Source organism: Asparagus officinalis, chromosome 7, assembly GCF_001876935.1.
Source record: "Asparagus officinalis chromosome 7, Aspof.V1, whole genome shotgun sequence".
Lineage (NCBI taxonomy): Eukaryota > Viridiplantae > Streptophyta > Magnoliopsida > Asparagales > Asparagaceae > Asparagus > Asparagus officinalis.
This window is the reverse complement of record NC_033800.1, coordinates 65,473,217-65,531,724: the sequence shown is the minus strand read 5'-3', so window position 1 is coordinate 65,531,724 and position 58,508 is coordinate 65,473,217. Positions and strand designations below refer to the sequence as shown.

Here is a 58,508-nt window from a genome sequence, read left to right as displayed (position 1 = left end):
CTGAAATTTGTTTTCAACGGTTTCCATTTCTTGTGTTTGTTTCAATATTGAGTTTTAAGAAAAGATTTCTTAAAACATAGGAAAGTTACACTTCCCCCTTGGAAACCAATTCGGCCCATTTTGAGCAGAATTGAACCGAAATTGGGAGAAATCTGACCAAAAAAAAAAAATATTTTGACGCAGCTAGGTCGAGAGGTTTCTCGCGGGAACAAATATTTGGTCACCGCCGTTTTATTATGATCTGCCTCTGTTGATGTTAAATAATCAAGTAGTCAAATATATTAGGGGTGATGTTAATGAGGGATCGCTCACTTCTCCGAATATTTGGCTCTGAGTTGAGTAGCTGAAGCTTGTATAAATAACAAATCGTGATAGGACGGGGACTGGTTCCCCCGTGATTCCTCCGACGATCAAATCAGTTGATGAACTTGAGTGGGGAAATGAAGAACCGAGTAAGTTCTTTTGTGCCGAGATATTGCTTAAGATTAATGCTGAAAATAGCATGAAAACTAATTATAAGTCCTCTTTCTGTTAAGAATAATACCTCTATTTATATTAGTATAAAAAGGGTAGATCAGTCGCTTTGGCCGTGCACAGGATGACGGCAAATAAGTATGGGCTGGCGGCTATAGTCAGCACCTACTGTGTAGGTGCCGCTCGGCGAGTAGAGGAGAGATCATCTCAGTATTAAATAAGAAGTGATCGGGGGCATGACGGCGCCGACGTGGTCCGATGAGTCACGAAGACTATCGAGACTAGGGCATGATGACGTCAGCCAAGAATTAAATGCGATGTTGACGCGTGGTCAGTGGAGAGGCTAAAGGTTGAAGTCATCCTTTGGCTTGACCGAGAAGTAACGCCTCTCGAGTCGACCCCGCAATGTGTCGAATAACTGGTCGAGTGGACTCGTAGCGAGTTGTCTTCGACAAGAGGACCGACAAGTATCGTCATTCGCGTCGATATAAGGGGATGTCGACCCGGAGGGTCGTCTAAGTCGAGATCCTTGGTAGTTTTGATCGTCAATCTAGTTTGAGCGGTGCATGCAGGGGGACACATGTTCATTGCTGGCAAAGGACCGTACTTTGGCGATTGAGAACACCATAATAGTTGGTCCCTTTTGCTAGGAGTCGGCTTGAGCGGGGTCCGAGTGAAATGAGAGTAGCTTTGTTCTGATTAAGAGAATAAGTATTGACTGTTGTGAGTCGGTCATGTTGCGATGACCCGAGTGTCGAGTGGTCAGGATGACTGGCTCGTTTTATGCCTTCTGTTGGCAAGATGTCCTGGTCTTTTATTAAGAAAGACCGGCAAGTTGAAGGGTCGGACTCTATGCCTTGGGTTTACTCATGATGACACCAAGGTTTTAGGGCACGTGCCTTGGACTTAATGAAGGTGCCAAGGTCTTTTTGGCAAATGACAACCCAATGGTTGGGTGCCTAGGACTTAGTGTGGATGCCTAGATCTTTTGGTAAAATGACAACCCGGAGGTTGGGTACCCAGATCTTAATGTGGATGCATGGGTTGATACGAGTCGCCGTGCGAGCACTCTTGATCGCGGAATTATCAATAGTGGGTAAAAAAGAAAACGACTGAAGAACACAAGAGTTATAATTAGGGCGAAGGAAAATACCTTCTCTAGATTATGAGAATCAATTGGATTTACAAAATCTCTCTCTCACAATCTCTCTAGATCAAAGAACAACCTCCCTGATCTCTTTTCTGATTACAATCTGAGTTTTTTTTTTACCCTAGAAAAGTCGTGTTTCTATTTATACTAAACAGAAATCCCAACTGGAGCAGGAAACAGACCCAGGCCCGTAACCGCTACGCGGTCGACCGCAATGCCCAAGGCGGTCGACCGGTCAGAACGTCGAAATCTGGGAAATCGATTACAGGATTTTCCGGTCGACCGCAGCGCCACCTTCGGTCGACCGCTCTCAGTCCCGAGACATAGTCTGGGTCTGTGGAAATCGATTACAGGAGCGGTCGACCCCCGCGACCAAGCCGGTCGACCGGCCAGAGCCCAACTGTAATTCCTGCAGTTTTGACGAATCCTTCGACTTCGTTGCTTCCAATGACCTCTTCCACGACTCCTCTACTCTATTCTCAAGATACCATGAGAATCATCTATCCTCAAGCTCCCATGAGGATCGCTAAGCTCCCGAAGAGAAGATACACCCGTATCATGGGTCCCCCCTTTAGGAACTTGAAGTCCCATTCAAGTTAGAACTTCAGCTGAGGGAACTCGCGAGTCCCTCCTTCTCTGTTGAACCACTTGGCCTTGCTAGGGACCTGACCTTGACGTCCAATGAGAAACGACTCCTTCGTCCCCCGCCTCGTCTTGGTCGTCTTCCGTTCCAAAATGCAATCTTCTTTCAGTGGCTCCTCTCTATCAAACCACAAGTCTTCAACATGCGGTAAGATCATCTTGTCATCACCTTCATCATCCAATAATGGAGGCTCAAACAACTTCAAGTACTCGGCATTGATCACCGAATACATGCCTAAGTAAGGTGGCAAATCTAAACGAAAAGCGTTGTCGCCAATCTGATCGATAATCTGAAATGGACCATAACGAATAGGCTTCAACTTCTTCCCTTCTCCTTTGAGTCTCTCCTTACCCAATTTTAGCCATACCATATCGCCTTTACCAAAGTTACAAGGAACCCGATGTTGATCATGCTTCGCCTTGTACTTAGCTTGCGATTTCTTCAATTGAGCTTCAACCGTGGCATGAATATTTGCAATCTTCTCGAGAAATCACTGAGCACGTTGTCTTTCACTCCCCTCCTTGCCGTCCACCGTGGCTTCACTTGAAAACACAAGATCGAACGGGCTCGGCGGTAAAAATCCATAACAAGTCTCAAACGGTGACTTTCCGGAAGATCCATGAATTGCCCGATTAAAAGCAAACTGCAAATATGGTAAACTCTCATCCCAAGTCTTAGGATGCCTAGAATTATACCCCCGCAACATGTGCACCATAGTCCGGTTGACTACCTCCGTTTGTCCGTCTGTTTCTGGATGAAAGGCCATGCTCTTCTTCAATTTAGTGTCCATCAAACTCCACAAAGAATCCCAAAAATGCCCGAGAAAACGGCTATCCCGATCCGAAATAATCGAACTCGGCAACCCAAAGTGCTTCCACAAATGCTCAAAGAACAATTGTGCTGCACTCGCTCCCGTCACGGTCTTCTTACAAGGAATTAATATCACCATCTTGCTGAATCGGTCCACCACAACGTACAAATAGTCATGCCCGCGCTTCGTAGTTGGCAACCCTCCTAGAAAATCCATAGAAATGCTCTCCCACGGCCTAGAAGGAACCGGTAATGGTAGGTACAACCCCCTCTTTCTGTTAGAAGGCTTCGAAATACAACATAACTTACACCCTCCAACATACTTGGTCACATCATCAAGCATCCGTGGCCAAAACACATGTCGCCGTAGATTGAGAAGCGTTTTCTGAATGCCAAAATGCCCTTGCACACGCGAGGTATGTGCTTCCCGAATCCACTGCAACCTATCACCATCCTCCGGAATGCATAGTGATGCCCCACGATACAATAAGCCATCATCTCCAAGTGCATACTCCCCCCTTCGACCAGCCTTCGCCTGCTCAAACACACTACCGAAGTCTCTACTGGATGCATACAACTGAACATACTCAAAAGGAACCAAGGGCTGAATACGCGTCGCCACCAACAACGACCTTATCGGTGGGCGAGATAACATATCGGCCAACTTGTTCGTCGCCCCCTTCTTGTACCTAATAATGATGTTGAAAGCCATCAAATAAGACATCCACTTCATGTGCCGCGCCTGCTGTAGCTTCGTCTGGGCATGTAAGAACTCCAACGGCTTATGATCCGAATGCACGACCACCTCCTTCCCTAACAAGTACACCCTCCAATGCTTAATTGCTTGATATAGCGCATAGAACTCCTTGTCGTAGGTTGGGTAGTTCGCAACAGCACCCGAAAACTTTTCAGAATGGTATTCCACCGGTTTCCCATCCTGAGTCAACACCGCGCCCATCGCATAATTAGACGCGTCGGTCTCTACCTCGAAAGTCCGCTGCAAATTCGGCAACGCCAACACTGGTGCCTCCGAGATCTTCCTTTTTAGCAACTGAAAAGCCTCCTCATGCGTCTTTCCCCACTCAAACTGAACTTTAGCCTTTGTGAGGCCATGTAACGGTGCCGCATAAGTCGAAAAATGTCGAATGAACTTGCGCAAATACTGGCAAGCTCCCATGAAGCTCCTCACCTCAGTCACTGTCTTCGGCGTCGGCCACTTTGTGATCACCTCCACCTTGCCTGGATCTATCCTCCGCTGGCCCTTCCCTACGATGAAGCCGAGATACACCAACTCGTCCTTCCCGAACTCGCACTTTTTCCCGTTGAGCTTCAGCTGTCCGTCCTGCAACACTTCAAATACCTTCTCAACATGAACAAGATGCTCCTCCCAGGTCCTGCTGTACACCAAGATATCATCAAGGTAAACTATCACAAAATCCTCTATAAATGGTCGCAACAAATCATTCATAAGCCTCATAAAGGTAGCCGGAGCATTGCACAATCCAAACGGCATCACCAACCACTCGAACAGGCCTTGCTTGGTCTTGAACGCAGTCTTCCAAGTGTCTTCCTCCCGAATCCTCACCTGATGGTAACCAGACTTCAAATCCAGCTTCGTGAAAAACCTCGCTCCCTCCAACTGGTCCATAAGATCATCGATCCGCGGTAATGGGTAGCGATTCTTGATTGTGATCTTGTTGAGTGCCCGATAATCTACGCACATGCGCCAACCTCCATCCTTTTTGGGCACCAACAACACTGGTGACCCGCAAGGCGAACAACTTGGCACAATCACTCCTGTCTCCAAGAGCTCCTGAACTTGCTTCTTGATCTCCTCGGACTCTAGTACTGATGTGCGGTATAGGCCTATGTTAGGTAAGGAACTCTCCCCTGTCAACATAATCTCATGCTCTACACCTCGACGTGGTGGTAGTCCCGTGATCTCCGAAAACAAGTCCGCATACTTTGCTTTTAACCTTTCAAGATCTCCCTCCTGAAGCTTGCTCAAGACGGACAAGCACATCCTACTCAGTTGCTCTTCATACAGCCGAATGAACAATAAAACGAACTTCCTGCCCGCGTTCACCAACCTCTTAGCCTGAGTCACTGTCACCAAGCTCGTCTCCTGTGGAAGAGACGCCGAACGAAAAACGAATTGCTCGCCATCCTTGGTGAACGTATACTTTTGGGCTCGCCGATCATATACTGCGTATCTATCCCAAAAATAAGGATTGCCCAAAATAACTTGGCAAACATCTAACGGAACCACGTCGCATGTGACCTCGTCAATATACGACTCGTGGAGTGCAAATCTGAATGAACACTGGTTCACTACACTCAATCCCGCCTCCTTCTGAATCCACCCTAATGGATAGGGCTTTGGATGCTTCACCGTCTTCAATCCCAGCTTCTGTACTAATGCCTCAGATATCAGATTTTTCTGACTCCCTGGATCTACAATAGCATCCACTAAGCTGGTCTTGACCTGCAATTTCAGAACAAAGAGCTGCTCCCTCGGGTCGTCATCTTCCTTGGTAGCCTGCTTCCCCGCCATAAGGTTGAGACTGCTATTGGGTTCGGTCATCCCGGGAACCTCCTTCGGACCCTGTGCTATCACGTACGCCTTCTTCTCCTCCTTCTTCTTCAATCCTTTTGGCTTCAGATGAGGATACTTATCCCAGCAACGATCGGCCACATGCCCTGTCTGCTTGCAGTGATTGCATGTCAATCCTGCTTTCCCCGAGTCAACCTTCTTCTTCTCATCCTTAGACTGAGAGCCACCCGTCTTGCTCCCCGATGGTTTGGAATCCCCCTTTGTCTCATTGCCCTTCTTCTGCCTGCCCTCAATGGCAATGGCCTTCACGCTCGCCTCTGCGATTGTCTCCACTGAAAACAGCTTCATCTCCTTCCGGATGTAATCATTCAGACCCGCCATGTACTTCATGAAGATGGGATACTCGTCTGTTGCGATGTTTAGAACCATCGCCTGCTGCTGGAACTCCGTCGTATACTCCTGAACGGTCTGATTAAACTTTTGGCGCAAGCCATACCACTTGTACCAACGCTCCTCAAGGAACCCTACTGGATAGAACTGTTTACGAAGTAGTTCCTTGAACTTGTTCCACGACGCCGCTTTCCTCTCCTGTTTGCAATAGGATTTCCACCACGTCAAAGCGTGCCCGGAAAGCTTCAATGTCGCGAACACTATCTTCTCCTTGGACGAATATCCGTAGAGAGTGAAGTACATCTCCATACGTTCGATCCAATCATCAAGCTTCTCCACGTTGATACTCCCATCATAAACAGGAATCTCAACCTTGAAGTCAATCTTCAGATTCTGGTAATGATTCTTACCCCCTTGATGTCCAGCAGTCTTGAAAATCTTAGTCTCCCCCTCTGAATCAGCTTTCTCGCTCTCCTCATCGGATTCGAAGAGTCCCTTCTTACCCTTCGAAGAAGATTCCTCCTTTTTGTCACCTCCGTTGATTAGACCCACGAGTTGGGTAAGAGTCGTCCCGATCGTCTCAATCTGTCTCTCCATGGCATCAAGTCTCGCTGAATTATCTGCTTCAGTCATCTTCTCCTTCCTTAATTTCTGGACTCCCTCCAAAGAAATAAGGATCTCGCCAAGCTTCTTGTATTGTGAGCGAGTAAGGACCATACACAGGTTCCCCCTTCACAGGATCTAGGTGCTCTGATACCAACTTGATACGAGTTGCCGTGCGAGCACTCTTGATCGCGGAATTATCAAGAGTGGGTAAAGAAGAAGAACGACAGAAGAACACAAGAGTTGAATTAGGGCGAAGGAAAATACCTTCTCTAGATTATGAGAATCAATTGGATTTTACAAATCTCTCTCTCACAATCTCTCTAGATCAAAGAACAACCTCCCTGATCTCTTTTCTGATTACAAACTGAGTTCTAAACCCTAGAAAAGTCGTGTTTCTATTTATACTAAACAGAAATCCCAACTGGAGCAGGAAACAGACCCAGGCCCGGATCCGCGACGCGGTCGACCGCAGTGCCCAAGTCGGTCGACCGGTCAGAACGACGAAATCTGGAAAATCGATTACAGGGTTCTCCGGTCGACCGCAGTGCCACCATCGGTCGACCGATCTCAGTCCCGAGACACAGTTGGGGTCCGTGCACGATGCGGTCGACCGCCGTGACCACGCCGGTCGACCGGACAGAGCCCAACTGTAATTTCTGCAGTTTTGATGAATCCTTTCGACTTCGTTGCTTCCAATGGCCTCGTCCACGACTCCTCTACTCTATTCTCAAGATACCATGAGAATCATCTATCCTCAAGCTCCCATGAGGATCGCTAAGCTCCCAAAGAGAAGATACACCCGTATCAGCTATGCCAATTCAAGCCTTAGTTGCAAGGACGTTTTATAGATTGAACGCATATTTTAATAAGAGGCGCATTGATAGTGCAAATTGGACGAGTAAGTACACTCCAAAAAATGAGATTATTTTGCAGAAAAGGATTGTGGCTGTGAGAACATGTAGAATTGAACAATTCAACAACAATGAGTGGGAGGTTAAAGATTGTGATGGTACATACACCGTTCATCTCGACGATCAGGAGTGCAGTTGTACTTGTAGTATACCACAATTACAGAAAATCCCATGTCAACACGTTTTAGCGGCTAGTTCCAATCAAGATGGTGGTGCTAGATTGCCTTATGACCGGTATTGCTCAGCTTGGTATTCAACAAATCATTATCGGAAGGCTTATAAGGAGAGTTTTCATCCTCCCGATGATACTCGCTATTGGCCGGAATTATATATACCGTACTTATTACCACCTAAGCACAAAAGACAAGCTGGACGACCAAAATCCGTACGCATTAGATCTACCATGGATCAAGGTCGTGAAGGAGTAGCGTCACGAATCCGATGTGGACAATGTAATCAATTAGGACATAATAGGTCTCGTTGTCCATCAAGAGCAAGTAGATAGCAATTAATTTGTAAGTAAAATATTTTCTAATGATATGTCATCATTATATGTTATTGATTTAGCAAGTAGATACATTGTTCATATGTATTTGATTTGGCAGAAACTCATAAGTTACCGTTATATGTGCAGGTATATACACGATGCTTCCCGGACCGGATAATGATGAAGTCCTTTATGATCAGTCACGCCACCGTTCGGAGAGCATATCATTGACATCGGTAATGATAACATATTTACAGTCACATATTACTTATTCATTTTTATAATCTTTGTATTCATTTATGTGCAGAGAGGACAAGAGCTGGTTATGATTGATCATAGCCTTGGACATACGTGCTGGCCACTTGATGATCCTCGCATCATTGCCCTAGTATCCCAAGCCGGTTTTCTTACTTGCTCAAAATTGAAATGGATGAAGCTCGATTGGGCACTGCTTAACGCGTTGATGGATAGATGGAGGCCGGAGACTAATACTTTCCATCTACGTGTCGGCGAGACAACTATTACTCTCCAGGATGTAGCAGTGATCCTAGGTCTCCGCATTGATGGCCCTTGTATCACGGGGACTGATAGGCATGTTTGGCGAGATGTATGTGATAATTTGTTAGGAATATCTCCGGAGTCCTTGCCTGGAGGGTATATTAGATTGAAGTGGCTTAAGGAGAGTTTTGGAAACCCGTTGCCACAAGATGCACCTGAAGTGATGATCCAACAGCATGCGAGAGCATATATTATGCACATGATCGGGACACTTCTTTTTCCCGATTCAAGTAAACATAAAGTCCATTTGAGGTAAGTAAACATTAAGTATTGATTTTTGCTCACTATTCTTAGTATACATGACTAACGTATTTGAACTCGCGCTAGGTGGTTACCACTTATCGAAGACTTCGACATGTGCGGGACATTATCCTGGGGTAGTGCTGTTTTAGCATACCTATATCGAGAAATGTCAAAGGTTGCTTTAATGCAGAATAAGGAGCTCAAGGGTTGTTTAACTTTGCTACAAGTTTGGGCATGGGAAAGATTGGTTTTGAAACCACGATTATGCGAGATCCGAGAGTTAGATGGACATATTCCACTAGGCTGCAGGTAAAAAGCGTCAAATTGAATCTCATTTGTATTTAATTTTAAATTTAACATTTTGAACAAGGAAACATTTCTTGCAGATGGAATGTCACAAAAGCTTATGATGAGACCCCGGCTAGGCAATTAGACTTTTACAGAGGGGAGCTCGACCGGATGAAAATTTTTCAGGTATCGAATTTGAATTGAAGTACTCTATGATATCAATATATTTCAAAGAGATATTAACATTTGGACTTTTTTGCAGTTCGAGTGGCAGCCATACACCCCTCACCTACCTCGTCTACCGCTGATTTGTATGGAGGGCCACGGCATATGGAGGGCCAGAGTTCCTCTCGTTTGTTTCGAGATTGTGGAGATGCACGTACCCGATCGCGTGTTTAGACAGTTTGGACTCGCGCAACATGCTCCACAATATGTCGAAAAAATAGAGAGAAAGGCGACTAAAGGTGGACATCAGATTGACTGGAGGCGCACGCATCAATCATACATAGCTCGGTGGAATGATCGGCATCAACTTATTGTCGATCCGCTTTATCCTCCGATGGAAGAAGTTGATTACATTAAATGGTATTGGGGGATTACCAGACGTTGGATAATCACTCAAACTACGCCTCCAGTCGACGAAATCGAGATTCGCTCCCAACAATCCCGATATGTACCAAGAGGGGTAGATGAGCGACGATGGGTAAGTTAAATTGTCAAAATTATCATAGAATGTCAATCTCTTCTTAGCTTATGGTTTCTAATATCAATATTTTTATGTAATTGTAGATAGATGCTATGGATGACGTCGAGGGGCTTGCAAATGAGGGCATAGTTACCGCCACAGGAGATTCAGTACATGTATCGATATTGCATCGGATAGTGGCGAGAGTTCGTAAAGCTTTTCAACAAACTTATGAGGATCGACATGATGGTCGTGAGCAGGTGGATCTTGACGATACTCTATATGTACGCCGACGTAGGCGCGGTAGACCTTGCACGCACGACGATGAAGCCGGTCCGTCACAGCAAGCCGGTCCGTCACAGCAAGCCGGTCCATCACAGCCCCACACACAACCGGAGAGCGAGCATATTCAAGCTCAAGTCGAAGGAGGACGCCGACGATCTCAACGAGTGCGAAGAGAGAGACAACGGGGGAGGGTGGATTTTTTATTTGTTAGTTTTTCCACTAAGATATATATTGTCGTATGGATTTATTGACCTTGGATTTGTTTATCTTAAACTACATATTATCGTATGGGTCGACTTGAGACATTTGGATTTGTTTAGCTTAGACTGATATATATTATCGTATGGATTTGTGATGTGTATTTTTGTCGGATTTTGGATGTGATGTGTATTCCGTTGGATTTGTGTTGTGATGTTGTTGATTACGTCAGATTTGTGTGGTGACGTACTCTATGATGAGATTTGTGTTGTGATATTGTAAATGATATCTTTTTGGCGAAAATTTTGCTTGTAATCGATAAATGAGGCCCGTGCATGTTTGGTGTATCCTGCCCAGCAAATCCACGGGACTAGTAGTCCCGTGGATTTGCTGGGCAGGGGCTTTAGCTGCTCTGCAAAATCCACGGGACTAGTAGTCCCGTGGATTTGCTGGGCAGAGGGCCAACATGCACCAAACATGCATGGGCCTCATTTATCGATTACAATCAAATTTTTTGCCAAAAAGATATCATTTACAATATCACAATACAAATCTCACCGTGGATTTGCTGGGCAGAGGGGCAACATGCACCAAACATGCACGGGCCTCATTTATCGATTACAAGCAAAATTTTCGCCAAAAAGATATCATTTACAATATCACAACACAAATCTCATCATAGAGTACATCACCACACAAATCCGACGTAATCAACAACATCACAACACAAATCCGACGGAATACACATCACATCCAAAATCCGACAAAAATACACATCACAAATCCATACGATAATATATATCAGTCTAAGCTAAACAAATCCAAATGTCTCAAGTCGACCCATACGATAATATGTAGTTTAAGATAAACAAATCCAAGGTCAATAAATCCATACGACAATATATATCTTAGTGGAAAAACTAACAAATAAAAAATCCACCCCTTCCCCGTCGTCTCTCTCTTCGCACTCGTTGAGATCGTCGGCGTCCTCCTTCGACTTGAGCTTGAATATGCTCGCTCTCCGGTTGTGTGTGGGGCTGTGATGGACCGGCTTGCTGTGACGGACCGGCTTCATCGTCGTGCGTGCAAGGTCTACCGCGCCTACGTCGGCGTACATATAGAGTATCGTCAAGATCCACCTGCTCACGACCTTCATGCCGATCCTCATGAGTTTGTTGAAAAGCTCTACGAACTCTCGTCACAATCCGATGCAATATCGATACATGTACTGAATCTCCTGTGGCGGTAGCTAAGCCCTTATTTGCAATCCCCTCGACCTCGTCCATAGCATCTATCTATAATTACATAAAAATATTGATATTAGAAACCATAAGCTAAGAAGAGATTGACATTCTATGATAATTTTGACAATTTAACTTACCCATCGTCGCTCATCTACCCCTCTTGGTACATATCGGGATTATTGGGAGTGAATCTCGATTTCGTTGACTGGAGGCGTAGTTTGAGTGATTATCCAACGTCTGGTAATCCCCCAATACCATTTAATGTAATCAACTTCTTCCATCGGAGGATAAAGCGGATCGACAATAAGTTGATGCCGATCATTCCACCGAGCTATGTATGATTGATGCGTGCGCCTCCAGTCAATCTGATGTCCACCTTTAGTCGCCTTTCTCTCTATTTTTTCGACATATTGTGGAGCATGTTGCGCGAGTCCAAACTGTCTAAATACGCGATCAGGTACGTGTATCTCCACAATCTCGAAACAAATGAGAGGAACTCTAGCCCTCCATATGCCGTGTCCCTCCATACAAATCAGCGGTAGACGAGGTAGGTGAGGGGTGTATGGCTGCCACTCGAACTGAAAAAAAATCCAAATGTTAATATCTCTTTGAAATATATTGATATCATAGAGTACTTCAATTCAAATTCGATACCTGAAAAATTTTCATCCGGTCGAGCTCCCCTCTGTAAAAATCTAATTGCCTAGCCGGGGTCTCATCATAGGCTTTTGTGACATTCCATCTGCAAGAAACGTTTTTGTTCAAAATGTTAAATTTAAAATTAAATACAAATGAGATTCAATTTGACGCTTTTTACCTGCAGCCTAGTGGAATATGTCCATCTAACTCTCGGATCTCGCATAATCGTGGTTTCAAAACCAATCTTTCCCATGCCCAAACTTGTAGCAATGTTAAACAACCCTTGAGCTCCTTATTTTGCATTAAAGCAACCTTTGACATTTCTCGATATAGGTATGCTAAAACAGCACTACCCCAGGATAATGTCCCGCACATGTCGAAGTCTTCGATAAGTGGTAACCACCTAGCGCGAGTTCAAATACGTTAGTCATGTATACTAAGAATAGTGAGCAAAAATCAATACTTAATGTTTACTTACCTCAAATGGACTTTATGTTTACTTGAATCGGGAAAAAGAAGTGTCCCGATCATGTGCATAATATATGCTCTCGCATGCTGTTGGATCATCACTTCAGGTGCATCTTGTGGCAACGGGTTTCCAAAACTCTCCTTAAGCCACTTCAATCTAATATACCCTCCAGGCAAGGACTCCGGAGATATTCCTAACAAATTATCACATACTCTTCGCCAAACATGCCTATCAGTCCCCGTGATACAAGGGCCATCAATGCGGAGACCTAGGATCACTGCTACATCCTGGAGAGTAATAGTTGTCTCGCCGACACGTAGATGGAAAGTATTAGTCTCCGGCCTCCATCTATCCATCAACGCGTTAAGCAGTGCCCAATCGAGCTTCATCCATTTCAATTTTGAGCAAGTAAGAAAACCGGCTTGGGATACTAGGGCAATGATGCGAGGATCATCAAGTGGCCAGCGCGTATGTCCAAGGCTATGATCAATCATAACCAGCTCTTGTCCTCTCTGCACATAAATGAATACAAAGATTATAAAAATGAATAAGTAATATGTGACTGTAAATATGTTATCATTACCGATGTCAATGATATGCTCTCCGAACGGTGGCGTGACTGATCATAAAGGACTTCATCATTATCCGGTCCGGGAAGCATCGTGTATATACCTGCACATATAACGGTAACTTATGAGTTTCTGCCAAATCAAATACATATGAACAATGTATCTACTTGCTAAATCAATAACATATAATGATGACATATCATTAGAAAATATTTTACTTACAAATTAATTGCTATCTACTTGCTCTTGATGGACAACGAGACCTATTATGTCCTAATTGATTACATTGTCCACATCGGGTTCGTGACGCTACTCCTTCACGACCTTGATCCATGGTAGATCTAATGCGTACGGATTTTGGTCGTCCAGCTTGTCTTTTGTGCTTAGGTGGTAATAAGTACGGTATATATAATTCCGGCCAATAGCGAGTATCATCGGGAGGATGAAAACTCTCCTTATAAGCCCGCCGATAATGATTTGTTGAATACCAAGCTGAGCAATATCGGTCATAAAGCAATCTAGCTCCACCATCTTGATTGGAACTAGCTGCTAAAACGTGTTGACATGGGATTTTCTGTAATTGTGGTATACTACAAGTACAACTGCACTCCTGATCGTCGAGATGAACGGTGTATGTACCATCACAATCTTTAACCTCCCACTCATTGTTGTTGAATTGTTCAATTCTACATGTTCTCACAGCCACAATCCTTTTCTGCAAAATAATCTCATTTTTTGGAGTGTACTTACTCGTCCAATTTGCACTATCAATGCGCCTCTTATTAAAATATGCGTTCAATCTATAAAACGTCCTTGCAACTAAGGCTTGAATTGGCATAGCACGGGCACCCTTAAGTACGCCGTTGAAACTTTCGGAACAATTAGTTGTCATCATACAATATCGCACTCCACCATCTTTACATAATGCCCATCGATCTTCGTATTGCGGCTTCAAGTTTTGTTCAATCCAATCGTGGGCTTCAAGTGATATGGATTTAATTTTCTCTCTACAATGCTCATATACCAGTGAGTCAGTTGCACAACCGGCTTGCCATAATAGATTTTGTAAATTGACCTCTCCATGTTTTTTCTTAAAATTAGCTCTTATATGCCGCAAGCAATATCGGTGATGATGTGGTGCACTCCACCCCTCGTGCAAGGCTCGTGGAATTCCTTTCATCCGGTCAGAAATAAAGGTAATAACTCGTGGACTTTGAACAGTCGGAATATATTTGTAAATACATTGAAAAAACCACTTCCAACTCGATGTATCCTCCACCTCCACAACTGCAAAAGCTACAGGAAATAGCCCACCGTTTGCATCTACACCGGTCGCAACCAAGATTACTCCTTTATACTTGCCATATAAATGTGTTCCATCGATACTTAAGAGCGGACGACAAAAAGAGAACCCTCTGATAGCGGGCCCAAATGCCCAAAAAACACATATGAACCTCTCCGTTTCTGGTGCGACCTCCTTAGACACTATGTCATATTCGGTACCCGGATTGTTCCGCACAATTGCTGAAAGGTAATGCGGAAGTAATTGGTAAGATTCCTCCCAATCTCCAAAGATTTTAGTCAACGCCTTCCTCCGTGCATCATATGCTTTAAACTTGGAAATTGTTATTCTTTTCATGTCATATACCCTTGTAATTATCTGTCCTGGAGTAAGATCAAGTTCCCGCCTAACTTCGGGCATAATTAGCTTTGCGATATAAGAGGAAGTCAAAGTCTTATGATCATAAGTTGCAGTCGAATTAGAACATGTATGGAGTCCGCAATAACTAGAGATTATAAACTGGCCAAGTGATTTTTTCCTAATAGCTGCATTAAGCTTCCATGGACACTTTGAATTTCTATCATCTGCAGCACTTGTATTCTCTCCTTGACCTCTCTCATTAAAGTAACACTTTACATGATAGCTAGTTGTGTTGCTTTTCACCGTCTTGAATTTGACCCGGTTTTTTATTGTCCATTCACGTATAGCGAAAATTAATGTTTCCTTGTTCTCGAAAAGATCTCCTTTCTTGAAAGTAAAGTCCTCGGATGGATCGAAATTAGGGCCAGGATCGACGAACTCAGCTTGTGAGGCATTTATCCACTCATCATTTTGAAACTCTTCTGGCAACGGCTCTTCAGACTCTACGTAGTCGTTATTTACGCAATATTCATCCATCCAACTTACGTCATCATTGGTCTCTCCAATTGCATACTGCATACTATCAAGACGTTCATCCTCTTCAGCATCTTCAGTATCATCATCGGCATCTACATCCTCATCATTATCCTCTGCTATTGTAGAACCCCCCGGTAAATCAACTGAAACATAACCCGGCGAGTTGTGGAACACGTCATTTGACATTGCACCCGACTCATTTTTAAAGCGCATGGCACTTTGAGATAACGAGATTTGATTATCAAGCATGCGGGAGAACTCTCCACGAGCATATGAAACTTCAGCGACCGAATACACTGGAATATTTTCAATAAACAACTCGATTGATACTTGTTTTTCCGCAAGCTGTATCATGTTATTCAATTCTTCATCATTGGTGATCTCTACAGCAATTGTTCTTTGATCATTTATTGGACAATTACAGAAGATCTTAATGGAATTTTCGACGTGATTAATTCCAGTGACTCTGTATATTTGCGCCACCAATCTATCAAAGTTGTAATTTCTGGACCACATGAACATTTTCCTAGAGCCTCCATCGTATATAGGCATATTATTCATTCCAACGCTCAGTTTTCCATTGAATAAGCAAATAATCGGTACTCCGTTCGCCATTTTAACTGAAGCATTAAAATTCATCATATAATAATTATATTTTTTTCCAGAGATTTTTCTAGACCATAATCATATATTTCTTCTAGATATACAACATTAACTAAACAATACATATAAATTTATGGAAAAATTAAAATTTGTACCTTGATTAAATCTCAGATCTCCTCGGCCTCGCAGAGAATCGACGGCGTCGGCGTCAGATTTGAGGGAGGAAGAGGTGAGTTGGGTTTGGGGGAGAGAGATAGGGATTGTTGGGTTTTGGGATAGATGGAGATCGGGTTTGGGAGAGAATGAGAGCTTTGATCGGCTTGGGAGAGAATGAGAGCTCGGGAAAGAGAGAGGGGGAGATCTAGAGTTGAGCTCAGGAGAGAGAGAGAGAGAGGGGATCGGAAGTGGGTGCTCGGGGGAGAGAGAGGGAGATGGCGAGAGAAAAAAACGAAGGGGAAAATGTGCCCTAGGTTCGGTGTATATATAGTCTGTAATTATACGGGACTAGTAGTCCCGTATAAATTGCAACCAGCCCGAAATCCACGGGACTAGTAGTCCCGTGGATTTGTTTGGTATAGGCTTCGCTGGCTCTGAAAAACGTACGGGACTACTAGTCCCGTACGTTTTGTTAACAAACAAAATTAGTGAACTTTAAACATACGGGACTAGTAGTCCCGTATGTTTTCTGATCCATTTTTCAAAATCGACCTCTTTTCCCAAAAAAACGGTCTATTTTGCTAATTTTTCCAAAAACGGTCTATTTCGCTAATTTTTTTCCAAAAAAGGTCTATTTTGCAAATTTACCCTAGATTATATTCTCTCATTCAACAAAACACCTCAATTCCCTCAAAAAGTTTGTTAACTCTCTTGAAAATTTTTAATTCCCCCTAAATTCACCCATTTGTCCCCTCCGAATGTTAATTGCGATGGTTATTTATGTCCTTTTACACTTTGATTTAACAAGTGTGTATGGAAATTATGACTTGGTGACACTTTGTTAATGGTGCATAATATCATCATGGTCTTCCCAAAATTGTAAATTTCACGGTGATTCTCTGAAAAACCACTATATATATTGTGGTGATTTCATATAAAACACCCATTGATTATTATCTCCATTGATTCTACGATTCAAATATATTGTAGTAGTTAAGTTTTCTACATCATTTCTTCTCTCAAGCAAAGGATACTGGTTCAACATCACTAGAAATGTTATTTCAGAGGAGAAAAACATCCTCAAAAATATACGTCTTTTTGTCATCTCAATGATTTTGTTACTTATTTTAGTATTAAACATCAGAAATATGTTGGTATTACTATCAATCCAATTAATGTAGCATTTCAGTTGTAAATCCAACCTCTCTCTTCTTTCTTATAGTTAGTGTTTAAATAAGTGAATTATCAAATAAAACAATTATTAAGATAAGGGAGAGAGGATTGAAACTGGCGTATGATGCATTTATTGGATACATGCGTTAGATAATAAATAACGCAGGCAAAATTTTATAGTTAGTTTTTAAATAAGTGAATTATCAAATAAAACAATTATTGAGACAAGTGATACGATATATTTTGGATATTTTCCCCATCAAGTAGAATTTCTAGCATAAAATGCGTCTAATTTTGAACATAACGTCTTTCAAAAGATCGTCTTGTGCACAACTTTTCTTGCCTGTATTTACGGAAGAGAAGGTTTGAGAAATACGCACGGGAACAAATCATATATTACATAACTACATTAAAATCTAGGATTCATTTGAACAGCCAAATTCAATCATTTAATCAAATTAATATCTAAATCTAATATTTCTATAAATATCATAATCAACTAAATAAGAAATATTTTAAAATTTTCAATAATAAATATGCCCACTTCCACTTATTAATAACACAATACAACTAGGAATATGTATATGAATATAACTCTGTCTAAAAAGCCCACCGACCCAGGGTCGGCCCGGAAACCTGGTCCAGACCCGGGTCCGGCTCCCTCCCTGGCGTCCGCCGCCGGCACCCGACCCGGCCGCGAAACAGTTCCGGCCGGACAACAAAACCTGGCCCGGCGGCCCGGACCCGGAGCCTGGCAAGGTGACCGTTGCGGGCAAAAATCCGGGCCGGGCCGGGTTGGCCCAGCCCAGCCTGGCGAAAACGGTCACCAAGGAAAACGGTCACTAAGAGGTGACCGTTTTCGCCAAACGGTCAGATATGTGACCGTTTTGGCCAGGTCGGGCGGGCCCTCCCCTCCCCCCCCACCCCGTGCACGAGAAGAAAAATGAAGAAACCGGGAAAGCCGACCGGGCCGCGGCCGATAAACGGTCATTTTTGCGTTTTGATCGTTTTGCCCCTTAAAACGGTCAAAAAATAGCTATTTGGTGAGGGTTTTTTTGTCATTTGCCTAGGAGACTACCTCTATAAATAGAGAGGGTTTTTTTACTTTTTCTCCTCACACCAAAACTCATTTACTTCTCTCTAATACTCTCTTATACAATCTTATACTCTCTTATAATCTCTTATATTTTCTAATCCTTTAATCAAATGACTTCTGAATCTAATTATGAAGAGCAAAATCTATCTCCTACCGATATTGAAATGAGTCATCCTACAACAACAGCTACTTCTCCTACCGATCCTACCAGTGGTAATCCCGAATCTGGTGGCGACGAATCTGCACCAAGAGCTCCTAAAAGGTCGAGATCCGATGTGTGGAATTTTTTTGAGAAGATAGATGTCACCAATGATGAACACTGTAGGATCCTCACCCAGAAGGCTAAATGTGCGTTGTGCGGCCGGACTTTCCAAGCTCATCATAAGAGCGGCACCAACCACCTCAAACGCCATATAGAAAAACACAACAAATGCCTGACTCCTCAAGGTGATATCCGACAATATATGATTTCTCTATCCTCCTCTTTTGGTAATCTCGGTACTTGGAATTATGACGCTGCCCGAGCCAGAAAATTGTTGGCCTTCTTGTTTTGATGATGATTTACAAACAATTTACTACTAATGTTGTTTGTCTAGTGTTTGTGCATTCCTATGTATTGTAGACAAACAACGTTGTTGGAGGTTGGATGGATTAAGCCTACACGATCATATCAAGAGGAGGTTGGCGGAATTATGGAGTGAAGCATCGTACAATTCAAGTTCAAGATTCAAGTTTAGCTTCATCTGTAACGTGTACCAAGTTGAGCTCAATGAAGATCAAAATCAAGCTTGGGTAATTTAGTTTAGGATTTATATTATGTGTGTTAAGTACGTTAAGCTCAATTATCTATACACACACATCTATTGGTTTCATAGTATATATATAGTTATATATATATACATAAGTTTTGTTTTCTATGTATATATATAGTTATATATATACATGCATGGTTTTGGGTTTACATGTTTATAATATGAAATCATATATTTCATATTTACTATTGTGTTTTTGAAAACATTGCATAGAATATGCAATTTTGTGAAAATATTGTCTTATTAGTTTATACACTTCAATATCAGTTTATACATATTTTACTAAGTCTATAGAAACATTTCACAAAGTTTCAAAAGTTGGTTTATGTCAAAACATCAAAATTCAAGTATCTCATATTTTTATGTTTTGGATAGAGAGTTGGTCGGTCGACCGGTCCGGTCGACCGAGAGCTCCATCGGTCGACCGCACCGGTCGACCGACGATGGTCCAGAACAGTCCTTCGTGTTTTTGTTCTCTGTCGGTCGACCAACAGAATTTCCGGTCGACCGACAATAGATCTGTTGCCTTTTTCAACGGCTATTTTCTGAGCTGTTTGCTGGGGCTGTTTTGTCTTTTGTTAAGGGTTTTGACTGAGAGTTAGAGTGGGTATAAATACCCTATTGCTGCTCTCTTTCAATAAAGCCAAGAAGTTTTTAAACAAGGGTTTTAAAAGGAGTTTAAGCTTGTTTAAGCTTGTTTAAGGGTTTGGTTTGGTTTAAAGCAGTTTTAGCTTTCACAAGTGGAGGAGATTATCTTATTGTTTGGGCTTCAAATCTAAGTGGAGGAGATTATCTTATTGTTTGGGCTTCAAATCTCCATCTCTCCATCTTGATCTAGAGAAGTTTTTCTAAACTCAACTCTAGCTTTTACTTATAACCATCTTGATCTAGAGAAGTTTTTCTAAACTCAACTCTAGCTTTTACTTATAATTATTTGTTAATTATCAATTCTATTAAAGCTAATTTTATATTGAGTTTAGATTTGATTTTATTTTACTCATTGTTACACACACCCACATTGAGCTTTTAGTATTTACATACATAGTATAGTTGGGTGGTGAGAGATTGTAACATTGAGTTGTGCTTAATTGTGTTCTCATCTATTGTAGAGAACAAATTCATATTTGGTTTTCGGTTAGTTAGAAAACCGAGTGTGAGTGGAGATCTCCTCGAGGTGAGGAGCGGAGACGTAGGTCGTGGGGACTGAACTGAAAACCGACATAGTATGGTTGTAAACGTTATTCGGGTGAGCGTAGAAAATCCGGTTGTGATAGTGGATTTCTCCCCGGGAGTGGGGAGCGGAGACGTAGGACGGAAGGTCCGAACTCCGTGATCATTTGATTGTGTTTGAGTGTGCTTTGACGTTCATTTATATTTATGTTCATATCTTATATCACCATTGTGCATTGCTCATTACTATATCATCCACTATTTTGTTTAGATTATTTACCCTTGTGTTGTTTATATATCCTTGCACATACATTGCCTATATCTCATTATTAGGATATATCTCATTATTTACATTGCTTATCCTATCTCATATATCTTGTGGTATTTCATACTTACTAGGATAACTTGTTAATTAATTTTAATTGGCATTTAATCGGATTAGATTAGCATAAGACCCTAATCACCCCCCTCTAGGGTCTAACATACGTCATCAGGTTTATCATTCTTAAAAACCTTCTTTTTAAATTAGTAGAAGATGATGAATTTTAATATTTGTTTAGAGATGGTTTTTATCCCGATTTTGAAAAAAATTCTCGTCGAACCTGTCAACGTGACATTTTAAAACATTATCAAACGGAACAAGGAAAAAATAATTTCTTATTTTAAAAATTTAAACTGTAAATTTTCTTTAACTTATGATATTTGGACATCTAGAGCACAAACATGTTATTTATGTATCACAACACACTGGATTGATAAAAATTAGCAAATGTTTAAAAGAGTTGTTTCTTTTATTACAATTGAAGAGTCACATACTGGTATTAATGTATCCAATTTAATAGTTGAAGAACTTATGAAACTAGAAATTGATCAAAGAATATTTTCTCTTTCACTAGATAATGCAAGTAATAACAATGTAGCTGTAGATTTTCTCAAAATAACTCTGTCATTGCCTTGTCTTGGTAAACTTTTTCATATTAGATGTATATGTTATATTTTAAATTTAATTCTTCAAAGTGTATTTACTGAAATTAAACTCATGACAGAAAAGGTTAGAACAATTGCTTATATGCATACTTCTTCTGAACAAAGACTTAAAAGATGGAAACAAATGTATAAAAATAATATTAAGGCTAGACTAATTCCAAAAGATGTTGACCATAGGTGGAATTCCACCTATGCAATGTTAAGTGTAGCTATAGAATATAAATAAATTATAAATTATTTTATAAATTATTTTGCTTCTAGTTCTAACTCTGGTAGCTCTTATGGAATAACTGAAGATGAATGAACAATTATATATAATTTAAATGAGATGTTACAAGTTTTTTATGATGTTACTATGTTATTATCTAGTTGTTATTATCCAACTATTACTTTAGCTGCTTTATAAATTTTAAATATTCAAAAAAAAATTAACAAATATCGTATGAATGATACTTTTGGAAGTATAAATTTTCAAATGGAAAGCAAATTTAATAAGTAGTTTAGGCCTATTACTCATATTTTTTGTTTGAGGGTTCTTATTGATCCATGTTTGAAGGATATTGGCCTTCGAAGTTTGTTACAATTATTGTATGGTGTACATATTATAGACTTAGATGATGGATCCATCATTACTACTACTTCTCATTATTTAGCTATTAGAAATTATTTTCAAACCTTATATGATGAGTACGCAGCTAGACATGATGTAGCTGCACAACAGTCTGCAGCTTCGGCGCCTTCGAGCTCAAACCGAGGTAAAAGTGTAAGTTTTAATAGGCATGCAATGATAGCTGAGCTAACTGGTGGGTCTAGACTTGGATCATCGTTGGAGGTTTCTGAAATAGATGAATATTTATCTGCTTTTTTAGTTAAATGTTAATGAAATGCTTTAGATATTTTGCAATGGTGGAGAGTATATGGATCAATTTCATATCCTATACTTTCCACCATGGTTCGGGACTTACTAACAGTGCAGGTTTCGACGGCAGCTTCGGAATCCGCCTTCAGCACAGTAGGACGTTTGATTGACAATCACATGACATACTTAGATCCGTATACTATACAAGCGGTGATGTGCTTACAAGATTGATGGAGGTACGAGAAGCGAACGCAAGACATCGATCAGATGGCTGGAATTGAAGATAAATTTAAAGAGTCGGGACTAGCAGATAGATATAAAGATTAAACAATATTCATCAAATTATAATTTTTATTTCTTAGCTTTAATTTTGTAATAAATTATTTTGAAAATAGTTGCAAATGATAGTGATATAGGTGAGTAGGTGTCAACCTAGTTGGGATGTACTCATCTATTGTGATGCGACGGATAGTGATATAGGTGAGTAGGTGTCAACCTAGTTGGGATGTACTCATCTATTGTGATGCGACGAATTCCGAAATAAATTTATACTTTGTCAACCTAGTTGGGATGTACTCATCTATTGTGATGCGACGAATTCCGAAATAAATTTATACTTATAAAAGATTTACTGATTATTAAAAAAGAAATTATTTTTATCATCTTTTATTTTTATAATTTTTTGTATTTGTAGTTTATGTTATTTCAAGTTATTAGTAATATGATTGTTTTTATTTTTATTTTTATTTTCTATAATTTTCTTTAAATTTTATGTATATTTTAAATTTTAAAGAGATTTTTAAAATTTTTAAATTTTTTTTTAAAATAAAAAAACCAAAAAACCCGGTCGGGCCCGGGGCCGCCGGGCCCAGGTCCGGGCTTCGGTTTTGCCCGGTCCAGATGTACAGGCCTATGAATAAGTAAAGACAACCAACAATTTGTATCCGCCAAAGTCAAATACGGATACCTTAAAAATATTTTACAACGAGAAAACAAATAAGATTGAATAGTGCATATCTCACGTGACATACTAGAACGAAACTCCTCAAATCAATGTCTGTCCGCCAACATGTTTAACATATCTCAAATGTCAACGTTAAACCTCTGTACCACCAAAATTAGTAGTGAATGTATTAATCTAGGGCTAATACATAGATTCGGATCTCCAGATACATTACCTATCATTCGATTCATTATGTGCATATATGAAAATTTGAAACACACATTCATATTCATAATTATATCCTATCAGATATCTATCTACCCTTTAAAAGAGCCAGTTCCTGAAAAACTTTCCCCTTCCCAAATTAACCTTTACCTCTTTTAAATATACCCAATTTTTCCCGTCTAAGCGAAATCAGCCTTCCTCTCTGCCGAAGCCGAAGAGATCTTCGGTTACCTAAGCGCCTTTCTCTCTGCTGAAGCCGAAGAGTTCATCGCTTACTGTTATCGCCGTCCCACGAACTTCCACTCCTCAATTTGCAAAGATGACTATTAATGCCCTAATCATCAACGCGACGCCTCAGCGTTCATCTACACAGCTTTCAGAATTTTTGCATTCAGAAAGGTATGTCTTCTTCGTCTTCACTCCTCTATACTAAACCCTAGATCTAAGCTTTAGTTATGCTTAATTCACCCTATTGCCTTTCAGTTCTTCAGTCCTCTCATTTTGTTCCTAATAATTTTGACCTAATTCTCAATTTTCTACAGATTCAAGCGACAAACGTTCAGCAGCTGTATCGCGACTATAAAGTAAGTTTAGTTTAATTTAGTTCTTTTATTTTTCAGATTTTGATTTCGCCTGTGATTTCTTTTAATTTTTTTTATGCAACGGCTTCGATAACACCAGCTATAGATGTGGCATCAGCCATTAAACCTTCTTTCTGTTGCATAAGACAGAAAAGCCTCAGCGATGCTGTAGGAAATCCAAATTGAACACAGCCGTGTATCATTGTGCTCCATGTCACTAGATTCCTGAGTGTCATCTTTGAAAATATGCAGCAGGCAACATTCATTAGCCCACATTTGATGAATAATTCTAACAATGACGAGATAACAAAAACATCAGAATTGAATTTGCTCCTGATTACATGAGTCTGTGACTTTACTTTAGCACTCGAGATAACAAAAACATCAGAATTGAATTTGCTCCTGATTACATGAGTCTGTGACTTTACTTTAGCACTATATTTCACAGAATTGTTACTTTAACTTGTTCACTTTTGCTAAAATTGAAATTATACACATTGTTCATGAAGGGAAAATTTTGAATACTTGTTTTAAGTTCTGATGCTTCTTTTAATTCTATGATTAATTACTTATTTGACACCTCATGCTACTCTTTTTTAATTTGTAGTAAGTATGTATTTTTCTATGACTACCTTGAAATGACCAAACTGAACCAAACTTCCTTATATGATGAATTAACAGAACGCAAATGAACATGTAAATAATATATTTAGTATCATAGTGTTTGAATAGTACATGTTAAAGACTATTACACAATATTATATAAGAGTATTGTGGTGTCAACTAAATGTTGTCACAGACATCATCAAGGTAACAAATTCTACATATAGAGTGGTTTATCATCGTACAGTCAATATAAAACACATAAAAGTTGTATGTTGAAAAATATAAACAGATCAACTCATTTACCAATAGAATTTTTAAAATTAGTATCATCGACACAGTGTTCTACATTTGTAAAGACAAACAATTGACATATAGAGTACATATATATATATAGTCAGTAAATCATCATGTCACAGTTAGTCATAAATATGTTTTAATATACAAAACACGCACAAACATAAGTGTATATATGTATCATCATACATGATATAAATGTAATATGTATTGCATGTATCTTATGTTCCAGCGTACATACTATACGTCCAAATAGTATAGTACACTGTATGTGATATTTGAATCATGTATCTAATATAGTATATGCAGTGCATATGTAATGTGTCAAATATATGTTATAAATGTAATACTGTCAAATATATGATTAAGCTCCAAAGGATTATCTGATATAAGAATTGTGTTTATTCTTTTCACCAAATTGTGTTATTGGCTTTGAAGCACAGATATCATTGTGCTCCATGTCACTAGATTCCTGAGTGTCATCTTCGAAAATATGCAGCAGACAACATTCAGTAGCCCACATTTGATGAATAATTCTAACAATGACGAGATAACAAAAACATCAGAATTGAATTTGCTCTTGATTACATGAGTCTGTGACTTTACTTTAGCACTCTATTTCACAGAATTGTTACTTTAACTTTGTTCACTTTTGCTAAAATTGAAATTATACACATTGTTCATGAAGGGAAAATTTTGAATACTTGTTTTAAGTTCTGATGCTTCTTTTAATTCTATGATTAATTACTTATTTGACACCTCATGCTACTCTTTTTTAATTTGTAGTAAGTATGTATTTTTCTATGACTACCTTGAAATGACCAAACTGAACCAAACTTTCTTATATGATGAATTAACAGAACGCAAATGAACATGTAAATAATATATTTAGTATCATAGTGTTTGAATAGTACATGTTAAAGACTATTACACAATATTATATAAGAGTATTGTGATGTCAACTAAATGTTGTCACAGACATCATCAAGATAACTAATTCTACATATAGAGTGGTATATCATCATACATTCAATATAAAACACATAAAAGTTGTATGTTGAAAAATATAAACAGGTCAACTCATTTACCAATAGAATTGTTAAAATTAGTATCATCGACACAGTGTTCTACATTTGTAAAGACAAACAATTAACATATAGAGTACATATATATATATATAGTCAGTAAATCATCATGTCACAGTTAGTCATAAATATGTTTTAATATACAAAACACACACAAACATAAGTGTATATATGTATCATCATACATGATATAAATGTAATATGTATTGCATGTATCTTATGTTCCAGCGTACATACTATACGTCCAAATAGTATAGTACACTGTATGTGATATTTGAATCATGTATCTAATATAGTATATGCAGTGCATATGTAATGTGTCAAATATATGCAGTGCATATGTAATGTGTCAAATATATGAGACTCAAAAAGGACGAGGTTGGGAGGTTTGGAAGATGAGAAGAGGAGCCCCGGGAAAGAGGAGAAGAAGGAGAAGCCGGCGGAGGAGCAGGCGAGGAAGTACCAGTTCGATGTTCTTGAACAAGCGAAGCAGAAGAACACTATAGCTTTTTTAGAGACTGGGGCAGGGAAGACTCTGATAGCGGTGCTGCTTATTAAGAGCTTGTACAATGACATGCTGAAGCAGGATAGAAAGATGCTGGCCATTTTTCTGGTGCCAAAATTTCCCCTTGTGTATCAGGTAAAGGGCTAATCTTGCAAGGTTTTACTTTATTTGGCAGTTTTGTGTGCAAATGTTGTTAACTTTAGGTTATGTGTGTTTGCAGCAAGCGGAGGTGATTCGCGAGAAAACTCGTTATAGAGTTGGGCACTATTGCGGAGAGATGTGTCAAGATTTTTGGGATTCCCGGAGGTGGCAGCGGGAATTTGAGTCCAAACAGGTAAAGTTTCTTTCTTTGAAATTGTTGGATTGTGGATGGGCCTATCTCTATTTTGTTGTTTTTATTTTTGAATAATCATTATTCTTCAACCTGAGGCAGTATAAGATGACAGTATGCGGTTTCTTATTAAGGGTCGTAATCACCTTACAGTGGATAATCATTCATGGTAAAAATGGAATGTGACCCTTGTTAGGAGAAATATGGATCAGTTCCGTGCATAATTGGTTTTCACATCAAAGGTGTTGTTGCTTGATAATATAGACACTTTTAGGTCTGATCGTATTCATTATTTTATAATTTTCTGCATTTGTCTCCTTGTGAAGCCTGGAGTTTTTGCCATGATCGATGCTATTCATTATTTTATAATTTTCTGCATTTGTCTCCTTGTGAAGCCTGGAGTTTTTGCCATGATCGATGCGGATATTCATTTTTGTTTTGTTCTGTTGTGCACTGCACTGCATATATTTTCTTTTTGACGCGGCTAACTTCTATTACTACCTTGGCTATCATATTGTGAAGCAGATCAGTGGTATGAAATAATTAATAGCGGGGGTGAGTCTAAAAAATCTGCGATAGGAAGAGAAATGAAAAGAGATGGAAGATTGTAGGTGTTGAAACAAGGTAATATGTGAATAACCCTTTACTTTTTAACCCTTCACTTTTCACACGCACTGCCAAATCAGTGAAGGCCATGTCTTCGCTATCCTTTTTATTTCTTAATGTTCTAACTTCACATAATTTAAAAAGTCAAGGTATGGTGAAGGTGAAAGTTCCACCAAGTACAAATGAAGGTATAGACCTGGAAAAAGTGAAGTATGAGCTTTGAACATTGCGATGGGAAGATAAATGAGAAAGAGATAGAAGATGACAAAGTAATAACATGAGTTGTAATTTTCATTGCATTCATGTTTTTTAAGCAGTGTAGGTAGCTCCAATTGTGAGTTTCAGACAATGGCAATGGAGGCTTTGGTGACATTCAACAAAGAATGATATGCCTTGGATTCGTATGGAGGCTTTAGTGACATTCAACAAAGTCTGCCGCAGGTATAGTCCAGCATCCCTTTTACATGCTCTAACCGCATAACAATCGAAGAGGAAAATTATACAGAAACGAGGATATGTTTTTTCCGCAGTCTACTTATTGAAGTACTGATGCTTATTGATGCAGGATTCTTCAAGCACCATTTTCTGTATTATCTCTATCTCAAAACAATGTAGATGTTTCCTTTGAAAAGGACCCGAACATCCAGTCTTTAGAACTACATTATAATGCCTGTAATACGTCCTTATTGCCATGTTATTCTGATGGAGTTGATGACACACATCAGAGCACTTCTACCTTAGTGCCAAAAAAATACCTGCAGGATGGAAGCCATCATCAGAAAACAAAAAAACATGGAAAGTTAAAGGCTTTACTAGGTAAAAAATTGGGATAAAATATCTTTAAACAAGATTTTATTGACTGATTGTTAAAGTGTTGCATTTTTTTCCCTTTTAATCTTGCAGCTTGATAGTTGCTGCACCAGAAATGGATGTGGAGAGTATAATTGAAGATTTACTACCAATTTTATCATATTATGCACCTTTGGCAATTTATCATAAATACCTTCAGGTGTGTTATGTCAACCTCAAGTTGGGAACTACAATCTCCTTTTGCTATAGATCTACTTTTGCTATAGGTTCAGAAAATTGCACGATTTGAATAAAATGAATGTCTGCGGTGACAAGACACCATTGTTTTTCAAATGTGAATACTCGTAGCAAATTGCATTTTAACATTTTGATGGGTTCAAGTACCACTCAAATAGTATTGCCTTCTTCACCCTTTCTACAATTAGCAATTACTTTTTAGTTTTTCCACTTAACTTCAAAGAGCCATGATGTAGAAGACTCACATTTACTACTAAATAAACTAAAAAAGGCAAACAATTAGTAATCATTTTTTGAGCTTCCGCCCTTAACTTCGAAGAACCTTAATGTAGAATTCTCTCATTTACAACTAATAATGGGTGATAGAGTATGATTCTGGACATTTTAGCCAATTATGGACACATGATTAAGCAAATTATGGGGTTTATAAAATACATTCTACTACTATAGAAACAATGAAACTAAGGCAGTAAACTATTCAATGATTTAATTCTTCATCATTAAATGCATGTATTTTTGATGCTTTTTTATTTATGACCTAATAACATTTATATATAAATCTAATCAGTATTGTTTAAATTATAATGATGAAGGTGCAGCAAGGGTTCAATTGGCTTGGCCACATGCTTGGACTTTTGGACAATCTTCTGGAAAGCAGACTTTCGAAATACTATTGAATAAAGCCCATTCTTAAAGAAAGCGACGGCTAACCTCTAACGTTGTATTACTCGTCTCAAATGTGACATTAATCATTCAGTTTAGTAGCTTTAGTGAGTCATCGAGTGAAACATTTGTACCGAGAGCATGACTCATAATGCATGTATAATGTTTGGACGATTACATCACAGTGAAAGAAACTGCATAAATACATAGGGAAACACTTCATTGTTGGTAGATGTCAGCTTTTTGCCTTCTTAACTTGTAATTTTTTTATATTCTTATAAGTTTCTCTCCAACAGTCAAATGTGTTCCATTTAATTTAAATCTAATCGGTATTGATTTTTGCAACGAAAATTCACTTATGACAAATTAATGTGAGCCCTTAACCAACTTACAAATTGGCGTTGCCCCTCCCAATCAATCAATAAATATAATTTAATTATTCAAATGTGTTGAATGTTTAGATTATGTCTATATGTTTTATCCATTACTTACATTACATAATTTAATAACAAAACATTATAAATAAAATTATAAATTTAAAACAAAAAAATAAAAATTTACCACGTGCATTGCACGTGCAATCAAACTAGTAAATATTAATATTCGCATCTACATCCCATTGGCCATTGGATACAATCATGGAATTATTGGATGAGTCTGGGCTCAAAATGAAAATTATTAAAATGACAAGGACCTATATGCAAATTCGTTACCCATTTTATGTAGGGCCACTTTAAAATGATGGCGGTGTCACCGAGGTTCTCCTCAACCAAAAGAGGCGGAGAGAGCCAAAACAGTTTATTAATTATTCTCCAAATAATACAAACGAAAGTCGTCGTCTTCTTCCTTTTCAAATTCTCATTATTCCTCAATAATTATATTTATTATAATTATCACTTCATCATCATCATCATCTGATTCTCGATCGGTGATCGGTTCCTCTTCTGATGGAGGGAAACTGGAGGCCGACGCAGCAGGAAGCAGCGTCCATGGCGTCGTCGATGGATGGATCCTCCGGCGACTGGAGGTCTCAGCTCCAGCCTGAGGCCAGACAGCGGATCGTTAACAAGATGTATGATGTTCTTAGCTCCTCTTTTACTTGTGATTTTGTTTATTTTATGAGTTTTGTGGTCCTAGGGTTTGAATTTGGGGGTTTTGGTGATGATTTTTCGATAATGAGGCAGCGGATGGTCAGAAAGGTGTAAGATGAGCTCGCTTTGCTTGTAATTTGGTTTATTTGAAGAATTTGTAGTTCTAGGTTTGGATTTGTGGGGCTTTGTCGGTGATTTTGAGGCTAGGGTTAGACAATGAGGCAGCAGGTCGTGAACTAGATGTAATATGAGGTCCTTTTTTTTTTGACTTTGTATTTGATTTGGTTGATGAATTGGAGTTCTAGGTTTTGGAATTGGGAGTTTTGTCGATGTTTTTGAGGCTAGGGTTCGAGAGTGAGGCAGCGGACGGTCAGAAAGGTGTAGTATGAGCTCGTGTTGCTTGTAATTTGATTTATTCGCTTATTTGGAGTGATGTGTTTAGAATTTGGGGGTCTTGTTGATTCTTTTGAGGCTAGGGTTCGAGAATGAGGCGGATCACCAACAAGATGTAGGATGAGCTCTTCGTTACTTTTAGTTTGAATTTGTTGATTAACTGGATTGCTAGGTTTTGAATTTGGGGTTTTTGTTGATCATTTTGAGGCTAGGGTTAGAGAATGAGGCAGCAGATTGTCAACAACATGTAATATGAACTCCATTTTGTTTTGTTTTTGATTTATTTGATGAATTGGAGTTTTAGGTTTCGGGCTTGGGAGTTTCGTCAATGTTTTTGAGGCTAGATTTTGAGAATGATGCAGTGGATTGTCACCAGGATGAGCTCTTCTTTGCTTATAATTTGATTTATTTCATGAATTTGTAGTCTTAGGTCTTGGACTTGGGAGTTTCTTGATGCTTGTGAGGCTAGGGTTACAGAATGAGATAATGAGGGGGATTTAAGTTTCCTGATATGCTTTTTTATTTGGTGGGTAGGAATTTATTTGATTTGGGATCAGAAGAATTCTGCTGGATAATTTTTGGATTTAGGATTTGGGTCAACGCCATTGATGTGAGAGTTTAACATCGGCCTAAGAATTTAAAGTCAAGTTCGTGGATTTCAGTGGGCTGGGGATTCTTCTGAAGCATGATGTGTTCCCCTCTATACAGTAGATTCTCCTAGAAATTAGGGTTATCGTGAAATCTGCTTGACTAGTGTGGATTTAATCTATCTTCTCACTTGCGAGGCCTATCAGGTTTAAAAAACAGAAAGAAATTTACAGGTTTCATCCTAGTCTACTTGAGTACTTAAGTCCATTAAAGATTGCTGGGAGTCCAGGGGGAGAGAGTTCGCAGAGAAATACTAGTTTTAATCGGGTATATGTTATTATACTTGGATGTTTATTTCTTGACTTAAGACTATTGTAAGTGTAAATGACTTAAACTGACAATTGCTAATTCTTATTAGTATAGGTTTAACAGAGATTAAAAAATGAAATGAGTTGTGTGGTGTTGCATTTAGAATATTTGCATGATTCTCCTGCTTCACTTTATTCACTGTTGACCTGACAAAGCAATTTCAACCTATTCACTTTTAATTGAATAATTTAAACTAATTTTTATTTGGCATAATTCTTCCAATTTCTGGAGAACTGTTTGATAATGTTTAGTAGTATGGACCCTTGTTATATGCACATCATAATTACCACTTAGCAATATCTTGTAGCTAGTTATCCTATTGATGTAATTATTTTGCAGCCTGGAGACTTTAAAGAGACATTTACCGATAAATGTTCCTGAGGGCTTCAATGAATTAAGGAAAATTGCTATTCGGTTTGAGGAAAAAATTTATACTGCTGCTACAAGTCAGGTACATCCATTGGCACTAAATTTACTTTTTTGCCATCTTTAATTGATGATCACTTGTTATAGCTAGAAATGTTTTGGCAGCTGTTTTTTCTAACCTTATTCAGCCATTTAACCTTGTCAGAAGGGTACAACTGTCTTTGTTTCATTACCTTGCTACATGAACACTGACTAAGGTCTTTCAACAACTGGTTAGGGCAAGAATAATTTTTTCTGTGCATGAAGCACTGGTGATGAGCTGATTTGCATATTAATTTATTGTTAGTTGATGTCACATGTCAGGTGTCACTCTAGCACAATGGTAAAGTCTTCTTACACCACGCAAGAGATCTGGGGGGTTGTAGTCCTGCTTTTGCGATTTTAAGGCCTATTTGTGCCCTTCCCACAGGGAAGGATTGCATGTTAAACATAAAAAATTTCACTTTCTGCTAGTTTTTAAGTTATCTAATACATCCATTAATCGATTGGGAAGAGTTTCAAAGCTGACATCACTTTCTGCTAGTTTTTAAGTTATCTAATACATCCATTAATCGATTGGGAAGAGTTTCAAAGCTGACATGATGACACCGGATGTACTAATTACAATCATACATCCATTAATCGATTGGGAAGAGTTTCAAAGCTGACATGATGACACCGGATGTACTAATTACAATCGCCCCCATAGAGCATGAGCTACTTCATATACATCATAAAATGTATGAGTTACTGTAGTTTCAAAAAATGAACCTTGTTTTTTGTATTAGATATACATGACTAATACAATGAACTCTTGCCATGTTTGTGAAAATGAATATTTCTTTGTAGGTAAAGTCTACGAAGCAAATTTTTTTTTTTAAATTAACCATTTGGCCATGACCCTCAATTTGATGAATTATAGGTTGATGTTGAAATGCAATAACATGCAATCTAATAGTCACTAAGTGGAAAATTGTTGAACTTATTCTGATAATTCACTACTGCTGAACTTCAAGGTCATACGCGATGAACTCTTGCCATGTTTGTGAAAATGAATATTTCTTTGTAGGTAAAGTCTACGAAGGAAAATAATTTTTTAATTAACCATTTGGCCATGACTCTCAATTTGCTGAATTATAGGTTGATGTTGAAATGCAATAACATGCAATCTAATAGTCACTAAGTAGAAAATTGTTGAACTTATTCTGATAATTCACTACTGCTGAACTTCAAGGTCATACATAATCATAGTGTCAGAGTTTCTTTTTCCAATTTGACATTTGCAGTATGTATTGGTATTTAGTGTACATAGCTGTTAAGGTGCTATTTTAGAGTTTCCAATTTGACATTTGCAGTATGTATTGGTATTTAGTGTACATAGCTGTTAAGGTGCTATTTTAGAGACGTCCACTTAGCATTTTCCTACTTATCAAAATTTTAGAGAGATTTTTCATTAGCCCGTGATTGTTAGCATGTTCATAATTATCAAAAAGATGCTTTTCTCTTTGTTGCTTCTATAGTCATTATTTGAAACTAAGCTTCCATAGACAGTAACTTTTACCTTCTAACTTATCTCAGTCGGACTATCTGCGGAAAATCTCTCTAAAAATGCTTTCTATGGAGACAAAGACTCAACAGTCAGCTCCGATTAATCCATCAATACCAAATACTAGTGCAGTGAACCAAAATATTGCAGATCCAGGTATTCTTTTTTATTTTCAATGTGTATGTTGATAAATGGAATGCTTGTCCCAGCTCTAAACTAGTGCGAGCTTCATTTTAATTTTAGGCTTTGTCTTGAATTATTATTTCTCACTTTCACCATATATGCGGACTACCCAACATGAAGATGTTGATATAGTCTGCAGTACATATGGTAAACCAACTTTATTGCATATTTTTTCCATGTTTGGTGTTCATTTGATGTTTCCTCACTTGAATATATACACTATTAGCAGTTGGGTGGGTCCATCCTACTCGTCACATTTGAGCAGGTGAAAGATCAAGTCTTACATGCTGGCAGCTCAAAAATTAGCTGCCAGCTTTTACACAGGATCCAATATGTGCATGTGCGCATGTGTCATTGATTGGTGTCCGGGTGTTGAAAATTGTCAAAAGGATCCTGCCTCTATACAACCAACTCACGTCCATGAATGCTTTCTGCATACAAGCCTTAACACCTAACTTTAACATCATGGATAATAGATTTGCTGGGGTAAAGAAAATGTTCCTATAGATGTTGTGATTTGATTGTTTGCATGGTCTTTTCTGAACAGTTGGTGCAATAGTTTAAAATCTGTTTATTGTCAATTTGTCACCATAGTAACATTTTCCCCTCTGCTTAGGTGAGCTATTGACAGATTTTGTTACATTACCTTTACCATTTCACTTTAAACTTAGAAGATCGGTCTTTTGTTCTTAAGTTCAAGAGCTTATATTATATAAATTTGTTCTCCCTTTAGTAGATGGGGTTTGTGGCTAGATATGTTCCGTGTCATTTTAACCAATGTGTGGGTTACATTGGTGTCTTTCTACAACAGGATCACTTGGCATACAGTCACAGATGAACAACCCTGGGCAACCATTAGCTGTCCCTAATCGAAAGTCAGGTTTACCCCAGAACCTCCCAAACAGCACTTCTGCCGCCGTACAAGGTTCTTCCTCCTTGCCTCCTGCATTGCCACCCATCTCAGGACTCAGTCAATCCAACATAACTGGTGTTAACCAGGGATCAAACATGCAGAACATTTCTGGTATAGCACAGAGCTCTGTGAATAATCCTATAGGGCAAGGAGCACAGGCGGATATTTATGCCAATGCACAAAGACAGATGCAAGGAAGTCAGCAACAGCAGCAGCTTCTTTCCCAGCAACAACAGCAGCATCAGCAGCAACAGCAATCACAGAATCCACTTATTTACCAACATCAGCTCCAGCAGCAGCTGCTTAACCGGAAGTTGCATTCTTCACTCTTGCGGCGCGACAGTCTCTTTTGCCGTCAAGCCAGCTACAGTCTTCTCAGCCAATGATGCAAATGTCATCCAGTCTTCAATCAAACCAGGCTAATATCCAGCAGACGCAGGCAACAAATTCGCAGTCAGCTCCACAACCCGGGCTTCAACAGAATCAACTGAATCAAATTCAGTCATCTGTCCCATCTTTAATTCAGCAAAATCCACAGTCAGTTGCCAGACAGCAGCAAGCTCAACCTTCACATCAGCAAGCATCTTCACTGCAGCAACAGTCAGCATCTATGTCTCAGCAATCAACCTTGTCACAGCAGCAGCAAATGATGAGTCAGCAAGGAAATATGTCAAACATGCAACAGAATCAGCTACTTGGCCAGCAAAATAGTATTCCAGACATTCAACAGCAGCAGAGATTGCCGGTCCAGCAAAATAGTCTTCTAAGCATGCAACAACAGCAACAAATGATGAATCAGCAAAACCTAGCTTTACAGCAACAGCAACAGCAGCAGTTAGGTTCTCAAAATAACATGTCAGGACTGCAGCAGCAGCAGCAGCAGTTACTCGGACCACTTTCTAGCGTCTCAAATATGCAGCCACATCAGCGGGCAATGATTATGCAAAAGAATGTACAACAGCAGCAGCAGCAGCAGCAGCAAACCTCATTAATGCAGTCACAAGGTCAGCAATCACAACATCAATCATCACAGCAGCAACTCATGTCCCAGTTTCAGTCTCAGCCTTCCCAACTGCAGCAACAATTGTTACTGCAACAGCAATCAAATTCCTTGCAACGAGAGATGCAACAAAGACTTCAAAGTTCAGGTCCCCTACTTCAAACTCAGAATGCAATGGAACAGAAGCCATTCATTCAGACACAAAGAGGGCTTGCAGAGGTTTCATCTAGCAGTAAGTCATTAGACTCATTAGTTGGATAATTTTTTTTCAGTGCATTTCTTGTGCATATGCTGGAGGTTCACCCATTGGGCTCTTTATAGTTTGCTGTTCAGTTGCTACTATGTCTGGTATGGGGGCTGTTTGGTTGGGGTTGAAACCTTGAAAAAGGGTTTCCACCCCCACCAAAGAAATATAGTTTCTATTTATGTTTCCTTTTTTCGTGTTTGGCTAGGTTGAGAAAAATAAAAAAAAGATTTAGAGTTATGAAATAGGCCTTGAGAATGGGAAAAGCCATACCTAGTTTTTGGATGGAAAAAATTTGGAAAATGTAATAATATTCACATTGGTTGGAGTGTTTAGGGGAACAGGACCAATTAATTAGGAATAAAACTTTTTCATAAATGAAGGATTCCTCTTTGTTTGGAAATTGTTTCCAAACAATGGTACGCAAAGAAATCTAATTCTACCTTTATTTTCCTGTGGAAACAAACATGAAAAGAAATTTTTTTCCCAAGAAACTACGGGAAATGCTTGGAAATGAGTTTTTTTTTTTCCGGTCAAATAATGGTTTCTATTATTTGTTGGAAATGAACCTAACAGCCCCATAATGAACTCTTGTGTCATTCTTATTGCTTCCGCTGACTAAAGAAGTGATTATCTATTCAACTTGATTTGAAGTGTTCTTACCTCCTCTCAAACTCACTACAATGCATTACAGTCAGTATGATTTTGCTAAATATTGAATTTGTACTTGCTTCTTGCACACACCGTTCTTATTACAAGCAATGCTCATCTCGACTCTTGTTATATTTTTATGTGCGTTGTTCTCCTGTAAAGCATTTTGTTTGTTGTTTGATGGCATATGTTTTATCCTTGCCTCTTTATTTTGAAGGAAAGGGACTTTTTCCAAAATCTTTAGGACTTATAAGCAGCAGTAGTTTTAGGGAAAAAAATTGTAAATGAATTATGAGATGAAACACTGACAATACTAGCCCTTAAGTTGTTTGTTTAATTTATTCTTCCCTTGACATAATGTTTTTTGTTAGAATCGTGGTTCTTGGTGCATAATCATTTTTATTAATTTTCCATAAGAAAATGTGAAGAACTTCTGTTAACTTTCAGTTTCACAAGATTTTTATTTTGAAAGGCCATTATGGTGGCTTGATGTTGTTGAAAAATTGATTAATTAATAATGAGCTATTCTTTCGTTTTGTATGGTTTTTCCCCCTCAACTAAAAATACATCGTGTTTTACAGCATCAATGGATTCGACAGCTCAAACAGGACAGACAGGCGTTATTGATTGGCAAGAGGAGTGCTATCAGAAGGCGAGTGTCTTATCAAAATGCGTAGTTATGGTTTTTTGTTCAAGCCATATTGCATGGATTTTCATATTTCCTTGATAAGCTCTTAGTTTTTGGCAAGTATTTCATTGTGGTGAGATCAAACTGCCTTAGGTGGTGCTTGCATTGCTACCCTTACATATTTTATGGACTTAATGGACAATAGGAATAAAAGAAGTGATAGAAGTGGTAATGGAGAGCTGCATTATATATTTTATAATTTGCAAGCTATTAAAGTAGGGCCTGAAGTCGGAACATTAGAAAAATGAGGGCAAATTAAGACATACTGGATTGTGTCCTTGATTCTGATCACTTGTACAAGCTGAAAATAGGAGAAAGAGAATCAGAGAGAGGGAGAGGGAAAGTGATAATTGAAGATCCCGGTCTTTCAAATGATCATAACTAATCTACACCCTCAGATAGGAGCTATTATAACTTCTTGATTATGATTTGTAGCGACTCAAGATCCTAGCTGCTGAACTTTTCTTATCCTAGCACTAGTACCCTGTATAAGTACAACTACTGGAATTGGCTCCTTCTAGGTCCCTGTTCAAGATCACTGCGTGACTTTTGTTTTGAAAAAAGTTGTAATGCAACTAAAATTTGCAACAAATTCCTTATAAAAGCTAGAGATAAAAATAAATAACAAAAATTCAAAAACTTGAAACTTCACTTCCTATATTATTGGAGCTCAGAGCAACTTGAACCAAATCTGCAAACAAACTTCTCCCATAGCGAGTGCTAAGGCCTGGGCTTAGGAATAGAGAAGGGTGTATTAAAAAAAAAAGCTCTTGATCTATTCTGGTCTTATTCCCATGCATGTAAATAAAAAATCCCTTTCTATTCTCGGATTTCTAGTAGCATAAAAAGGCATGCTTATCAGTTACCAAAACAATGGGTTTTCTAACATGCTATTAAGAGCTGGAGTAGGTTCTGGCCTGATTTCTTCCCCATCTAAATAGTGTTATAAGAAGTTAGGCTGCAGTGCCTGTCAAGTTTGACATGAGTTAACTGTTTTATTTGTAGTTCTGAATGCAAAGAATGTACATCTTATAGGTGACTATTCTTGGAGAAATGGGTTAATCCAACTTGTTGCCACTAGAAGATGAGAAACTCACTAGATGGCATTACCACAACTGATGTTGTTGCTGTTGTATAAATGTTCGGTTAGAGGGCCACACTGCTACTAGCTATTATGATGGTGATTCATGACCGTTACTAAGTGCTTGAAAAAAATTTGGGCTTATGGAATGCTATTCTTATGGATTTTCATGTAACGCTCTTTCTTTTTCAACAATTTATTTGTCTGGCTCGTTAGTTTTGGATGTAGAACATTGAGATCTATCCTCTTCTGTGTTTATCTTGTTTCGAATATTGTCAAATGTTGATAAATTCTTGTTCATGGCAGGTGAAATCTATGAAGGACCAGTACTTTTCAGATCTCACTGAGTTTCATCAAATGATTGCTCTGAAGTTGCAGCAGGTTATTGTTCTATTCAAATTATTGAGGCTTTAACCAATCAGCTAGATGATATGTTTTTTCTTTTAAATATCTATTAATTCTTTACTGCCCGCAGCGAGAAGCACTTGTACCCCCAGGAAAGCAGTCAGAACAGCATGAAAAGCTTAAAAATTTCAGGACAATGTTGGAGCGTATGCTCGCACTTCTGCAGATTAGTAAAAATAACATTTCAGTTGGTATGAAGGAGAAACTTCCTATATATGAGAAGCAAATAATGAGCATGGTGGCTTCAAACAGAGCTAAGAAAACTCCTTCGCAAGTACCAGGACAACAGCAGTTCCAGCATTCTATTGTTGTGAATGCTCATCCAATAGCACAACAACAAAAACAATCTCAGAATTCTCAGTTACAGCTTCCCGAGAGTCATGCAAACCAGGTACAACAAATTATGCAAAGTTCTGGAATGTCATTATCCACAACACATCAGAATATCTCAAATACACTGCAGCCCAGTTCTAATATTGATTCAGTCCAAGGGAGTTCCTTTAATTCAATGCAACCTGGTGCGATCAGCTCTGGGCAGCAAGTGACATCTCTGCAAAATTCCATGAGCACATCGCAACAAAACAACATGAGTACACTGTCACATGGTGCTGCAAATACTTTACAAAATAATGTCAGTACCATGCAGCCAAATTCAAGTGTATTACAGCAGCAGCATATGAAGCAGGAACAACAATTGCTGCACAGTCAGCAAATGAAACAACAATTCCAACAGCGCCATATTCAACAGCAGCAAATGATTCACCAGCAACAGAGACAGCAGTTATTGCAACAGCAACAACCTTTGCAGCAACATTTGCATCAACAACAAAAGCAGCAGCAAACACCACAGATGCCTGTACACCAAGTGCAGCAGCTTCACTCAATGAATGAGCTCAACGAGCTGAAGGCGAGACAAGGAGTTGGCATGAAATCAGGACTTTATGACATCCCGGCTGGTCAGCGCCACAGTTACTACAACCAGCAGCTGAAGCCAGGAGCTTCTTATACAGTTTCATCTCCTCAAAATGTTCAAGCTTCGTCTCCACAAATTTCTCACCATTCTTCTCCTCAAATTGACCAGATTGGTCTATTGTCATCCATTCCAAAAGCTAAAGGTCCTCTGCAATCGGCAAATTCACCTCTAGTTGTTACTCCTGCTCCATCGCCCATTCCAGTTGATTCTGAGAAACCATTATCGTCTATGTCGGCAGTTGAACAAGGTGGACATCCACAATCATCTGTTGCGCCACCTCAACCACATTCACTCGCTGTTAGCACACCTGGAATATCAGCATCACCTTTGTTGGCAGAAGTCACGAGTCAAGATGGCAATCAGACTAATGAACCCGCAACATTCAAAACAAGTACAACAGAACGGCCTGTAGATCGCTTAATTAAAGTGGTTAGTCATATTGTTTAATTTTTCTTCAATTTTTTATTTGGCTTCCAAAATCTCATTTGTTAATTCACAGTTGCATTGAAAGAATCCAGTAAGAAGTTCATTGAAACTGGGCTGTTGACTTGTTGCCTAGTTTAAACTTGGCTCATCTAACTGAAAGTATGAAAAATTGTATTCAATCATTTTATTAGGTGCAGTTGCAGTGAATTTAATACAAAGTGTTCTTACTGTATTCTGTAAAACATAATATAACAAATGCGTATTCTCCACACACAAAAAAAGACACACACACTCTCTCTCTCTCTCTCTCTCTCTCTCACACACACACACACACACACACACAGATTATGTCTCTGAAAATCATAGATGCAATGTTTTACATGTCAAAATTCTTAAAATCATAGATGTGATATGTGGTCTTCCTGGTTTATTATCATCTGATGGTGAAAAATAAGGTTTATTTTTGTCCCTTGACTATGTTACATAGTCTGAGTTAGTAGCACTTTATGGACTTATGAACATATTATCATAGTACATCTTGTGAGTGCATAGTACCTCTTAGTGTTGGATCCAGAAAATTTTTCTTAGGGTGGACGACAAATATCTATTTACTTATATGAAAATGGACTATTAATTTAAAATGGGTTGAATGAAAATGGGCTACTAATTTATAAAAGCGAAATGCAAGTTGTTTAAAAATTCAAGTTGGGGTGCAAAATTTTTTAAAATATGGGGGCAAATTGTAATTGTAGAAGGCTTCAAAAGGTAATTTCTAGATTGTTAGTGGCGCAATTGCCCCTTTAATATCCTTAATATACCATATGCATGCGCCCCTGGCATCTCTGAGGAGTGGAATCGTTGTTCAATTGAAGTGGTTAGGAGGAAGGGTTATTGATGTTGTGCATATCAAAGTAGTGTTACTTCAAGATGATCTAGAGTCTCTCAACTTGGCAGAATGCATAAAGCTGGTTAATTTACATGTATACTATGTGGATGGTAGTGATATCATGGTATTTAAGGTAGTTCTTTTAGTTTTAAATGACAGGTTAAAGATGATTCTTGAGTGTTGAGCGATTGAATCTCAAACTTTGGTAATTGCTTATTTGGATTAATTCATTTTGCATCATGGTCCGAAGCATGTGTTATAGTGTTATGTTAAAATTGGTTAGTATAGCATAATATGTGAGATCTGTTTGGATGCAATTTTTGGAGGAATTGGAATTCATTATTTAGCAATTCAGGAGCTTCACGCAGACTGCCTCTGAGGAATTGAAAATTTCTATGTTTTGGGTTTAAATCAGAACTAATTTTAGATGTCTGGACTTTTTCCACATCTTGCCTTTCTGCTCAAGTGTACTTTATTGTTATGGGGTTTACTGATTATAAGTAGGTTGATGCCTATCTCATGAGGTGTGTAATGGTGCAAACATCTTTGAGCCAAATAGGAAAGAAAAAAAATTAATTACCATACAAGTGCTAGGAAACAATTTACTTTCTGTGTAACTCCAAGCCTTTGGAATGGACTTCCATTTTTGTCATTTCAATGCTTTGGTATTAGACTGGATTGATGCCTAGTGGCAGCATAGAAGAACTGCTTCTTCCTTTTAACGGAGATATTTGCACAATAATCAGCCCTTTGTGTTTGTTCTCCTAGATACGTGATGAAGAAATATAAAAAATTCTGGAACAGATCCTTCACATCCATTTTGACTGCCTTAATGCATATCTATCAGTCTTGCGCCTGTAAATTGCCTATACAAATACCATTTGCTTTACACAACTGTCATTACCTGGTATCCGTTGCGAACTTAGCTTGAAAAGTGCAGATTTTCATTACAAATCCAACAACATCCAAAGTGCAAGGGCTAACAATGAGAAGTACCATATGTGGGAAGTGATGATATCTCTGTATGGTGACAGATCGGAAATAGTAATCTATTCTTTCTCTTTGGAAGATAACGGTTCAAGAATAAGCCATGTGCATCTGCTCTGAGACCTAAGCACACATAAGTTTCTTTTTTCGCGCTGACTCATTTTTCAGTGATCTACTTTAGATCTTTAACATATTGCAGATAGATGTACTACTACTTTAGTTTCTTTTTTCGCGCTGACACATAAGTTCCATTCACCTTGTTTGGGAACACTTAGGAGGTGAAGTTAATTCACCCTAGTTCCCCTTGGTTCACCCCCTAATAGTATAAAAATTGTTACCCCCCTAATAGTTGGCAACCCCGACTGTTTAGGAAAGTGATTAGCTGACGTGGCAAAAAACGGGTCGGTTTTGGTAAATAAAAAAAATGGTCGATTTTAAAAATTAAAAAACAAAATGGGGCTGTTTTGAAAAATTGTTCTTGTTTTATGTCTCCTTATTTATTGTTGAGCACTTGGGCGTTTCCTTTTAAAAATTGACAGGTCCATCATGTCCAACACTAAGCACTTGTTCATCAGTGTGAGCACTTGTTTTTTTCACTTGCGGTCTGTACACCTTTCTTCAATATGGAAACCATCTTTTGTGTATCCATATATCATCTCTCTTCCTTTGAAGCTTTGATTTCAACAAATGTTAGGCTTCTCTTTGACTTATTAGCATAATTTCAAGCAGTTGATTGACTGAGTTCTACTTTGCCTCACTTTGCCTGGACATTTGATACCAAGTCCAGTGCATTACTTTAGCATACTTAGATGCTTTTCTAATAATTAGGAAGTTTTGAGCAACTTCTACTTTTAATAGCAGTCAGATATTCTTGTATCAATGCGCAAATAATGGCTGTATTCTTAATTTTTGGAACTATGTAATCATATATTTATAAAATTTTTCAGATGCAGTCACTAACACCTCAGGCTCTCAACTCGTCTGTCGCTGATATTGGATCCGTGGTTAGCATGATTGACCGAATAGCAGGTTCAGCACCTGGGAATGGTTCAAGAGCTGCTGTTGGTGAAGATTTAGTTGCAATGACGAAGTGTCGTCTACAAGCAAGAAACTTCATGTCACAAGATGGCGGTGCTGCAGCAAAGAAAATGAAGCGCCACACAAGTGCTATGCCCTTAAATAATGTTTCTTCGCCTGGAAGTGTAAATGATAGCTTTAAACAGTTATTTGGTTTTGAAAAATCAGAACTAGAGTCCACTGCAACATCCCGTATTAAGAGGCTCAAACCTGAGGTAAGATCTTATCCAATCCTTGAGTCACTTTTTTATGCTATAGACAACTGACATGAACTTTCCGTTTACTCTTCACTTGTTTCCTGAGGCATTCAGTTAAGTGCAAATTCTTTCAATTCATGTGCCCTTATATCTCAATTTTATTGCAAATTCTATTTTTGTCCACACTGAATCAACTGGAAATCATGCTGCTGCTGATGCTTTTGCATCACTCCTGCAAAAGAACGAAAAATTTACCACATGGTGTTTATGTGTCAATTGTTCAAGCATTCGCTGATAGAACATTAGCATAAATGTGCAACCATATATGTGAGCTATTTGTATATCTTTCCTTATCAATTTAAAAAAAATGGTGGCAAACTTATAGCAAATGAGAGAAGGTGGGAATGGATCCTGTACATCAGACCAAGTTCTTACAACCATAGTCGTTTTAGGACGCAAAGACTGTGATCAACAATTTTAATCACCACAAGATATTGAACACTTACCTCTTAAAAGGGAAATTTAGGATGTTAACTGTCATCAACATTTTTCATTGGAATAGTACAGATGTGAACATAAATGGACATTTCCGCAAAATTTCTACATACTACATATTTACATGTGGGGAATGATATCCTATGTTTGTGTCTTTCTGTGTGTCTAATTGTCAAGTAAGAGTCCATGAAGTCTCATAATTGTCAAGTAAGAGTACATGAAGTCTCATAATTGTCAAGTAAGAGTATGTGAAGTCTCCAATTATTAAATGCCTTAATTTGGAACTTAGTCAGAGGAGCTTAAGAAAGAGTTACTGTGTGCCTGACGCCTGATTATCTTATTGGATCAGCTCTACATTAATATTATCTTCAATTTTTGTATGAATTTAAGGATTAAGAAAAGAAAATAAACCACAAAGTCAAAATGGTTATTAGGTCATTTTAATTAATCATATATAAGCTCCTTATACTAGATCGAAGTTGAAAATTTAAGTCATGTTGCCATTTCCATTTATTATCTAAATAATGGCTGATGAGATGTTGGCTATACGCTGCTTTGAAGAATATACCCCTAAGTTACCTAGTGAAAGTTATTCCTCAATCTAAGCACACCTCTTGATTAGATTTTCACCTTTCTTCATGTTTTACTTTGTTGGAAGCTAGGGAGGGCACAAAATGGTTTTTAGCAGAGAAGAGAAGGAATTTATGGTGAGGCAGATGGCAGAGAACTGAGAAAGAAATGATCATTTTGCATGAAAAGAATGATTGTGGTGTACTACTGTAGATGGGAAATTGGTGGCCATTAGGGGGTCAGCAAAAGATAGGAAAACGTGAAAAGAATGATTGTGGTGTACTACTGTAGATGGGAAATTGGTGGCCATTAGGGAGTCAGCAAAAGATAGGAAAACAGTCTTAATAAAAAGTTTCTTTGTAATCAATAGTGGTTCTGTTGAATTTTAACTTTTCCATCTTATTCGTTTGGCATAGTTTGTGTTTGTACCTCTTGTATGGAACCCATCAGTTGATTTTATGAAATTGACACACCATACTGCAGGTCAACCCCACTTTGTTGGACGAGATAAGGGAGATAAATCAAAGGCTTATTGATACAGAGCTTGATGTAAGTGACGATGATGTGGATATGGTTGCTGCTGCATCCGAGGGTGGAGAGGGAACTGTGGTTAAATGTTCTTACACTGCCGTTGCCCTCAGTCCAGACTTGAAAGCTCATTTTGCTTCTGCACAAACAGTGAGTTTTCAAATGAACAGTAAAGAAACATCTAGTAGTTGCATCAGTTTGTATAATCTTTGAAGTTGGCTACTTTTCCTTTCTGCAGTCCCCCATTATGCCTTTGAGATTACTGGTTCCTGTCAATTATCCAAAATGCTCGCCTGTACCTCTAGACAGCCTTCCAGTTGAGACCAGGTGAGTTGTAATTTGAAGATTTGCATGTTTCATGGGATTGTGATTATCTTAGATAGTCAGGTTAATGGTGACTGGTGAGTAGACCCCCTGTGCGATTGCCCATTTTCAGATAGACACCATGTAGTTCTATGTCACAGATAGGCCCTTGAGTGAGTTTTTTCTTTTCCCTCTTCTTCTTCTTCTTCTTTAAAAAAAAAAACTCTTTTACCCTAAGAGAGAGATTTATTTTTTTTGGACAAATAGACCATCTGGGGTTAAAAGAATAAAAAGAAAATTCACTCAGTAGATCTATCTTCAACAATAAAACAATGAACTCTAGGTTATTTGAAGATTTATATAATATTGGTTTCTACAGTAAAGAGTTTGAAGATCTTTCAATCAAGGCGAGATCAAAATTCAGTATCTCCCTCCGCTGCCTTTCACAGCCAATGTCACTTAAGGATATGGCAAAAACATGGGATGCTTGTGTCCGTAAAGTTATTTTAGAATATGCACAGAAAACCGGAGGAGGCAGCTTCAGCTCCACTTATGGTTCTTGGGAAAGTGTCGTCACTGCATGATGACTGCTATAGAAGGGTTCCAATGATCATCATAACTTATGTTAATAACGTGTTTTAGTTTGTGTAGCAAATAGCCTCTGGAGATGGGGCCTTGTTCTGTAAGAAGTTTAAGTTGTAGCTTGATGTTGTATATAAATGCCAGTATGTATTATACTGGTATGATTTTCGCCGTTATATGTATCATTTATATGTATCAAGGAAGACATCTACGTGTAGTCGCAATATATTTGTTGCTATTGTTGTAAGTTTTCTGTGTTGCTAATGAATGTGTTTTTTTTGTGTGTTTGTCAGTTCTTATAACTTGCTAAGAAATTCCACTTTTCATGAGCTTATGTTGCATAAAAGAAAGACTAAGCTGATCCTTTTGCAGTTGGATTGTAGTTTCCACAGCCTGTGGTGTGGACTGCTTGTTTTACTTTCCCCTCAGGATTCTCATAGTTTTAGCCGGTTAATTGTTGCAAAAGATTTTGAACTTCTGATTGTTTACAAAAGGGCGAGAGGCATCTATTGCTGCTCCTAAAATTACAGCGGAAGGGACACAATGCAAGAACAATTAAGTTCTGTTTTTTTGCTGACATATCAGCTTATCAGTTAATAATCTCCCAATTGAGTTTTCTTTGTTGCATTACTCTGTCACTCTTACCTTCTATATTGAAAATTAAGTAAATATAGCCCTACCCCGGAAATGATTTCTCTGTATTGCTGTAAGGTTTTCCCTTTGAAGCCAGATCAGGAGGAATTAGAAATCCATGCTAGCATAACCAGGTATTGCTCAGAATTTGTAGCTAGTTTGAAATGAAAGAAGGTTAAAGATTAGTCTCTTGAGATGCAATGTCGTTAATCAAATGATGTATATACAACACTTAACGGACCTACATACAACCTTACAAGTCTCTAAACAATTTCCATGACCATATTCCGGTAGATACGACAAGAAAGAGCCACATCAATAACATTGAGCTGAGAAAGCCCTAAGTTTGAGTTATGACAGTTCCGTCCATCCCAGTCTCTCGTAGTCTTGCTCGCTCCATCTTTCTTATACGCCATTCCTCAAGAGCTGGATGCACAGAATGAATCAGTTGTTTAGCTTGAAAACGACAATTATTCAATTAACACTACTAGTAAAAAATGATCTATAGAGAGGGGCCAACTGACAAGAAACAATGCTGGTGATAGCAGATTAGATATCACATGATACAGATTGAAGCCGGTATGGTGAAAACCTACGTTCAGGAAGATAAAGTTCAGAATTTGGGTTCAGAAATGAAATTCATTTTGGTGGCAGAAATTATACGGAAGCTCTGCAGATGAAATTCAAGGCTAGTCATTTAATAAAGTGTATACAAACCAGTAAGACAACACATTGAAAGTTAGTTTCACACCCAACTCTTAGTGAAATGGTTCATGTATTGAGGTCACATTGACCGAGGTTACATTGACCTCACTACACCCAGAGATTCAATAAACAGGATTCTTTTTACAATAACTCATAATCTGGATAACTATTAGGATTGCACAGATATGTCATACATGCATGAGACAAAGTATTCTCAGAAACTGTAGGAAAAAGATTAAGTTTATATAACTTGAGGGGGTTTGTAACCAAATTGAAAGCAACTATCATGCAAAGTGAAATGTTAAAAGGCAAGGCCTACATGCCTTCCTATATTTAAAACAGTGATATTTTAACAAAAAGGATACTCCTACTTAAAGAGAAGGTATGTTTTCACAGACAGGTAAGATGAGTATAAAAAGACAATCTTAACGACCAGCAATGCAAAAATTATGATACAAAAAATATTCTTCTCATATGCTAGTCTTATTTAGAGAAATAAAGGGAACAAAGGAATTGCATAGCCTAGAGTTAGGAATCACCTCTTTGGCTTTTGTCATCGTTCATCGCCCTATCTTTTAATCTTTTAGAAAGATCAACTGCAGCTGTCTGCTGCTTCGGCGCTTGTTTTATCTCGGGCCCTGGTTCACTATAGACTTCTTGCCCAATTTCTTTAATCTGTAGCGGTGGCCAAGTTATTGTTTTGAATGAATCATTAACATGTACATGTGTCAAAATCCATACATTATGTCAGTAACGTATTTAAAAGAGAAGAAGTTCAGAATATAACCATAGGCAAACTCATCAAACTGGCCTGTTAATACACATATGCATACTTACTCTTTTGATTAATTCAACGGGCTCCATAGCACGCCGTATTTCCTCTGCCTCCAAGAAATATCTACCTTGTGCTGCATTAAACTAATCTAAGATTAAATAACTACCAATGAAGTTCTAAATTTTATTACATTATGCTAGCACATTATTACTTGATATATCTAGAAAATAGAAATAAACATTCAAAGGAAGTGCTTACAGAAGAATAAGGAGAATATGGTACTTAAAGAAGCATCTATTTTTTAAGCAGTATGGAGGGAGCAGTCTATCTAAATTATAGATCATATTAAAACGAACTTCCAATTATACTTTAAAAACAACATGCAGAAAGTGAAATCATTTGTATTATTCTTCTTCGACTTTTAGCATGGTCGCCTACTGCAATACATAAAAGGGATCCGACAACTAGCACTTGTACAATGTTAGCCTCCACCCATCGGATAATGCCCCCACCCCCACCCCACACCCAAAAAAAAAAAAACAAAGGATTTGAACTCTTACATGTTTGTTCAGATAAGATTGGTCCCCTTATTCAATTGTGGGTCCAACATCACATTCCAATTACACACTGGCTGCCTGTTAACCCAACCCATCATACCACCTGCATAGTTTTCAGCTTTTGACAGTTGTATTCTTCAGCGGTTAATGCTATATGGTAGATTGCTCACTGTCAATAATCTCATGCAGTTCATAAGCTTACATCTCCTTTTTGCAATAATAGCTAGAAGTCCAATGATCACATCTTCGTCCATTATTCTTCGCACTTAGAATTTGGGATCAAGTCTCATTGGCTAGTGCTCTAATCCACTTCCATCGTCGACTACAATACTATGACTCTCTTGGCGACAGAACATCCAAGTACATCTCCTAGATCAATGAATTGCGGCATCCTAGTCTGCTACTTCATTATTGAAATGTATAAAGCGATAGAATATTTCCAAATAACTTAGAGATGCAAGACACTCTTTACGTCTGGATGTACGCAAATCTTTCTCTTGGTATGATGACATCAACTTAAACTGGCGTGGACAACTAACTATGTGAGGAAAGGTACCTATTCAGCTATGCTAATTTGTTGCTTCATCTTCTAACCCTCCTCTTACTTCCTTCTCTTGTGCGTATTCCTCTTCTCCTATCTCTTCATATAACATTATGTATCTATTTCCTCTAGTAAATAAAGTTTGTACGCATCTTACTGCAATGTATTCAGAGGTGTTGGTTGACTATCAGTTTTCCAAGACATCAGTGAAAAGCTCCTGTGATACCATAAACTCTCTAGAATTGATCATGGTTCCCTTCTGCCCACATTTTCATATAACTGATCAACGCTATATTTTCGTAATTCCTGTAATTTCACAGGGCTATGGTTGTAGGTTTAAGGATGTTATCGTTTTCCTTGACAACAAAATGGGCTCAACTACTACATTTTTCCATTAAACATCCCCACTTCCTCCGCTAAGTTTTCCAGAAGCTCGCCAAAATTTGTAATTTTTAGCGTAATTTTTAGAATCACATGAATACCAAAAAAGTGACAACTCCGCTCAAACGAAAATCTTGGCAAAATCTTACAACTCCTAATCAATAAACCGTCCAATTACAAAAAATCACAGCTTTATCAGCTAAAATTCTTCAAAATTGTCCATAAATTTATTTTAACGGGAAAAGAGCTTACACGGATCGGATCTCGGAGATCGGCCGCCGTTTCTTCGATCGGATCCATGGAGAAGGAAGAAGACGGCAACGAGATTCAAGCAGCAGATGAGTATGGTGGCGTTCTTGTAGGATACCTTCGATCTCCAAGATTGGGGAAATTCCATTAGAAATCAAAAAATTTGCCCCAGATTTGGAAACCCTAGATTTAGCGCGAAGACTAAAAAGACGTCGAGATCAGTTGGACTCCGCTAGCTGTCGACGGAGAATCTTAAAAAGTGGTTTTAAGCATCTAAGCCCCACAACACTGTCGTTATTTGCAGATTAGTCCTCTTCATCTGTACCTATTACTGAAGAAGTCTAATTTTTATTTATTTATTTATTTATTTGCAAAAAATCCCTTGAAATAGTTCATGTCCTTGAAATCAACTAATATAGATCATGTGCGTTGCACCTAAGTATACTTATCTTATATTTTAAAGAACTATTGAATGTATGCATATGAGAGCATGTAAATGCAAAGTGAAAAGAGTATATACAAAAAATTTGATTAACTAATAAGCAGTCCTTGTTTTTGATATCCGATATTGAATTAGAATAATAATGTAAAATATATGAAGTGTATGTTACTATAAAATATATTCTATGATATGTTCGGATCATAAAATGATGACCAAAATTGTGTGAAAATTGGATTGTAATTAAAGATTTACAAAGTAATTTACCTTATACTGAAAGTTGATGCATGGAACTCCATTTATGACGAGGCAGGGGTAGGAGGTGAAATAACTAAATCCTAAAATTTCAATCATCTCCAAATTTCCACATCACCCATCTTAATTTCCCCATTTTCTGAATAGCTTGACTTAATTAAAGGAGAATCTATAATTTGGGTGTAATTTCATATGAGTTTTAGAAATTAAGGTTTTTTTTAAACTTATTTTGATTTTTTTGTGAAAGTCATTTGACCATGAGCTTGAGCTTGAAGAGGCTATTATGTTTCATGAATGTATTTTGTCTTTCCTCTTGTCAATTTCTTCTTTGATGCATCATAGCCATTAACATATCAAGTTTTTTCTCCCCAATCAGCCAAATTTTATCACGACCACCAATATTTGCCACAATAATATAATTTAGAAGCGGTTAAAAAAGGTCAAGTGTTTGCATGTGAGTAGTTCATTGATTATTTCTTGCTGCGAGCAAGAAATTGAGACTTTACACATTGAACTCAACTTAATGGCTTAATATAGCCAAAGTTAACAATACCATATTGATAAAGGGAATCGACTAAAAGATACTAGTAAGGTAATTTTAGCCCATTTAGAAAATATGACGATCTTAATAGACGTCATCACTACATGAAAAATTAGTTGGGATAAATATTAGTCAATCAGTCTTAATAGAAAACCATATGATCACAAATATTGAATATCATGGTTACATAAATACTTTACATTTAATGCTATAGAACTTCACTATGCATGTCGTTATCTTGTAATTTCAGTATGTTCTAGGTCAGTTTTGTAAGTTCTGTATAACTAAACGGACTATTTTATAATTTTCTACATTATAACGGGACTGATTTGTACTTACTTGGATTTAATTGGGATTACTTTCTGAATTTTGAATTTTATAATCAGATTGTTTTTGTAATCCTGGTGAAAAACCCAGTACACACCCACCACTATCTCGTTTCAATTTTACTGTGTTTTCTCATATTCAGATATGGTTGTTACGCATCTCTTCTCTAGGCTTGTGAGTTGTGATGCGTTAATCCAAAAAGGCAGAAAGCTGCGATTAGTATGATACGTTTAAAGATTTGCTTCCTTTTTTGGGATATGGCAGTGGTTTGGGGCCTCAACCTTCAGACGTCCCATCCTTTTTTCTTATAAAATTCATAGATTTGACTCCATTTTTTCAAAGGGTGGTGATCATTATCATGTCCAAAGATATCAGGTTCTTTCTTTAAACTTGATTCGAAGTACTTTGTGCCCTTTTGGTTGTGTGAGCGAAAAGAAAAACGCCTGAAAATATTATCCTCTTCTTACTCTTCTGCGTCTTACATGTAGCATCTCCTTTAATTAGATTTATATGTATGTAGTCTGTGCGTTCTCTGAGGCATTGAGTTTTTTTTTCTTACTATATATCTGATTAGCAATGCCGAACAACCTAATTATTTAGATTAACTTAACAGGTGTCTATCTTATTTTTAGAGATGGCCAATGGGACGAATCGAGTCAATTCGTCCCTGTCTCGTATGAAATCCAGAACGAGACGAATCAGATTCATCTCGTTTTGAATTTGTACAATACGAATTTGATAACCTGATCACGAATTGAGCATTAGACTCAAGTCGTGAACTGTCTCGTGGTGAGACGAGTTCACGAGACTAACGATTTGTGCCTTTTTCCAACTTTTCCTTTAATTTCCCCCTTTTTCTGTTCTTCAAAATTTTTTCTCTAAATTAATATTTTTATATTATTTTTTAATATTGTTTATTTTATAATAATAAAATACAAGTGTACCAATTACAAGAAATAAGGAGAAATAAATAGAAGAAACTTTTCATCTCATAAAATGATAACATATTAGCTTCACATAATCATTAACAATACATTGGAAACAAAACTTTATTAGGGGGAAGAAGTGTAAGCACCTGATGAATTTTAAAGGCTCAGGAAGAAGAGTTGTAGTGCTCCATAACGTGAGGTATTGTAAATACTAGATGGAGAAAAAGATGAGAGTTGATATTGTAGTAGAATAAGAGAGTTGGAGCTGTGAAGAATGAAAGAGATTCAGGCCAAGGGGGTATTCATAGGATTTTTTTTTGGGGTGGGGGTCGGGGTGGGAGGTTTATGTCATTTTTTTTTCAGTTGTCCGTTGCTATTGGTGAGCGCCCTTCACTATATGTGACAACCTCACATCCCAGTGACTCTTTGTTGATGTTAGGCGGCTTAAAAAATTTGTCTGAACTGCTATTAATTTGGCCTCTCTCTCTCTCTCTCTCTCGTATTATATTATATATATATATTATTATAAATTATTATATATTATTTAATTATAGTTATATATATTGTTATTATAGAGAGAGGGAGAGAGGAGAGAGCAGGAGAAGAGAGAGAGAGAGAGAGAGAGAGAAATATGGGAAAACTTGGTACTAAGTTTTTCAAAAAAACTTGGTAGTGAGGTGTATTAATCTTGGCCCTTCATCTAACAATGAGTGGATGGAGAAAGGTGATGTACTTTTTGCAAAAAAATCCACTTTTAGAGAGGTGAGTGAGCTGGCTTTCCCAAATCCCAACCTCTCTCTCCCTTCCCTATCTGAAGCCAGAGCGATTCCAATCTCTCTCCCTCCCCTCTCTCTGGAACCACGACAAAGCCGGACCACGCCGACCACGCCGGACCACGCCGAAGACCAAGCTGCCTCCGCCCGACCACGCCACCTCCGCCCCGACCACGCCGACAACACCGCGACCACGCCGCCTCCGCCCCGACCACGCCGCCGCCGTCCCGACCACGCCGCGAGCCCAATCACGCCCCCACGGCTCCTCCTCCGTCATCGCAAATCTGCCGACTCCCCCTCGCCACATTAACAATGGATGCCTCGTCTTCTCATCGTGACATTCTCTTAGAAGCCGCCTCCTCGAGCGAGCAACAATGGGCAATAATAACACCATTTGCTGAGAAGGTAATACATTTTATTATGAAAAATTATACAATTAGCAATGATGAAGATTACTTACTTCAATCTTCTGAATTGTCCACGTTACTTTCAAATTGCTTGTTGAACCACCGGGAAAAATCCTCTGATGAATTGAAAAATCTTCCTAGAGTAAGAAAGAGTCTGAAGGGAGGCAAAATTTGCTAGAGGGGAACTAGCATCAATTCTAAGGCATTTTTCACATTCACGTGAGCTCTGATATGTAATGACTGAGGCCATCTTCTTTGACGAGCATTTGGTCAAAGGTGTTGAAAAACACATATAATATGAGTAAAAGCATATCTTGGTATCAATCGTGTCTTGTCTCTTAAGAAAATGTTATGTCTACTCTTTCATACGCACTAAGGAGAAAATGTTATATCTACTCTTTCATACGCACTAAGAAAATGTTATGTCTACTATTTCATACTTTCAGAATCCTCCCATCTGCTGCTCTTGTGGAATCTGATTATGCATTGATTAATGCTCATAATGTCCTTCATCACCAAAGCACGTCTTTGGGAAAATTAAGCTTTAGAAACATTCACGTTGTTAACATTGTTCATAGGCTCTTATTATATCCTCTTAGTTATGTTAGTTTTATTCTCTTATAGTAAAGTTTTCTTTTCATTGGCGAGTGTTAACTTGTTCATAGGCTCTTATTAACATTTGTATGTTTTTTTAATTATGACAGAATTGCGTAATGGGAGATATTGAAATGACGGACATTGCACCCGATGGCTCTATCTTAGACACTAGTATTCCACTAGATGATATTACTCCATTTGAAGGGAAGGAGTTTATAAGTGATAAAGATGCATACAACTATTACAATGCTTATGCAAAGAAGATTGGGTTTGGAATTCGCAAAGACACTTTGGAGAAGTCAAAGAAGGCTTTAGGGGAGATTCTTCCCAGAACATTTGTATGCAACAAAGCAGGGAAAAAGAAGGTGCCGAGAGAAAACGAAAGTGGAATAATTAACAACCACCGACCGGAAACTAGACTTAATTGTGATGCAAAAATGAAGATTAGGTTGACTTCTTCAAAAACGTGGAAGGTTACTAAGTTTGTTGCCGAACATATTCATGCTTTAACAAGTCCCGACAAAGTAGCTCATCATTTTTCTCACAAGCAACGACATCGATCAAAGGCTTGTAGAAGCTTCATTGATAGCTTGCATGAAGAGGGAATGAAGCCCTCTAGTATTAACCGTGTGGTAAATGTTTTTTACAAGGGAGAAGATGACGAACGAGTCACCACGCAACAAATAATCGACCATATCAGAACAACAAGGCACAATAATATTGGCACTGAATGCTTAGCTATTGTTAGACTTTTTCAAGATAGGAGGGAATCAGATCCGGATTTTTATTTCGCTATGGAAGTTGATCATCTTGGTACTATGAGGAGTGTGTTCTGGGCCGATGGAAGAGCTAGAGCGTCTTATTTGAGTCTTGGAGATGTGGTAGTGTTTGATACTACATACAAGACTAATCATTTGAGTTTACCTTTTGCTCCATTTACGGGAGTAAACCACCACCGACAATCCGTCCTCTTTGGTTGTGCATTGCTTGCAGACGAACAAGAGGGTACCTTCGTGTGGTTGTTTTCTCAATGGCTCAAGTGTATGCATGGGATCGCACCAAAGGCTATCATAACCGATCAAGATGCACAGATGAGAAAAGCTATCAATGAAGTTTTGCCGAACACTCTGTTCGCGTGGAATGTGGTTGAGTTATCCTTAAGAATATTTATAAACAATATTCTCCAGGAACTTCTCAAACCAAAAATAGGGAATAGTTTATACTCATATACCTTATTGGAGTATTAAGAAGCAGTTTATACTCGTATACTTTTCGGAGTGTTTTTGTGCCTAAATGAGCTGAACCGGCTTAAAATGAGCCAAAAAAGGCAGTAAATCGGCTCAAAAAATCCTCCAACTCCTCCGAACAAATGGGAGAGGGGTGAGTGAATGATGGACTGAACCGTCGCTCGATTTGAAGTCGTTTCGATGCTCGGTTCGGCTTCAATTTGGATTTTGGTTCGAACTGGGTCCGGTCCGGTTCGGTTCGGTTTGGTTCAACCCGGTCCACCTTATATAAAGGGGGTCTTTTTCTTTTCTTTTTTCTTTACCCTAGGGCCGGCCCCCCCCTTTTTGCCTCCTTTTTGAATTTCTCTTCCCTCGAGCCTCCGTTCTCCCTCAAAACTCGATCTTCGTCTTAGATTCATCCTTCCTTTTGATCCTTGACTGAGAAATCCCTCGAAACTTCCATATTTAGACTTTCCTTCGAGCCCCTCGAGCGCGTGGTTCGAGCACTTCCAAGATCTAATTTTTGTCGGATCCTCGAGCTTCCCCTCAGGTATATCTCCATAATCTTGATCTATTTCATGTTTGATCTAGTGTATGGAATAGCGGGATCGCATATAAGGGTTGAGGGAGTGATTTGATGCCTCAAGCTCGCCTTTTTAGGGGATAAAAAAGTGATTTTTATTTCTAGATCTGACCTCTTGAATTCTTTTTCTGTAGGCCATTATGTCGCGAGTATCGAGAGGTCGTTTTCCTGCTGCATCGGTTGATGGCGCGCCTCCCTCATATGCTGGTGAGCAATTTTTTGACCTTTTTCGAAAATTTACAAATTAGTCCTCTTTTTTCTGGATATTTGCAAATTAGTCCATTTTACCCCCCGTTGTTCTCCTTGGTGAGGCAACCGGGAAAGGCCTTGGTTCTCCTTGGTGAGGATCGACGCTTTATGGAAATTTTGCAAATTAACCCTCTTCTTCTGAGAATTTTGCAATTTAGTCCTTTTACCCTATTTTGCTCTCCTTGGTGAGGCGATCGGGAAAAGCCTTGATTCTCCTTGGTGAGGATCGACGCTTTAAAGATGGGTTTTGCTTGGTCAAAACCACATCTCATAATAAAGGGGGCGTTTTGACGCTGCATTGTGCTTTATAAGGCAGGGATATATTGTCGATATACCCTATCTTATAAATGCGCAATGTGGCCAAATCGTCTCGCCCTTTATAAGGCAATGACTCTATCTTACCAATTTGTAAGATGAATTCAATTTCCTTTTATATCTGAAATTAACAAACACTTAACTGCTTGTTTTCAGTGGAATATCCTTCCGGAGCTTTTTCATCGCATGCGGTGAATGGACGTCGTGATGAGTATTATTCCACATCTGATGACTTTTCGCCCATTCCGTTCACCTCCCAGTTTGCTCCGGGCACGTCGTTGGAAGTTGTCCAAGTGGTGAGGGAAGGTGGCCATCAAGCTCTTCGCCAGCTGATCACAGATGCGCCTCTCGTGCAGGATGCCAGTTCCGTTCAGTCTCTTAGGAAGACTGACTTCTTGTTTGGAGACTCTACCAGGGATCCCGATGCAGTATTTATTGAGGCTGAGCAGTGGCTTTACCAGACTGGCAGTCGTTATATGTATTTGCCGAAGATTCCTCGACACCGTTCTTTGACTGAGCTCAGGCGCCAAGCTGTGAAGCGGGAGATGTCGTGGAGTTTGACAAAGGAACATGAGAGCGTTCACTGCGGCTATATTACTCATCAGGCAGTTCCTGGTTCGAGTCGAGATCACATTGTTGGACTACATCCTGGAGTACTGGGGCTAGATACTCCGCCTCGTAACGAGTTCCTCGCCACTGCTTCTACTTTGAGGAATCGCCTCGCTATCTTAGGACGGGAGATGCCTGCACCGCGCCACAGATTCTATGGTTGGGTCCATTCTTTGGACAGGTTTTGGTGGGCTCGTATGACGAAGTATGTCTTGAGCCGATGGAGCGAGGAGTTACATGCTTGCGGTCTTTATGCAGCCATTCGGGCCACCATGCATGGTTTGCCTACAAGCGCGAAGCATTTCTTTGCCCTATGCGAGCTTTATAATCCAGATTCCAACACTTTTCTGACCAGGCACGGAGAGTTGGGCTTGGCTCTTCATGAGATGCACAAGATTTCTGGCTTGCCCATGGGACAGATGCTATACCAGGAGTACTTTCCCTCCAACCATGAGTTGAGTCAGCTGAAGGATCGCATGCCCGACCGCTACGAGACCTTATGGGACCTCACTTGTCATTATCACATTGCTTTGGCGCAGTCTAAGCCCCTAGCGAAGAGGACCAAAGCAAATGTGAGCCTGAAGCAGTTCGCATCATATTTGTTCAGGAATCTGGAGAGCCATTCTGGCCAATCTATTTGTGAACTGGCACCGCTGACTCCTTCAGAGGTTAATGAGCTGCTGAAGAAGACTAACGCCCAATCCTATACCATTAGCAGTCCTGAGAGTGGCTTTCCTGCAGGGACTAAATTCAGATCGTTCTTATATCATGCGACCGCACCGATTCGTCCGATGACTCTCCTTGCCGGTTATCTCGCCATCTGGTTGAAGAAATGTGTGGTCCCGTATCAGTCTGGTGACGCTCTGCCACTGGAAGTGCTCTATCCTGCAGTTCAGCTTGCCTACAAGAAGGAACTTTCGCTTCTTCCGGTGATGGTTGCTAACATTCATCGAGGGCTTCGGCAGATTTCTGGTGCTTTTACACGGAGAGACGATGATAAACCGACTCAGATTCCTACCATTAAGGTGGAGCTTCCATATATTTATTTGATGGCTTGGTTCGTCCTTCATCGTTCCGATGTGATGTCGGTACCGAATGCCATAGACCAGTCTGTTCCCTTTCTACAGCTGCTTGAGAATGGCGAGTGGGAGGGCCGAGGATTCCCCGATATCAGGCGTCAGCTACAAGTCCACAAGTGCTGGGCATTCTCCACTTGCTTTCCACAGTTCTCCAGCCGGTACGGCGAGTGTTTGATTGATGAGGAGAAGCCGAGGGAGTATAGGACTTATTTGGATATGGGCTGCTTTAATTGGCTAGTGAACATTAGGCCGGGTTACCTGACTTTCCGGGTGGGGAATCAGTGTTTTATAGAGCCGTATCTACCTTGCCGATTCGCCCGCAAATTCGGTTATGACCAACTTTATGTTGGGAACCCGCGCCAGCAGCTTCGGGCTCATGGAGGTCTGGTGCTAGGTTCAGTCTGCCAGGTACTGAGCGGCAGTTGAACCTCACTTTCTTGAGCTGCAAGTGGTTGCTAGCAGCTAATAAGACTGTCCCTGTGAAGCCTATCGAAGAGTTGGTGGCCGAAGAAGCCTCTCAGATTGATGCTCGTGCGATCCGGGACGGTGCTCGGTCACATAGGACTCAGGGCAAGACCTGCCGACTTGATGCAGAAGGTCACAGGGCCTTTAGTTCTGCTGGAGAGGCCTCAG

At 39.0% G+C, this 58,508-nt stretch overlaps 5 protein-coding genes across 5 annotated transcripts; 3 read left to right on the top strand and 2 right to left on the bottom strand.

The window, feature by feature from the left end:
* Positions 7,449-10,335, top strand: LOC109847269 (serine/threonine-protein phosphatase 7 long form homolog). Its single transcript, XM_020416508.1, has 7 exons — positions 7,449-8,053; positions 8,173-8,261; positions 8,333-8,835; positions 8,911-9,135; positions 9,213-9,300; positions 9,377-9,817; positions 9,904-10,335. Exons 2-7 carry the CDS (start codon positions 8,184-8,186, stop codon positions 10,333-10,335), a joined length of 1,767 nt encoding a protein of 588 aa, XP_020272097.1. The 5' UTR covers positions 7,449-8,053; positions 8,173-8,183.
* On the bottom strand, positions 11,703-13,699 carry LOC109847268 (serine/threonine-protein phosphatase 7 long form homolog). Its single transcript, XM_020416507.1, has 6 exons — positions 13,426-13,699; positions 13,218-13,306; positions 12,644-13,146; positions 12,344-12,568; positions 12,181-12,268; positions 11,703-12,104 (listed from the first exon to the last, which is right to left on the bottom strand). Exons 2-6 carry the CDS (start codon positions 13,293-13,295, stop codon positions 11,703-11,705), a joined length of 1,296 nt encoding a protein of 431 aa, XP_020272096.1. The 5' UTR covers positions 13,296-13,306; positions 13,426-13,699.
* LOC109847267 (endoribonuclease Dicer homolog 1-like) lies at positions 23,726-28,362 on the top strand. The gene is made up of 4 exons (XM_020416506.1): positions 23,726-23,805; positions 26,345-26,612; positions 26,698-26,811; positions 28,318-28,362. Exons 1-4 carry the CDS (start codon positions 23,726-23,728, stop codon positions 28,360-28,362), a joined length of 507 nt encoding a protein of 168 aa, XP_020272095.1.
* Positions 29,899-45,992, top strand: LOC109850038 (mediator of RNA polymerase II transcription subunit 15a). The gene is made up of 12 exons (XM_020419932.1): positions 29,899-30,196; positions 31,905-32,016; positions 33,549-33,672; positions 34,511-34,862; positions 34,949-35,844; positions 37,089-37,159; positions 38,583-38,657; positions 38,752-40,083; positions 42,901-43,245; positions 44,776-44,970; positions 45,059-45,147; positions 45,503-45,992. The coding sequence occupies exons 1-12, from the start codon at positions 30,072-30,074 to the stop codon at positions 45,705-45,707; spliced, it is 3,921 nt and encodes a 1,306-aa protein (XP_020275521.1). The 5' UTR covers positions 29,899-30,071; the 3' UTR covers positions 45,708-45,992.
* Positions 46,497-49,772, bottom strand: LOC109850878. The gene is made up of 4 exons (XM_020420963.1): positions 49,550-49,772; positions 47,881-47,951; positions 47,583-47,718; positions 46,497-46,764 (listed from the first exon to the last, which is right to left on the bottom strand). Exons 1-4 carry the CDS (start codon positions 49,692-49,694, stop codon positions 46,679-46,681), a joined length of 438 nt encoding a protein of 145 aa, XP_020276552.1. The 5' UTR covers positions 49,695-49,772; the 3' UTR covers positions 46,497-46,678.

Excerpts from the sequence above, each read along its gene's own strand:
- LOC109847269 (XM_020416508.1), top strand. The coding sequence starts at position 8,184 with ATGCTTCCCGGACCGGATAATGATGAAGTCCTTTATGATCAGTCACGC. Across the intron at positions 8,262-8,332 it reads AGAGCATATCATTGACATCG|AGAGGACAAGAGCTGGTTAT; the intron begins GTAATGATAACA and ends ATTTATGTGCAG. Across the intron at positions 9,136-9,212 it reads CATATTCCACTAGGCTGCAG|ATGGAATGTCACAAAAGCTT; the intron begins GTAAAAAGCGTC and ends CATTTCTTGCAG.
- LOC109847268 (XM_020416507.1), bottom strand. The coding sequence starts at position 13,295 with ATGCTTCCCGGACCGGATAATGATGAAGTCCTTTATGATCAGTCACGC. Across the intron at positions 12,269-12,343 it reads CATATTCCACTAGGCTGCAG|ATGGAATGTCACAAAAGCCT; the intron begins GTAAAAAGCGTC and ends CGTTTCTTGCAG. Across the intron at positions 12,105-12,180 it reads ACCGGATGAAAATTTTTCAG|TTCGAGTGGCAGCCATACAC; the intron begins GTATCGAATTTG and ends ATTTTTTTTCAG.
- LOC109847267 (XM_020416506.1), top strand. The coding sequence starts at position 23,726 with ATGACTATTAATGCCCTAATCATCAACGCGACGCCTCAGCGTTCATCT. Across the intron at positions 26,613-26,697 it reads AATTTCCCCTTGTGTATCAG|CAAGCGGAGGTGATTCGCGA; the intron begins GTAAAGGGCTAA and ends GTGTGTTTGCAG. Across the intron at positions 26,812-28,317 it reads GGGAATTTGAGTCCAAACAG|CTTGATAGTTGCTGCACCAG; the intron begins GTAAAGTTTCTT and ends TTAATCTTGCAG.
- LOC109850038 (XM_020419932.1), top strand. The coding sequence starts at position 30,072 with ATGGAGGGAAACTGGAGGCCGACGCAGCAGGAAGCAGCGTCCATGGCG. Across the intron at positions 32,017-33,548 it reads ATACTGCTGCTACAAGTCAG|TCGGACTATCTGCGGAAAAT; the intron begins GTACATCCATTG and ends AACTTATCTCAG. Across the intron at positions 35,845-37,088 it reads TGCAGAGGTTTCATCTAGCA|CATCAATGGATTCGACAGCT; the intron begins GTAAGTCATTAG and ends CGTGTTTTACAG.
- LOC109850878 (XM_020420963.1), bottom strand. The coding sequence starts at position 49,694 with ATGGAATTTCCCCAATCTTGGAGATCGAAGGTATCCTACAAGAACGCC. Across the intron at positions 47,952-49,549 it reads ATCTCCGAGATCCGATCCGT|CACAAGGTAGATATTTCTTG; the intron begins GTAAGCTCTTTT and ends AGTTTAATGCAG. Across the intron at positions 46,765-47,582 it reads CGATGACAAAAGCCAAAGAG|CTCTTGAGGAATGGCGTATA; the intron begins GTGATTCCTAAC and ends CTGTGCATCCAG.